Here is a 72,089-nt window from a genome sequence, read left to right as displayed (position 1 = left end):
TTTACACACCCAATTCATAAGTTCCATGAATACGGTTGGTGCGTTGGTCAGTCCAAATGGAATAACCAAAAACTCGTAGTGACAATATCAAGTCCGGAATTCCATCTTTGGAATATATGCTTCTTGAACTCTAAGTTGATGGTAGATGGATCTTAGATTAATCTTTGAGTAGTAGCAGTATCCTTGCAGTTGGTCGAATAGGTCATCGATCCTCAGGAGTGGATATCGGTTCTTGATGGTGAGTTTATTCAAGGTCGGCTTAGAGTGAAAGCATACGAACATAGACTTTGTGACTGACTTCGTCGATAGTCGATGCGCATCCTGAACGATCCATTCTTCTTTTTGACAAACAATATCGGGGCTCCCCATTGAGAGAAACTTGGACGGATAAAGCCTTTGTCGAGAAGTTATTGAAGTTGACTGGATAGTTCTTGCATTTTCGATGGATCCAGAAGATAAAGAGATCGTGCCACTGGTGCTACACCCGGGATTAGGTCGATTTGGAATTCGACCTGTCTGATTCGAGGTACTCTAGGTACATCTTCTAGGAATATGTTCGGGTAATCACACACTTGTTGTATGTCTTTGATTTCCTTACCCTTGTTTTGCATATCCACCACGTGGGCTAAGAAAGTGAAGCATCGCTTCTGGAAATACTTCTTTGCCTTCATGCAAGTGATGACTCTTAGTTCCTTCCCTAATTTATCTCCATAAATCACAAGGGCTTTGTTGTTTGGTAAAGGCAGACGGCTTTTTCGTAACATAAAATATCCGCTCGATGAATTGATAACCAATCCATTCTGATGATCACATTGAAACTTCCAATGTTCATAGGCATTAAGTCGGCATGGAGAACGTGGTTATTCAGGTTGAGAAGAAAATTGATTAGTATTTCTAAGGTTCTCTCTATTTAACCATTTTCTACTTCTACCATGCAAGCTTCATTAATTTTGCATGATTTATGATTTATCATTCTTCTAAACTTATGGGAAATAAAGCTTCTATCAGCACCAGAGAGCAACATGAGGAGCATTTGCACGACATTCTTGGGGTTCTGGGGATGGAGAGGCTATACGACAAGTTCTCCAAGTGCGAGTTCTGGCTGTGTGAGGTTTAGTTTCTAGGACACCTCATCAATCAGAATGGTATTTTTGTTGACACAGGCAAGATAGATGCGGTGGGAGGTTCCGAAGTCTCCATTTGAGATTCTAATTTTCCTCAGTTTGGCAGGATATTATCGGAGATTCATTCTAGATTTCTCCAAGATTTCTTCTCATCTCACTAAGTTGACGAGGAAGGATGTTGTGTTTGGATGGTGGCCTGAGCAGCAGGCATCATTTGGGACTCTTCGACAGATACTTTGCGAGGCGCTGGTAGTTGACTTCCCTAAGGGAGTTAAGGATTTCGTGGTCTATTGTGATGTATCCATTTCGGGATTGGGTGTTGTGTTAATGCAAATAGGTTATGTGATTGCGTACGCTTCGAGGCAGTTGAAGCCTCATGATGCGAAGTATCCCATCCATGATCTAGAGTTAAGGGTGGTGGTTTTCACCATCAAGATTTGGCGCCATTATCTTTACGAGGTTCGGTGAAATATCTACATAGACCATAAGAGTCTGTAGTATCTTATAGATCAACCTAATTTGAACATGAGGCAGAAGAGATGGCTTGATGTAGTAAAATACTATGACTGTGAGATTCTGTGTCACTCGGGCAAGGCCAATGTGGTGGCCGATGCCTTGAGCCGAAGGGCAGTCAGTGCACCGATTAAGGATATGTGTTTGAGTATGCATGTGATAAATCCAGTCTTGGAGATGATCAAAGATGCACAGTCGAAGGCCATCAAGGAGGAGAATCAGAAGAGTGAGCGAGTGATTGGTCAGATTTCAGCCTTTGATATTGACAGCAGGGGGTTATTAACTCTTCATGGACGGGTTTGGGTACCGTATGCTGGTGGGGCTTGAGGTGTTGATGGATCAGGCCAACAAGTCGAGATTCTCCATTCATACAGGGGATAAAAAGATGTATCTTGACCTAGAACATAGCTACTGATGGTCGTGTATGAAGAGAGATGTGTCCTGGTTTGTGCAGTGGTGCTTGACCTGTTGGAAGGTCAAGGACAAACACCAGCGCCCCAACGGCAAGTTGCATCCCTTGGAGGTCCCACTGTGGAAGTGGGAGCAGATCATAATGGATATTATTACAAAATTTCAAAAGAATGCAAAGGGTTTTGATGCTATCTAGGTGATAGTTGATCATTTGACTAAGAGTGCTCATTTCTTAGCCATAAGTAAGAGCTCTTCTACTGAGAAATTGGCCAAGATCTATGTCCAAGAGATTGTGGAACGTCATGGGGTACCGACTTCTATATTGTCAGACCGGGATGTTCGTTTTACTTCAAGATTTTCGAAGCGGTTCCATGAGGAGCTGGGCACTCGATTGCATTTCAGTATCGCCTATCATCCACAGATAGACGGGTAGAGCGAGCAGATTATTCAGACACGTGAGGATATGTTACGGGACTGCATCATTGATTTTTGTGGGAGCTGGGGCTCCTACCTTCATTTGGCTGAGTTTTCTTACAATAACAACCATAAATCTAGCATTAGCAAGCCTCCCTTTGAACTCCTGTATGGGACGAAGTGTCCGACTCCTATTAGCTAGGGCGAGGTCATACAGAGAGTCATGGGGAGCACTGAGATAATGATCAAGACAACATAGCTTATTCAGTAGGTTAAACAGAGATTGCTGAGAACCTAGAGTCGCCAGAAGAGTTACGTGGATCGGCAACGCTCTGAGTTGGAGTTTCAGGTTTGAGATTTGGTGCTCTTAAACGTATCACGTTAGAAAAGTCTTATCTGATTCAGGAAGCAGGGAAAGCTAGGCCCCTAGTTTATTGTCCATTTCAGAGTGATATGCCGAGTAGGAAAGGTGGCATACCGGTAAGAGATGACTGAGGAGTTGAGTCAGATTCACGACACCTTCCATGTTTCCCAGTTGGGGAAGTGTGTAGCCAAGGACATGGTTGTGGTTCCTTTGGAGGACATTCATGTCGATGGTCACCTGAATTACATCGAGATGCCAGTGGCGATTATGGATAGGATGGTGAAGACCTTGAGGAACAAGGTAGAGTACTTGGTTAATGTTCAGTGGAAACACCAGAAAGGCTCCGAGTGGACTTGGGAACCCGAGACTGAGATGCGAGAGAATTATACTGACCTGTTTACAAAGGCTGACTTCGAGGATGAAGTTTGATTCTAGTGGGGAAGAATTGTAATGCCCGTTTCCAGGTATTTCCATTTTAACTCTTAACATTTTAAAATTATTGCAAATAAGCCCTTTACGCTGGGTGTACCAGCCTTTTACGTAGGGCGTAAGTTATCATGAGGGTCGTGGCGGAGGAGGAGTACGGTGGGTGTATATATGAGTAGACTGGCATACTCATGCAACTTCTAAACCTTAAATTTTTAGGATGTGTCCCTTATTTAAACATCTTAATCCCCTTGGACCTCCTTATGACCAACCTCAATTTCCTCCAAATCCATAAATCGAAACCCTAGCCTTTGTGAGTGAGATTTGAAGCTTGAGAGTGATCCTTGTGTGTTCTTGATAGTGAAGGAAGATCATTCAAGAAGTGGTGGTGCATTCAAGCCTTTGGATCCAAAATCTACATTTCTTTGTTCATCCTTTTAAGGTATAAAGTTCATACCTTGGAGCTTGTATTTATAGATCTTGTTTAGGCTTAGATTTAAGTTCATTTTGTCCCAAAAACTTGATATTTTTGAGTATGGAATACTCCAGTGCATATGAGTTGTCCTTTTAGACGTTTTAGGGTGTTTAGAGTCATAAAAATGTTAGTTTGGTCCTTTACTTTCTCCCATGCATGAGTTATGGAGTTTTTAGTGAAGTGAAATGTTAGGGTTTTGGAAGTTAGATCTTTGTAGCAATGTAAAGGCTTAAAGTCAGAGACTTTATGGATTACTACATCCTTTAAGGGTAAGATTTGAAGTTGGAGTAAATGTCTAAATGATCAAAACATTAAAACTTGAGTTTTGGGACTAAGCCGTGTACACCGAGCGTACTCCTAGCTACGCCCAACGTAGCCAGTTATGAGCTCGTTCCTTCCTAGGCAAGTTCTCCACATCCAACGTATATTTGTGTAAGCTGCGTGTACGACCATGGAGTGATTTTCTTTGACTTTTGGGCTAATTGTGTCTTAAGGGAACTAGTGAGGGTTTTCGTCTTGGAAGGGGAAAAATGATATTTTGCCCTAAATATGGATTATACATGTCTTGGTATTAGTGGAGTATGGAAATCACCTTAATCATTAATTAGGGTTAATTGATGTATTTATTAGGCGGAATTTAGTTCCGGCAGTTCGGGTGTGAGTTCTATCAGTCATCTGTGTGAGGTGAGTCTCCTCACTATTCTTACCCGTGTGCTAGAATATAATTATATTTGTGATGACCAACTGGGTCTATATGTTATTACTGTGATATGGGTTAATGTGTGCATTGAGACTTTAGGTAGTCACCAGGGTTGCTGATAGCCCACAGGGCGTGCTGTTTGCCCACTAAAACTTCGGAAAGTCTCTATGGTTGCTGATAACCCATACCTGTTTATTTTGTGATGTGTTGTATGTGGTATTTTGGGGAACTCACTAAGCTTCGTGCTTACAGTTGTTGATTAAATGTGTTTCATGTACTTTTAAGGATCGCGGGAAGGCGAAGGCTTGATTGTACATATTTGCCTGCAGTTTTTGATTCTTTATATTTTGGGACACTTTGATATTTTGATGATGATTTGTATTTGACATTGTGATTTTCTTGAGATGGTTTTTATGAACAATGTTTTCATATGAATTTAAAAATGAAAATTTGTTTGAAATTTTGGATGTTATAGGTTTGATCCTAATCACTAAGATTATGAATCATATATCTATTCTATATATACAACGTATAAGTGCCTAATATACAATTATTATTTAGATTAGGAAGTTCAAGCTGACACTGATAAACTGGGACTAGTGTTGGCGCTGGTGCTGGTGGTCAACTTGTAGTGTTTGACTCATCAAATCATAAGGTGTGACCTTACAATATCCCTCTATCTGATGTTGTCAAAACAAGTTCTTCAGTATTTTCTCCCCCTGAAAATGAAAAATTCAATTGTCTATGATACGTTGCGACTAGTTCTGAAATGCTTCACTTCCTCGTTCGCATCCAAAGACTAGAGACTATGATGGCTTGCAATCGTTCACATCCAGTCTCATCCATTCGCAACATGATTCCTTCTCACAACCCTTTTCGCATCCGACACCCATTTCACATCCAACACTTTTTTCACATCCATCATCGTTTTGCATTCACATTATTCCTCCCATCTGATGATAAAATATAATCTTCAAGGGAATCATCATATTCATCATTTGAGAATTTTCTAGCTTCTATCAAGATCTTAGGCTTCAACCACTTAAATTCATCAAGATGAAGTTCATCTAGACATTTACTGAGTTCAAAAGAGATCAACACACGATATCCTCGTCCCAGTTCTGTATGTCGCATACCCTCCAGGTGAAGATTGAACAGATGCTCAGTGGGAGCATTAGGAAGATATTTAATACGTTGAAAGAACATTTGGAATCGATTGTTAAGATAGAAGATAACATGTTCTGGTTCCCAAATGAACATGTGTTGAACTAGCTCAACATCCACTGGCAGCTTGTTGTTGATGTAGGGAGTGCCATACGGAAGAAAAAACTTAGTATATTTGGACATTCTGGGCTTTCTTGTTCTTTCTGAGGTAAATGGCTGAGATGGACCACCTGAAGGCGCTAAGTTAAGCTTCTTAACTTTGTTGATTAGGTGTTGAATTGCAAGTTTTACCTCTTAAGCATGAACATCTTTCATTTTAGAAATTATCTCATGAATCTGTATCCACTCGCTGTAGCCATATTTAACCAGCTCACAAGAGAATATAACTTTAGTGTATTCATACTCAATTTTCTTCATGACCAGATGAATCTTGAGTGATTCATTATTGGGTCTGGTGGATCTGACTTTGATGATGGGATCAGTTTGATATCTTTGACCTAGAATATTTCTGACTTTCTTCTGGTTGATTCAATCATTCAGCTCAGATACTCTGTTTCGTTTGGTCACATCAATATTGAAACACTGAATATTGGTCTCTTGAGCATCAACGGATGTAACGCCCCGGTTTTTCTCGGTACGTTTAGTTATTTTAATTTAATTATTCTTGTAACCTTGGGTTAATTTATTTAACCAAGGTCTGATTTTCTTATGTTATTGGACTCTTTTGATCATCTTGTAAACTGCTTTTATTGAAGTCCATGGGCCATGGGCCTATTTGCAAAATTCATCTAGTTAATAGTACTTAATGTGTTAATTGAGTCATTTGGAACACACACAAGAAAAACACTCTAAAACCTACTCTCTCTCTCTCTCTCGCTCTCTCTCTCTCTCTCTCTCTCTCTCTCCCTCACGTCGTCCTTCCCTCTCTCTCTTTGGGATCAAGAGCAGCCAAGGGGCTGTTGTTTGGAGCTTAATTCTTGTTCATTTCCAGCCTTGATTCGTATTTGTATGAACCTCCTTATCATTTCTTACAACTTGGTTCATAACCTTGTTCTAGTTTTATGATTTCATCTTCACTTCTACTCCTTCTTATTTGATTTGTATCTCTTTTGTTATTTGCAAAGAATTGTATGTTATACATCATCTCAAGATCCTATCTTCACCCCATATATGGTGGATGATGGATCTAGGTGATTACATGTTGCAAAAGATCATGGAAACCCTAAAAGGGATAACGATGATTTTATGTGCTTTATGTTTATTTTCATGTTGATTATTATTACATTTTTGTGGCTAAATGAAATCCTAATGATCCCTAACCCTTTTTAGTTCCACCATGATCATGGGGACTGAATGGGGATGATGAACACATCTTAAAATGTGTTTCAAAGGGAGAAGGATGGATAAGCCAATAAGGAATCACGGGTGGCTACAATTTTGTTTATCATCAAATCTGTAGTCATTTTGTAAAAATCATATCTGGAGCTCTAGAACTCAAACGGACCCCAAACCAGTGCTCAAAGTTCAAAATTTGAGTTGGCTAACTTTCTTAAGGAGACCAACGTCACTGATAAGGAATTTATCTATGGGCAAGAATGCCATCTTTTCTGTTAGGTCTGATCCGGGTCTGTTCTGATATGTGATTTTGTTTTCATCATTTCTAAGGCTTGGAAAAGGATCCATAGTGATTACAAGTTTCTATATGTTCCTTATATTATGAATTTAAGATCTGGAGCAGATGGGGTGTTATTTCCAATTATAAATTGGTTAGAATGAATCCACACTCCAGATCAGTGGGCAGTCACCAGCTTTTACTAGTGCTGTGATTGTCCACAATGTGAATTTTATATCCGGAGCTTGTGAAATTCTCTTCATTCAATTCCAACTCTGAAACATTCATTTGTATGTCCTTTACTTCTCTGAATTTTGGTTTGGACGAATTCTACTCACAGGTTGGGTAGAATTGGCCAACATCACTTGACTGTCCTGTTGGAGACAGCAGTGATACACCTTTTTGTAAAATTCATATTTAATTCATCCTTTGGAGTTAGAAGGAGTTATTTATAGTTCTGGAATCCTGAACAATCATAGTTTCCAATAAAATTTATTTAAAGCTATGCTTCTGTTTTAGATTTTGGAGTAAATCCGTTTTGAACAGCAGGTCTGTTTTAGAGACCTTGCTGTGATTACTCTTTTCTCAACTCATAGCTTCATTACTTCTCCTTTCTAACCTTTAGTACTTCTTAGGTGAGGTTTTGAAGTTTGCTCATGCTTGGTAGCATTATTTGATTGTTAGCTATCCTTACTACTCACTTAAGGTGAGTTCTCTCACACCGTTGTATTGATGTTTGCGTTTGCTAGTTAGCTCGTGTGTGATTATTTGAATTTATTATAAAGGCATGCTATATAACCATTGTTTTAATTCGTACATGTGCACTGTATGTAACTAATTATGGATATGGGGACACAACCAAAGGATACGGATTTACCGGTGCGGTGGGTAGGTAATATCACCAACGTAATACTCATCGTGAGGTGCGGTGATTAGGGCCAAATGATACGGGATCTTCCCGGTGCGGTTCAAACCTACAAGTCCTTCTTGTATTAGAGGCATTGATTAGTTCTTTGCCCTTATCATATAATTATAATTGGAAAATGGATTAGGGTTAGTAAATATAAATGTTAGTACAATGTCTGTGTTTGAATTCACTAAGCTTTGTGCTTACGGTTTCCATTATAACTTTTTAGGTGTTAAGATTAAAGAGGCTAAGGCTTGACATGGAGCACCGGGACATCACTACTAGTTATTTTTGTTGGGACCTTATTATTATTATTACTTCCGCACTTATTTTATGTGATTATTAAGTTGATGTATTATGTTATGACTATTTCAGCTGTTTTAATTTAATTTAAGATGGGTTTTAAAAGTTTAAAATTTTTGCAAAATTTGGGTGTCACAACGGATGCGAGGGTCTGAGCAGGTTTGATAGTCCAACGTTCATCTCTTCTTGTTCTAACCAAAGCATTTTGTTCCAACATAATTTATCTGACCTTCTCGACGAGCATTCGCCAGTCTGCAGCTAAATATTCCAAATCAACTATGAACTTGCGTTTCTTGGGAGGAGGGGATGAAGAACCACCAGCAGCTGAGGAACTTCAAGGTTCAACATTATTTTCTCCCCCTGAGAAAGATGCCTTTCTTTTTCTTGGATTGAGCTGATCATTATCAGACTCAATGTCGCTGTTAGCTCCTTGAGAAATGTCCCACTCAGAATATACATCAACATAAATAAAACTCAGAGGGACATCAGTTTGTGCCTGAAATCCAAGTCAAGAAATCCTTCATACTCATCAGTCTCAGACTGATCATCAACGTTTGGAATGGTTTGTTCATCATTCATTGCTTCTGACTAAAAGACAACCATTTGTTGTTGATTATCTTACCTTCTTGATTCACACTGATTAGCTTATGATGAAGCTAGAGTCATCATTAACAGTTTTTTATTATTCTCTCCCTTTTTGGCATCATCAGTTTGGGGAGGAGTGTCATGAGTTGGAGAGCGAGTGTGAGGAGGAGGATTTGTTGAAGGTGAAGGAGTTTGATTATTGTCAAATGATGATGGGTGTGGATTATTTATTGGTGGTGGAGGAGGAGGTTGATCATCACGTGGAGACGCAGGAGGAACGTCTTCAATCAACACATCATCATCATTATTGACCAAAGCCATTAATCGTTTGATGTCAGCCACAGTCTTGAGGACTGTTTGCGTATATAAATAAGTTGAGGCATTGGTCTCTAGACTAAAGGAAAGTCAAATTTAGGGGCTTTGGAAGCGTTTGCCATTTTGAGGAGATATGGTTGAGGCATTAACCTCTAGACTCAAGGCAGGTCAAAGTCAGGGGCTTTGGAACCATTTTTTGTTTTGAAGAGATATGGTTGAGGAATTAGCCTCTATACTCATGGTAGGTCAAAGCCAGGGGCTTTGGAACCATTTTATGTTTTGAAGAGATATGGTCAAGGCATTGGCCTCTAAACTCAAGGCAGGTTAAAGTCAGGGATTTCGAACTATTTGTCGTTTTGAAGAGATATAGTCAAGGCATTGGCCTCTAGACTCAAAGCAGGTAAAAGTCAGGGGCTTTGGACCATTTGTCGTTGTTATTATCACATGTGAGTTTATAAGTGTGCACTTTGATATTAAAATTAAGAAAATTTTCATTGAATGCATATCAGTAGGAGAGGTTAATCAACCCTTTCTATCTTCATGTTTTTGAATGAGAAAAACATAAGGAATAGGAGAAAAGGGAGAGAAAGTCGTGCCCACGGTCTTGTTGTCCATTCTGATGGGTTTTGAGCATTCTAACACTTCTTAAGTGTACATGCAACCCTAATAACCTTGGATCTATGTTTGTCTAATTATCATGCAAAGTTGAATTCCAAGGTTATATTCCTATCTAGCATACATGGGGAACAAATTTTAACTTGCATGAAAGATAGAATAACTTACCTTGTTGTTGCTTATGATCCTTGAAACCTTGTGAGCCTAGCACCCCAAGTGTGATGCCTCAAATGCTTCACACAACACCAAATGCTTTTGGAATGACTTTAGAGAGAATACACACTTCTAAAATCGGCCTAGCCCTCTTGTTTCTTATGTGTACACGATTTTGGTGGAGAATGGGTTTCTTATATAGTGTTGACACATCTAGGGTTACACCATGTAAACCCTAATGTGTCATGACTCTTCATTTCCATGACCCATGGGTTTGTAACTCCCATGGTGCATCCATGGAGCATCCTATGGGTGGAACCCAACTTGATAATCCATGGAGCCTCTTAGCCCACTATATAAGATATGGAAGATTTACATAATCTACCCATATATTTAATTAGTTATCTTTTGATCACTTAATTAATTCTAAATTAATTCTTGATCAAACTAATTAAATAATATTATTAATATATTAGAACTTATAATATATTAATAAACCATAAGTGTTATTTTTCTCATTTTAGTTTATCCAATTGCATGGTGCCATGCAACCCAAATGGACCATGCCGGGTCGGGTCAAGTAAATACCAGAAATAGTTATGGACTTAGACACCTTATCCAACAGTCTCCCACTTGGATAAGTCTAATAACTATAACTGCAATACTTCAGGAACCGATCGGAAATCGTAGCTCTTTCAAGGTCTCTCGGAACTGAGAAGATGATGATACGCCATTTAAGATAAGTGATCATATAATCCTCTGTTCTAGATATCAGCCGGACAAATACATGGAACAATGTCTTACTTATTGTCCAGCAGTTTGTTTCCCGATTTCCGATTTGTTTGACAAAGAACTTAATTGAACACATCAACTTAGTTCTGACCGGGCCCGGTACATAGGTCAAAACAAAATCATCGAGGGGCCCAGATATCAGCTTCTAATCCAAGAAGGAACAGATAAACTTCGACTCATATGTTTGTTCTACCACTCATTGAATTATACACACGATTACGTTTTATAACATCGAGTTACCAATGCGTTAACGTACAATCAATGCATAACCAACTCATAAGTAACAAATCATATCTCTAGGTTTGAAGACTTATATGATATTACCGTCTCACGATCACTCGAGATAAATTCCATGAAGTGATTCCAGTGAGCGTGGGTTGAGTCCAATGCTCAGAACTTATGAGCACTCATGAGTGTTGTAGCCATGTCCAACAACTTAGACCTCTGCAACTAATCATGACAGTCTTGATTCATACCTACTTCCGACATATGACCGACTGTAGAGGTTCGAATAATATGATATACCAAACATAATTATTCTGGAAGTCAAAACATGCAAAAGAAATATAGTAAACGATCGACAAGAGATAGCAACACTTTACTCATAAATAAAACACCTTTTATTCATCATCTAATGTCAATTACACTTTACAAATTTCAAGGTTATCTAACTACTAAATCTAATATCATCCTTCAGCCCTATGCTCCGAGCATGCTGGAGATGCTTAACCCGAGTCAGTCCCTTCGTGAGGGGATCTGCTGGATTCTCATCCGATGATACCCTCTTTTCCACGGGGAGTCCTTCTTCTATTCGATGTCTGATGAAATGGTATTTTCTGTCGATGTGTCTGGATCTCCCGTGATCCCTTGGTTCCTTGGCTAAGGCAACTGCACTTTCACTATCACAGAAAATTTCCATTGGCTCTTTAATAGCTGGTACAACTCCAAGGTCTCCAATGAAGTTCTTCAGCCATATCGCCTCCTTTGCTGCCTCGTTGGCTGCTATATACTCTGATTCGCAAGTTGAATAAGCCACTGTCTCTTGCTTGGAACTCTTCCAAGAATTTGCTCCTCCATTTAAGGTAAAGACCCAGCCTGACTGAGAGCGGAAATTATCCCTATCAGTCTGAAAGCTAGCATCATTATACCCTACAACTCTCAAGTCTTCACTCCCACCGAGGGTAAGGACCCAGTCCTTAGTCCTCCGTAGGTACTTGAGGATATTCTTTACCGCAGTCCAGTGTGCCTTGCCAGGGTTCCCCTGATACCTGCTAACCATGCTCAAAGCAAAGGCTACATCAGGTCGAGTACACGTCATAGCATACATGATCGATCCTATAGCCGAAGCATAAGGTATTCGACTCATTTCTGCTATCTCAGCCTCAGTACTAGGGCTTTGTGTCTTACTCAATCTGGCATTACTCTGGATGGGTAAGTCTCCTTTCTTGGAGTCCTGCATGCCGAATCTCTTCAACACCTTATCCAAGTAAGTACTTTGACTAAGTCCAATTAGTCTTTTACTCCGGTCTCTCAAGATCCTTATCCCTAGAATATAGGCAGCTTCTCCTAGGTTCTTCATAGAGAAACACTTCCCAAGCCAGGACTTAACTTCCTGCAGAGTTGGGATGTCATTTCCTATGAGTAGTATGTCATCCACATACAATACGAAAAAGCTAACTATACTCCCACTAGCCTTGACATATACACAAGATTCATCTTCACTCCTAGAAAAGCCAAATTCCTTGACTTTCTCATCAAAGCAAAGATTCCATCTGCGAGGTGCTTACTTTAACCCATAAATGGATTTCTCAAGCTTACACACTCTATTAGGGTACCCTGTGTTGACAAAACCCTCTGGCTGACTCATGTAAACATCCTCAGCCAACTTTCCATTAAGGAAAGCGGTTTTGACATCCATTTGCCATATTTCATAGTCATGAAATGCGGCTATGGCTAACAGAACCCTAATAGACTTAATCTTGGCCACTGGAGAAAAGGTCTCATCATAATCAACTCCCGGAGTTTGTGAGAAACCCTTTGCAACCAGTCGTGCCTTATAAGTGTGTACATTACCATCCATGTCGGTCTTCTTCTTGAAGATCCATTTGCACCCTACAGTCTTACGACCTGGTACATTCTCAACCAAGTTCCAAACTTGATTGTCATACATGGACTGTATCTCGCTGTCCATTGCCTCTTTCCACTTGGCTGACTCAGGGCTTACCATGGCTTCCGCATAACTGTTAGGTTCATCCAGACCAATCAGTGTCTCATCACTGATAAGTGTATCACCTTCCACAGTAATATGGAATCCATAGTAATGCTCAGGTGCATTCCTAACCCTTGTGGAACGCCTCAGAGGTACAGACTTGTCAATTGGCTCAACAGAAGTTTCCTCCTCAAGTTGAGTGCTAGGGTTTGAAGTTCCTTCACCACTTGACTCTTGAATTTCTTCAAGGTCAACTTGCCTCCCACTGTCTCCTTGGCTTATGAACTCTCTCTCTCTCGAAAGAAAGCCCTCCTAGCTACAAAGACCACATTCTCACTAGGTCTGTAGAAGAGGTAACCAAAGGATTTCTGTGGGTAGCCGATGAAAATACACCTCTCACTTCGAGGTTCGAGCTTATCATGAGTCTCGCGTCTCACGAAAGCTTTGCAACCCCAAATCTTAATGTGGTCTAGTTTGGGTACTTTACCAGTCCACATCTCATGAGGAGTTTTGGCAACTTTCTTTGTGGGAACTAGATTAAGGATATGGGCGGCAGTCTCTAAGGCATACCCCCAAAATGAGATTGGTAGCGAAGCTCGACTCATCATGGAACGAACCATATCCAACAAGGTTCGATTACGCCTCTCAGCTACACCATTCAACTGCGGTGTCCTGGGAGGTGTCAATTGTGAGACAATCCCACATTCCCTAAGATAGTCGAGGAACTCTGAACTAAGATACTCACCACCTCGATCGGATCGAAGCATCTTAATGTTCCTGCCCAATTGATTCTCGACTTCCTGTTTAAACTCTTTAAACCTCTCAAAAGTCTCTGACTTATGCTTGATTAAGTAGACATATCCATATCTACTGTAATCATCAGTAAAAGTCAAATAATAATGATTAGCATCCCTTGTGGCATGTTTGAAGGGCCCACACACATCCGTGTGTATAAGATCCAACAAACCTTCACCCCTCTCACAAGAACCTGTGAAGGGTGACTTTGTCATTTTTCCAAGTAAGCATGATTCGCAACTATCATCTAACTTTAGGTCAAATGACTCCAATACTCCATCCTTTTGGAGTTGGCCTATGCGTTTCTTGCTTATATGTCCAAGACGACAATGCCATTATGTTGCTTTATCCAAGTTATTATCATTAATAGAATCAATACACAATACATTATTTCCTAAGTTATCAACCACAGATACAGTTTCATACACACCATCACAAGGTAATGCTTTAAAATAAAGAACATTATTAAAGAAAGCATTAATCGAACCAACTTCATTATCAAATGAAAAGGTGAAACCTTGTTTATACAATGCATGAAAGGAAATAATATTTCTTGCCATTTCTGGCGAATAACAACATTTATTCAAATCTAAACTAAACCCACTACTTAGCGATAAAGTATAAACTCCAATCTTGGTGACAGGTAAAGCTTTCCTATTCCCCATGATTAAGTTTATTCTTCCATGCTCCACATTCTCACTTCTTCTTAGTCCCTGCAAATCAGAACAGATATGAATACCACAACCGGTATCAAGGACCCAAGAGTTAGAATGGGGTGAGTTATTAGATAAGATAGTGTAAATACCTGCATGGTTGGGTTTAACTTTCCCATCCTTCACATCTTGCTGGTACTTTGGGCATTTCCGCTTCCAATGTGACTTTTCATGGCAATAGAATCATTCAGCATCTTTAGGATCAGAAGAAGGAGTGACGAAACCTTTCTTGGTTCCACTTGAAGAAGAGCCATCAAGGGTCCTAGCCTTGGTACCCTTCGAAGAGCTCTTCCTCTTCTTCCCTCGACCTTTCCCAATTGCCAAAACCAGGGCGGAGTTTGGAGTAGGAGTGTTAACAACCGACTTACCCTTAAGACCTGTTTCTGCGGTCTTGAGGAGTCCCTGAAGTTTGCTGAGTGTGACCTCTTCCTTATTCATGTGATATGTCATGCGGAATTGATCATAGCACGATGGTAAGGAGTGCAAAATGATATCTGTTGCAAGCTCCTCAGGGAAGTTCACATTAAGCTTCAGCAACCGATCCACATACCTTTGCATTTTCTGCATGTGGCTCGTGACGGATTCCCCGTCCTTCATCATGGTTGTTATGATAGAGCATATGATTTCATACCTCTCTTGTCGTGCACTTTGATGGTATCTTTCCATCAGATCTTGGTGCATTTCAAAAGGGTAGAAGTCCTCATAGGACTTTTGGAGTTCCGCTGTCATGGTGGCCAACATGATGCATGCCACTTTTGTAACATCCCTTTCATGTGCCTGGAAGTCAGCGATCTCCTGGGGAATTGCAGTGGTCTCATCAATCTCCTTAAGCTCCTTGTCAAGGACATATTCTTTGTCCTCGTAGCGGGTAATCATCCTGATGTTTCTAATCCATTCATTGAAGTTGGATCCATCAAAAGTGACTTTCCCACACAAGTTCATAAGGGTAAAGGAGCCATTAGGATTAGAGCCAGAAGCAGCATTGTTTGAAGACATCTGAAAGAAGAGAACATATTAGTTTAGATATTAAGAGAGTCCTTAATAAAACACCCAAATGTAATATTAAGGCTAGGATCCAATCACAATATATTATAACTTAGAAGAGGTATGCCGTAATCCAAGCTATAACATATTTGAAAGGTAGGTGAATGACGATTCACCAATTTCCACCATGAAAAACGAAATATAAATATTAGGTTTTTAATTGGTTCTTAGAAATTCCTAGATTCTTTTGAGATTCAATGAACTTTTCAAACGCATGTTTCAATCTCGAGTGTGCCCTCCAAGTTTTGTGACTGGGATACCGAGGATCACAAAACGAGGTGTGAAGTAACCATGCAAATCACTTGGTACCCTCAAGGTTTATCACTCAATCGATGTGTCGGTAAACCACACACGCTCCACCGATGCTATGGTAAACCTTAAGTCACCCTTTACCTACCTTGGTAAGTCCAAGTTAGTGTGCCGGTTAACCACACACGCTCCACCAACGACTTAAACAAAGTGTAAAGTGTAATTTCATGGATTAGCACCTTATTCACATTTTCCTAAAGTAACTAAGATTGGGAATTTAATAAAAGCATTTAGTTACTTTATAATATTCATCATACTTTTAATGAGAATTTATAAGTCCTTGTCTTACCCGTTCGGCTAACGACCCTCCACCGATCAAGGAAGCGGTGGGTGAGAGTGGACACCCATTAAGTTGCCATTTTATAGGCAACAACCTTATACCCCCCCTTATAGACCGACTTCGTGAATGAGGCGTACTAGCGGTAAGACGACTTGACGTTATACATATATATATATATATATATATATATATATATATATATATATATATATATATATATATATATATATATATATATATATATTAGTAACTTATAATATTATAAAGTATAAGGGTTGAATTTTAACTTTTAAAATTCTAAGGGGTTGGAACTAAAGTTTTAATCAAGACTTTACATGTTCCAAAACTTGAGGGCAAGTTTTGTAAACTTCCAAAACTTTTCATTTCTTATAACTTATGAATTAATTGAGTAATAAAAATGAAGACTCTTCATTTTTATAACTCTTGTGTTCTTTTAATGGCTTTAATAAAAGTGAAACTTTTGGTTTTCCATAACTTGAGGACAAGTTATGGACTCCATTAAAACACATTATGATCATGAATTAAACTACCATGAAGGTTACAAACAATTCCTATGATCATCTAATCTTCAAAAGTTCAAGAACATGAATATGAACACTTTCAAGAATCAAAAATTACACTTAAAAAAAACTTGTAATTTTAATAATTGTCATTGTAAATGGATTAGCATAAACATTACACCATCTAAAACAAGCTTTAAAACATCAAAACAGTTTAGGGTAATGTTTCTAGTCCATTTCCAGCAACAAATGTGCAAACTTTCATACGAGCAGAAAACAGAAAAACGATTTTTTTTCAAGCTGTTTGCACACAAAAAAAAAAAAAAAAACAAACGAACCATGCTCTGATACCACTGATGGGTTTTGAGCATTCTAACACTTCCTAAGTGTACATGCAACCCTAATAACCTTGGATCTATGTTTGTCTAATTATCATGCAAAGTTGAATTCCAAGGTTATATTCCTATCTAGCATACATGGGGAACAAATTTAACTTGCATGAAAGATAGAATAACTTACCTTGTTGTTGCTTATGATCCTTGAAACCTTGTGAGCCTAGCACCCCAAGTGTGATGCCTCAAATGCTTCACACAACACCAAATGCTTTTGGAATGACTTTAGAGAGAATACACACTTCTAAAATCGGCCTAGCCCTCTTGTTTCTTATGTGTACACGATTTTGGTGGAGAATGGGTTTCTTATATAGTGTTGACACATCTAGGGTTACACCATGTAAACCCTAATATGTCATGACTCTTCATTTCCATGACCCATGGGTTTGTAACTCCCATGGTGCATCCATGGAGCACCCTATGGGTGGAACCCAACTTGATAATCCATGGAGCCTCTTAGCCCACTATATAAGATATGGAAGATTTACATAATCTACCCATATATTTAATTAGTTATCTTTTGATCACTTAATTAATTCTAAATTAATTCTTGATCAAACTAATTAAATAATATTATTAATATATTAGAACTTATAATATATTAATAAACCATAAGTGTTATTTCTCTCATTTTAGTTTATCCAATTGCATGGTGCCATGCAACCCAAATAGACCATGCCGGGTCGGGTCAAGTCCATACCAGAAATAGTTATGGACTTAGACACCTTATCCAACACATTCAACGTGTAGGTGTCGTTGGGATGGGTCTTCCCTCCAATCTTCCCAAGATATACGAACCCTTTCTATGTGCCTCCACAACTTTGTAGGGGACCTTCTAGGTCAGTCCTAACTTACCTCTTGGTTCGCCATGGTTGGCTTTATTTTTTCTCAGCACCAGGTCGCCTATCTTGAATGATCGCTCTTTTACTCTCTTGTTGTAGTATTTCTTAATACTTGCTTTATAGGCTGCCTGGCGAAACGCCGTTATGTCATTTTTCTTCTATTAGGTCAAGGTTAGTTCAGAGTTCGTCTTCATTCTTGTTGGCATCGAAAGAGAGTATGTGTGGTGTGTCTATAAAATGTTCTTGTGGCAAGACTGCTTTCGTGCCGTATGCAATGTTGAACAGGGTTTCTTAAGTTCTGAAATGAAGGGTGGTTTTGTATGACCATAGTACTGTGGGGACTTCGTCCACCTAATTTTCCTTCTTTTTTTCCCAAATGCTTCTTCATTCCTACTACCAAGGTTCGGTTGGACACTTCTATCTATACATTGGCTTGAGGATGAGCCAGAAAAGTGAGCTGATGTTGTATGTTGCGTTCTTCACACCATTCTTTAAAAGGGTTTTCAATGAACTGTAAGCCGTTGTCGCTAACGAGTGTTTTGGGAGTGTCAAAACATGTGAGAATATTCTTCCATGTGAAATTGGTCATGGTGTGTCCATCTATGGATGCCATTGATTCCGCTTTTATCCATTTTGTTAAATAGTCAACAACTACCACCAATAATTTGACCTTTCCTGGAGCCTTTGGGAAAGAGCCCACGATGTCTATTTCCCATTTGTGAAAGGGCCATGGTCTAGTTATGTTTGTCAGTGGGGCTGTTGGGAGGTTGTATATTGGTGTGAACATTTGGCATTCCTTACATCGTCTCGTGATCTCGACTACCTCTTTGTAAATGTCTGGACAATAAATTCCAAGCCGGAAGATCTTCACCGCTAGTGCTCTGGCTCCTTCGTGGGCCTCTTCTTCTCCTACATGTGTTTCTTGTAGTATGGACATGCCTTCTTTTTGCGTTACGTATTTTAGCCATAGTGCTAGGTAACTTTTCCTGTATAATGTTCCGCCTCGGATGGTGCATTGGGCTAATTTATTTTTATCCTCCTTGCCTCTACTCCGTCATCTGGGAGGATTCCATTTAATAAGTAATCGAAATAATGGGTCATCCAACTTGGTTGGTTTGGTTCTATTTTGCCCACCTCTTGGCCATCGATGCTCCTTGCTGGAAGGATTTCTATCAATACCTCTTTCTTCCAATGATTGAACGATGTTGATGCCAGATTACTTAGTGCATCTGCTTGTTTGTTTCTGATCCCGATATTTGTTTGAGGGTGAAGTGGTTGAAGGTTTCTGCTAAATGCTTTAATTCTTCCACGTATTTCCGCATTCTTCCATCCCGTACCTCATAGAATTTATTGATTTGATTTATTTCCAGCAGGAACTCGCTTAAGGATTCCACTGTCTCTGTTCCCATCTCTCTCACCAGGCGCATTCCTACCATCAAGGCTTCGTATTCTGTTTCGTTGTTGGACGTTTGGAAGTCAAAACATAATGTGTATGTTACCTCTTCTTCGGTTGGGCTTTTTAGTATCAGCCCTGCTCGCGATCCTTCCTTGCTGGAAGCCCCATCGGTATGTAGGCTCCAACATGCCAGTTTTTTTTCGGAGTGTGCGTTTCGACTATTTCCTTGTTATCGATTTGTTGTGTTTTGTTTGTTATGGTGAGTTCTACCAAAAAGTATACTAAAGCTTGTGCCTTGATACTCGATATTGATTTGTATTCGATGTCATGTTCTCCAAGTTTGATTGCCGAGTTAGCTAATCGGTCGGATTTCTCTGGCTTTGATAAGATTTGTCGGATGGGCTGAGTGGTGAGCACTTCAATGTGGTGTTCTTGGAAATATCTTTGTAACATTCTGGCTGCATGGATTAGAGATAAAACTAGTTTTTCCAACATTCAGTAGTTTAGTTCTGGTCCTTTTAAAGCTCTACTAACAAAGTAGATTGGCGGATGTTTCCTTTCTCTCTCTACCATGAGGACCGCATTGATGGCTTCGTGGGAAGCAACTAGGTAGACAGATAGTGCTTCACCTGGTATTGGGCTGGCCAATGTTGGGAGCTTTTGTAAGGTTATTTTTAGCTGCTCTAGTGCTTTTTCTGCTTCTTTTGTCCATTTGAAGTTTCTTTTATCTACGCATCCCTTCAGGGTCTGAATAGCGGTATGGCTTTCTCTCATGATATTGAAATGAAATTCCCTAGACCTGTTATCTTTCTGTTCAACCCCTACATTTCTTTTAGTTTTCTAGGTGGACTAGCTCTCAGAAGGTCTTTGATATTGTTTGGATTAGGTTGTATTTCCTCCCTAGTGACGTAGTACCATAGGAACTGTCCTTCCTCCGCCCCGAATGTACATTTCCCAGGATTTAACTTCATTTGCGATTTCTCAAGTGTTTTGAGAGTTTCCTTGACATCCCGTAACAAAGTTGCATCGTTTGTGCTTTTTATAACCATATTGTCGACATAAACTTCAACATTTCTTCCAATCTAGTCTTTGAAAATATTGTCTACTAAACGTTGGTATGTGGCACCGACATTTTTTAGTCCAAATGACATTTTTTATAACAAAAGGTATCGTGGTCTGTGTAGAATGTTGTTTTCTCTTCATCCTCCTTCTGCATCCATATCTGGTGGTATCATTTGTATATATCTAGGAAGCATTTCCACTTGAAGCCTTCCAGTGATTGTACTTTCTGATCTATCTTAGGAAGCGGGTAGTAGTCTTTAGGGCAGGCCTTATTGAGGTATGTGTAGTCTATGCACATTCTCTAGTTGCTGTCTTATTTTTGAACCATGACTGGGTTGGCGATCCAGGAAGGGAAGGTGGCTTCCCTGAGGATGATTTCCCGGACGAGCTTCTCGAGCTATTCATTTATCGCTTTGTTTTTGTTTCTGGTGTGTCCTCTCCTTTTTCTGTTTTACTATCGTGTTTTTGGGTTTGATGTTCAAGCGATGTTCTATCACCTCTGGATTTACCCCTACCATGTATGTGGGCTCCCATGCGAAGATATTTTTGGATGTTGCCCAGGACAATGATGAAGTATAATAATATTGTTTTCCTTTTAGTTGTATTCTCCTCTTCGAGCGTGAGGGGCAAGAATATTGTGCCTAGCGATTTCACACTATGCTTTGCGAATCCCGTTAATATGCTTGGAGATAGTTCAATGTAACATCCCAAAAGCATGATAAAATTTTTCATTTTAAAATCAATAGTTTCAAACACCAAATTGTTCCAAAACATTCACAATGTACAATATCAAAATCACCAGAATAATAATATCCCAAAAAGTGTGAAAATCAAGAAGGGAGGATGTTGTGTCATCACGACGGACTCTTCAACTTTGTACCAGAAGTACCTGAAACCATAAACAAAAACTGTAAGCACAAAGCTTAGTGAGTTCTCCCAAAGTACCACATACCAACATACAAGTGGGCCTAGACCTGGGGTATATTCCAACACGATAAGCAAATATGGACCCCACCATGGGGCCTCGCGTTGGGGTATATTTCAACCCAAACATACGATAATGGGCCCCCGCCATGGGGTTTATTTCAACCCAAACATGCCACAACGGGCCCCGGCATGGGGTGTATTTCAACCCGAACATGCCATAATGGGCCCCGCCCTGGGGTGGATTTCAACCCAATCACACAAACATATATGTCACACAATAGCTAACATTCTACATAACTAAATAATGGGTCGGCATTGGTGCCTTCGACCCATGGATACAGTGACGAGACTCACCTCTATACGAAGATAACCGAACCGCACAATCGAACTGCTGCTAACATGGCTCCTCACACTAACCACATTCCAAAAATATAACCCTTATTAATAATCAGGGTTTTCAACCTATAATAAGCGGTCAAAATATTCTTTTATCTTAATAAGGGCTAAAAGGTCACTTTTCCCTTTGCATTCATATCCCAACTTGACAATCCCAACCCTAATGGCCCAAGGCCCAGAAGAACGGCCCAAGCGATTTTTTCTGAGAGTACACCCGACATACTCTCTCCTTTTGCCCTGCGTACTACTTGATTCACGAGGGGAAGGTTATGGGGCTAAGATGCAGTATACGCAGTGTACTTAAATTTACGCCCGACGTATGCATCAAGGTCCAAATTCTTCTATTAAGGTATTAATGCTTTAAGACCTAACGTCTAAATTCATATCCAAGTCTAATAAAACGTAATAAGCCGTAAAGTTGTAATCTTTATGCTTTTTCATGGCTACAAAGAGTCGAACTCCAAAACCCTAACTCCTTTAATCATGTAAGACTCTAAAATTCTTGAATGGAAGAGAAACAAGTTCCAAGCTTGCATTTTTATGACTTAACTCACCCTAAAATGTCTGAAAGGACTACTTAAAGGTCCTAGAGTACTCCATACTCACAAGGATCAAGATTTGGGACGAAACGGTGTAACATTCTAAGCTTGAACAAGATCTTAAAGAAATGTACATCAAGGTTGGAGCTTTATACCTCCAGAAGATGCATAAGGTTGAATAGTTGCTGGATCCAAAGACTTGAGAAAAAAGCCACTCCTTTGATGATCTTCCTTCACAAACAAGAATTCTCAAAACTCATTCAAAAGATTCAAATCTTACTCTCAATGCTAGGGTTTTCAATCTCAGGGTTTAGAGGAATGGAGGTTGGAGGTAAGGACAGGTTTGAGGCCATAATGACCTTTAAATAGGGTTCTAACCCTAAAAATTAGGGTTTGTCCCTTTCTTGTGTATGCCCAGCGTACAGGCATGTATGCCCAATATACGTCTGAGACTCTGCGATCATATGCAATATCCTATGCCCGGCGTACCTGGCTCGTACGCCTAGCGTAAGGACCCAATTTTCATTTTTTTAAGAAATAAGGCTAGGAAGGAAAAATCACATTGAACACTGGTTTTCCATTCTAGCCCTTTTTCCATTGGTTGGGTAGCTATCTGAAGTAATGCTCAAACATGTAACGCCTGGTTCCTGATATGTATTTAATTCATAATTATTCATTTTTGTATAGAAACTCGATGAGTTGGAGGCCCCAAACTCGTTGAGTAGAGATGGATTGGGACGCGGGTTAAGAAGTCTACTCGACGAGTTGAGAAGCCTCAATTCGACGAGTAGGCTGGCAGAATGAAACCCTAATTTTTAGGGTTTTGCACCCTATTTAAACACCTTAACCCCCATAAGCTAGCCTCATTTCCACCCTCTGTTGTCCCAAACCCTAGCCTCGAAACCCTAATTCACTTTTTAGAGTTTTGAGCCAACTTTTGTGCATTCTTGGTGATTTTGAAGAAGAAGGTACTTGAAGAAGAAGCAAGGACGTGTAGGAGGAGAGTAGATCCAGAAGTTGGGCTTCATTTCTGGTTCATCTGAGGTATAAAGCTTCTACCTTGTCTATAGCATTCTTAGATCTAGTTTTAGGATGCTTTTTTCAGGTTTTGGTCCAAGTATGTTGGTTTTTGGGATTTGGAAGTCCCACGTGGGCAAACCCTTCATATCTAGGGTCTTGAGGGGACTTCATGGCATAAAGGTGCCAACTTTATGGCCATGGAAGTCCCATGCAACTTTTAGACCATATTTTTGGTCTTTTAAGCCCTAGAAGGTCACGCATGCAAGTAAATATGGGAACTTTACGTGACCAAATTGTCCCTAGAGTCCATATCTATGACCTCATGGTCTATCTTGAGATTTTGATGGCTTTTGGAGATGGATCTAAGCCATTTTGATTTAGGGTTAGAGCTCATTTCCTCTAGGGTGGGTTTTAATGGGTAAATTTGGAAACTTTACCCTCCTAGGTGTGTTTTCGACCCAGATCTGGAATATAGGACTTAGATTTGAAGAATGATGGCTCAATATATTAAGAAGGCTTAACAGACTGAAGAACTCGACGAGTTGGGTCGAAGTGTCCCAATTCTCTTAAAAGGAAGAACTCAAAGAGTTCAAGGAGGGACATAAGGGGTTGATTTGAGAAGTCTCGATTATGTTGATGGGGAGGAACTCGACGAGTTCATGAAAGAACTCAACGAGTTGGATCGCGACTTTAGGGTTTTATGATTTATGGAATTCGGCGAGTTGAGTCAACTCGGAATATTGACTTTGATTAGAATGTTGACTTTGACTTTAAATTTGACCAAAGTTGACCTTTAAAGGGGTTATGAGTATAAAAAGGGAATTAAGGAAATATTTTTTGTGTTGGGACAGATTTGGGTTGATTTCAGAGCCGGGGATTTTTAAGCCACTTTACAGCATTCAAGGTGAGTTACCTTTCCGGTAGCAGTAGGTCTAAGGCACCAAGGCCGGCCCACTAGTAGGAGCTTGTAGTAAGATGATTGTCTTTGTGATAATTATCTGATATGCCACTATCTGGTATGATTTATGTGCTAGTATGCTATGATATTATGTGATAGTGGTAGGGGAGAAATAGACCTCGTATCCAGTCGATAAGAATGAAGGGGTAGGTCGGGCACCCAGATATGCTTGACAGTATGACTGTGTATGCTATTATGTGGTAGTGGTAGGGGTGAAATAGTCCCCATAACCGGCTGCAAGAGACCAAAGGGGTAGGGCAGCACCCTGATATGCTAGACGGTTACCAGTTGAAAGAGACCGAAGGAGTAGGCCAGCATCCAGATATGCTAGGCTATTACCGGTTGAAAGAGACAAGGGGTAAGCCAGCACCATGATATGCTAAGCGGTTTCCGGTTGAAAGAGAACGAAATGGTAGGCCATCACCCTGATATGCTAGGCAAAATGTTATTGTATGGTATGTGGTATGATGGGGGAACTCACTAAGCTTTATGCTTACGGTTTTCAGTTTTTGTTTCAGGTACTTCTAGCTCGAAGGGAAAAGGGCCGGCTTGATCGTATCGCATCACACCATGGATTTTCCGCACTAGTGATTTTCGGATTATGACTCTGATGATGATTTTATATGTATCATGGATTGCACAAGTAAACTATTTTAATTTTTCATGGTTTTGGGAAAAATGAAATGGTTTGTTTTATGATTATTAAACTTAACAATGAAATTTTCGGGTTGTAATTTAAGGGTGTTACAAGTTGGTATCCGAGCCTTGGTTTGAGGGATTTAGACACACTTTCGGTGGTGTCTGGACTCAAATTGAAGGTTTGAAAGGAGTGTGATGCGTGCAATCGGCCGAGCTCAAGTAAGTTTTCCCCAAGATACCCTTACACATTGTTACGATATATCATATGATTATGAGAATTGCATGCTAGATTAGGGCTAAGGATCTAGGAGGGCGCCTTATATGCCTGTTGTATGTGTATGAGAACTGCATGGCAGATTAGGGCTAAGGATATAGGAATGATGCCTTGTATGCCTATTATATGAGCTTATTGAACTGCATGCTAGTACTGATTAGTCAGTGATATGATGGCCTGATTAGAATATTCTTGGTTTTGGTTACTCAATGCTCGAATGCGGCTTGCTTTGTGCTTTTAGGAGTTCTAGTTATCTTTAATTAACTAGTAAAAGAATACGTGAAGTTAGATATTAAGAGGACTAAATAATTTCAGCAGGTTAGGTGTAGCCCTATTTCGCAGCTCTTGTCTGAGTCCAACCGTTGTAGGGTAGGACCTCTCATTCGAAGAATTATCTGGTCTTAGTGATATGTAATGGTATTCGCGAGCTAGTTAAGGAGAGGTAGCATGGACTTCTTATGCAGTTGATGGTGGAGAGTGGGTTAGGGTAAGCCTAGGATGAGGTTAGCATGGAGAGAAATAGTAGTATAAAGGACTTGGTAAAGTCAAAGCACCTCTTGTGGAAAGTACGGATAGATGTGGAAGGTAGTATGGGCTCGTACTACTAAAAGCAGAGGATCCGTACTCGATTCAAGGAGGGCTGAGATAGAACCAGGGAACTTGTAGTGTATGTGAGACCTCTCGAGGTTATGTATGACCCTAATGATTGTGTGTTTTGTTTCAGAATGGCGGTGACACGTCACGGAGTATGAGGTTCAGGGTCTGGGTCAGTTTCGGGTACGGATTTCAAACCAGTCGATGATGGATTGCGCGAGTTCACAGCGTCCAAGTTTACGAGAGGCATCCTTGAGGCGACTCCAGTGATTTTAGGGTCGATCAAGGAGGGTATCGTTGAGCTGATGTAGGATCGCCTTAGGGCATTCAGGAGTGACATGGCACCTGGCCAGTCTGGGACTCGCACAATCTCCTTCAAGGACTTCAGGGGATGTGGAGCACCAGACTTCAGCGGGGTGAAGGACCCCATTGTGGCTAGGAGATGGATTGCAGACATCGAGTCTGAACAGTTGACGAGCTTCTGCCCTGAGGGCTCGAAGGTCATGTATGGTGCTGGTTGTTTGAAGGAGAGAGCTAGAGACTGGTGGGAGGCAGTCAGTGATACGTTGGGAGCCCCAACCATTGATTCTATGACCTGGTCGGACTTTATGACCAGATTCCGGGCTGAGTTTGCGCCAGCTGTGGAGATTCAGTAGCTAGCCAGGGAGTTCTTTCATATGAAACAGACTACTAAGACAGTAGCAGAGATTACCGTCAAGTTCAGGGAGAGGGCCTTGTTGGTTCCTCAGTACGCGGGTGATGAGGAGATGAAGAAAACCCGGTACTATGACATGTTGAGAGCTGACATTCGGAAACATATCAGTTACTTGGCATGCCCGGCCATGGAGGACATGATAGCCAGGGAACGTGAGAGGGAGATTGATATAGAGCACATCAGGAAGAGGAAGGAGGAGATTGGGAAGACGATTGGGGTTTCGCCAAAGAAACCCAAGGGATTCGAATCGAGGTCGAAGGGCCAGCAGGGCCGGAGCCGCTGTGGGAAATACGACAAGACGCATGAGGGAGTTTGCAGATTAGGGGCATCGGGCTGATATAAGTGCGGCAAGCTTGGGCACTTTGGCAGAGATTGTACTGCCCCTACCCCCACCATTTAGACATCAGACCTGATTTGCTTCCATTGCAATCAGAAGGGCCATAAAAATGCCAACTGCCCGAGATTGGTATCAGGAGCGCCAGTGGCGGCGACAACTCCAACGACCATGCGGATCACAGATGACCAACAGGGCAAGCCACATGCTCCTATGGTGAGGAGCCGAGCCTTCCTGGACTCGTAGCAAGTTTTGAAAGTAGTCTTTGGAATATCGGCCTCCTGGACTCGTAGTTGATGGTATCCTGATCTCAGGTCAATCTTGGAGAAGAAACTAGCTCCTTGGAGTTGATCAAAGAGGTCATCTATCAGTGGTAAAGGGTATCGGTTTTTAACGGTATGTTTGTTTAATTCCCGGTAGTCTATGCACATGCGAAACGATCCATCCTTATTTTTCACAAACAAAATTGGTGCTCCCCAGGGTGAGAAGCTTAGTCTAATGAAGCATTTATTAAGAAGTTCGTTCAACTGGCTGGACAGTTCTTGCATTTCTGAAGGTGCAAGACGATACGGGGCTTTAGCTACAGGGGTAGCTCCGGGAATCAAGTCGATTCGGAATCCGACTTGGCGTTCAGGCGGAACTCCTAAGAGATCTTTAGGGAATACATCAGGGAAATCACAGACTTCAGGAATATCCTTGATGTTTTTCACTTCTTGTGTTTTATCAACTACGTGAGCTAAGAAGGCACAATAATCTTTGCGAAGATACTTCTTGGCCTTGACGCAAGAAATGATTTGAAGCTTTGTACTAGCTTTTTCGCCATAGATAACAAGGGATTCACTATTTGGTAAATTGAGGCGAATGGCTTTTTCGTAGCATAGAATATCGGCACGATGAGTACTTAACCAGTCCATGCCGATGATGATGTCAAAGCTTTTTATGGAGACCGGCATCAGGTCTATTTGGAAGGAATAACTGTTTAAAGTAAGTGTACACCCTATGTATATATCGTTTGTGCTCTCGGTCTTGCCATTAGCCATCTCTACAGTGAATGTGTCTTTTAAGGACTTGGGTTTTTGTTTAAGTAGATGTTTAAATTCATGGCTCACGAAACTTTTCTTCGCACCACTATAAAAAAGAATACATGCGTAAGAATCGTTGAGAAGGAACGTACCGGTAACCACGGTAGGATCTGTCATCGCTTCTTCGTGGCCAATTGTTAAAACTCTTCCTATACCCCCAACATTCTTTGTCTTTGGGCAGTTTCTCTTGTAATGCCCTATTTCGCCACACTCGTAACAAGCTTGGCTAACTCTCGTAGCGGGGAATTGAGATATGGGTTGTGCTGGTGCTTTACAGAAGCGGGCAGTATGCCCCTTCTTGTTGCAATTTCTGCAGTGCATTTCCTTGCAAACTCCCGTATGATGGAAGTTGCACTTATCGCACTTTGGCAAAGTTCCAGCATATCGACTCATATTTGATGGAGTAGCAGAAATAGTGGTAGATGCAGGAGTAGGAACGACAGTTGGAACAATAGCAGTGTGTACTGCCACAGTTTGTTGCTTTTTAGATGGCTCCTGTGATGACTCCCTTTTTCGTTTATTCCAAAATTTCTTTTTACCGCCTCCTTCTTTTGGCTTTTCAGAAATAGCTGGTATGGAATCTTGAATAACCCCATGATCTATTAATGCCTGTGCCAAACGTTTGGCACTATCAAAGGTAAGGGGATGGGCAGCTAGAACATTCCCTTGAGTCGGGTGAGTTAATCCCCATATATACCTTTCCACCTTCTTGCTTTCCGGAGTGACCATCCCGGAACACAGTAGAGCCAGGTTACTGAACCTAGTAGTGTAAGTAGTGATATCGGAGCCCTTCATCTTCAGACCTCAGAGTTCCTGTTCTAACTTTTGCATTTCACCCCTCGGGCAGTATTCAGCTAGCATTAGTTCTTTCAAATCATTCCAACCCATACTGTTGGATATCGGAAGAGTCAGGGATTTGACTTGGCTATTCCACCAAGTGAGAGCTATATTTGTAAAGGTGCATGCTGCAAATTTCACTTTGCTAGACTCGGGGCATGCCCAAATTTTGAATATTGATTCGATTTTCTCGAACCAACGAGTTAAAGCAATGACACCTCCCGTGCCATCAAAGGATCGAGGTTTAGCATTTGTGAAATCTTTGTATGAACATTCCTTCGGATGACTGTTAGAAGGATGGGCACCCCTACCTTCCCCAACGTTGCCACTGGCATTGATCTATGTTATTGTTGCTGCCACGGCGGCATCTACTGCTGCTTGAAAGACAACAACATCATATTGAGGAGGTGGCGGCGGTGGTGGATTTGGTGGATTGTTGTTCTTTCTGTTGGTATTTCTTGGAGGCATCTTTTATCTATAATGTTTTAAGAAAATTGTGATAAGTACAATATAATAGGTCAGGTGAAATCGGATAAAACATATCTTAACTTATGAAGCAAGATGTTTATAAAAATTGTAATAACTCCCTAATGAAATAAAATGCTTAATATTTTATTGATATATTGTTTTGTACATGAAGATGGAAAACATTGACCTAGATATAGGTCTATATTACATCAACAAAAAGGGAAATTAGACAGCATTACTACCTACGAGTAGTGTATTCACTTAATCGTAGGGTGGAGTTTTAGTTATAGTAAAAAGTAGTATATACATTCGATATCCTAATTTATATTAGAATACAAAATAGAAGTAGTGTAAACACTACTTGCGGCGAGTACGGCTCCTAGTACTGGGCTCTGCCACATAGGGTTCTGATTCCCTCAAACGCCTGTCCAGTGTAGTCTGACGCTCTTGGAGTGCTCTCATTTCGATTTGAGCAGCAATTATTTCTACATGGAGCATGTTTGTGTGGTGTCTGGTTTCATTGTGATCTCCGTCTGGACGATGAATATTTGCGGCGTTTTGTTGGGAGACAGCAGTGACTTCCAGAATTCGGTTGATCGATATCCGGGATTGATCAACCTGTCGAGAAATACGACGCACTATAACAGGGAGGGCCCTGTCAGGCGATCCTTTATTACTGATGTCATAAAAGTCTCTGTTTATAACAAATGGAGGGCGTTGTCCTTGTTGGTGACTCCACCTATGTATTTCTTCACCCCATGCTGGGGTCGGACCATGAAAATGTTGTCTGACTGTTGGGCGTTGTACTCCTTATGGTGGATTATATACCTCTGGTTCCGAGTCTGTGCCATCTGAACTATCCTCTTCGGGATCCTCTTCAGGATCATCTTCTACCCAACCATTATTCCCTTGTTTAGGGAAGTAGGGATCTCCAGGTGGAGGATATCCTGTCATAAATTCTATACGTGGAATTTAAAGGTAAGATGCATAGAAATAATGTAGTTTTACAAAATACTCCTATAGTATTTTAAATTTGTGATATGTTCTTGAGTTATTATGTATGAGTAGACTTTGGTAAGTTTTAGATTTGTCATAACACTACCATTACTCCCAAACACATGTTAATCATATCTAAAATAAATATAGTTGATCAGGCTATATTTATCCCAGATATGATTACATAACTGTACAGGTTTAATTGTAGTGTCTAACATCCAAATACTTTTATGTAGTTATTACTGTGATACTATTTCTGTAGGTGTGAGTGTTAGTATACTTCTTATAAAATACTTATATTTTAAAAGTATACTTGTAGTCAGAGCACTCCGGTCCCATTATATTTATAGTTGTATATCTTTTATGAATTGATATACTGAGTTCACTATAAACAATGCTCTGATACCAAGCTGTCACACCCCCAAACCGGAACGGCGGAAACGTTCGAGGGTGGATGACTTCATTTGTAGTATCATAACAATGCATAACAGTAATCAAAGTACAACATTCATTACATTGATAAAATATAACATTACATTCGTGTTCAAATCATTGTACAATTGACACCAAAAAGTTAAATTAAAAGACATAATTATATGAGACTCTGTCTTCCTCAAAACTTGTGGGTACCTGTTTATCGATTTCCTGAAAATACAAGTAGTTTTGAAAGGAGTGTCAACAATTAAGTTGGTGAGTTTATAAGCATGTTTGTAATAGAAATCTGTTATTTATTCCTTTGAAAAATGTAAGTATGTTTTCCCCAGAAAATCCTATATTTTCTGTCGTATATGTATTTGTGTTTTGAAATAGTATGATATAGTTTTAAATTCCCATAAAACTATGAAAAGTAAGTTTTCTCTGTATTAGAATAGTATTCTATAAGAAAACTCATGAAGTTATAAATATCTAGATTCACCATTTATAGTTTTATTTATATAAAACTATGTGAAGTTGTTTACTTATTCTTACACTAAACGCATTATTCAATACCAAATTGTGATTTATCATAACCATGCTTTATGACCTAAGCCTCGCCTGAAACACGAAGTTCTTCAGGCGTCGAAATATGGTACGACAGTTGTCACCACAAGTCTACCGACCTAGCTGTTGCAAGCAGCTCTGGTGCGGGGTTGTCAGTCCCGTATAGATCTATACACAAATGTCACGCTCTCCTTCAAGGAGACTCTGGTTATATTTTAAGGACTTTTGTTTTATACTTAAATAAGTACTTGTAGCGTGTCTCACAAATTCTATATTGATAGTTACGTGTAGAATAATAAAAATATCTTTGTAATAGATATTTTCTAAATATCTCATAAATTATATTTAATATAATTTATATAGTTGTTTTCGTAAGTTATTTTGAATATGAAAAGAAATATGTAAGTTTCATCAATTGTTTTGATAAGTATGCATGACTCATAAACTATATCTATTATAGTTTATACGTTTGTTTTTATATGAAATCCTGAACTGGTAAAATAGTATGTTTATTTTAGTAAAAATAACAACCGTAAACTATTTGAATAAATTTTGTTATTTATACAAGATTTCCTTGTATTTTACTTGTTTTTCCCCCTAAAACATTATAAAAATAGTGAAAATATAGGGGTATAAACTCACTTGATAGGTGGTGATTCGTGCAGCGTTTCGTTTCTTAGAAAATAGTTTTCTTGATGAAATTGACAGTTTTTGATGAAAAGTCGGCTTCACGCGGGCAGAGTTTCAGCTTAAAATCGAGGACTTCGGGGCTTCTGGGTTTGCTTCAGGTGGTAAGAAGGTTCCCGGGACTTCGGAGGGTTTAGAAAGGCTTAAAGGAGTCTTTGAATGGAGAGAAGATTTGAAAATTCTAAGCAAAACCCGAAGGTCTCGCATTCTATTTATAGGAGGGGTCTGGCCCTCGGTACGCTGGGCGTAATGTTCACGTACGCTGGGTGTACTACTGAAAACCTCAGTATGGTGGGCGTACGTCTTGTACGTGGGGCGTACTGATTTGAGTCATATCCGATCTTCGGACGTGGTGAGGCTACGAGGCACGCGTCGAGGCTAGTCCCATTACGCTGGCGGTAATCTTTTCGTACGCTGGGCGTAATGGCTACCTGGCTTTCAGACATGTTGATTGATTGAGATACGTGTTGCATACGAGGAAAGAGGCGACGTGGTCAATCCGAGGCCTAGCTTCCGAGTACGCTGGGCGTACTCATGTACGCGGGGCGTACTTCCTTTTTCCAAACTTCAAAAATTCATATCTTTTGCATACGAACTCTGTTTTTGACGTTCTTTATATCCATGCGTAGGTGAGACCATTCTCTACAACTTTCGTTTAGACTCCGTCGGCTAATTTTGACTTTATTTTTAAAGTTATATTTTTAATAGGCCGGGACAGGAAAAGTCCGTTAAAAACTCATAACTTCTTCATCCGACGTCCGTTTTTGACTGTCTTTTTACCGTTGGATTTCTTTTGATAAGATCTCCGATTCTCGTTTAGGTTGTTTTGGACAAAAGTTGCTCGATCTAAATTTCGAGTTTCGGGCTGCGTACTGTTGTGTCGAAACTTAGAAAAATCATAACTTCTTCATACAAAGTCAGATTTAGTCGTTCTTTTTACGTTAAACAGTGTTTTGTCGGTTTTGTCGTGGATTTTCGATAAGTCATAACTTCTTCGTTATAACTCGGATTTGGGCGTTCTTTATATTTTTGGAATCCTTGACACGATCTCTACCAGTATATTCATCCCAAACAAGTTTATTGAACATTTCATTTTTGAGGGTCGATTATGTAAATGTACATAGTATAGAAAAATTTATCTTTATTATTTTAAAAAGAACAACAAATTGATCTATACTATTACATTGATTCGAAATTGCGGGTTGTTACATGGAAGCAAGGGAGAGAAGAACACAAAGCGGGGTTTTTAACTTTTGGGATTTCGTTTCCCACCTTTGTTATTAATAGAGAACGCGCGTTTCCTAAAAATATTATAAAATGACATGCTTATACGACGCACATTTTTTTTATAAGCGCCCTCTGTGTTTTAATTTGTTCTGTTGTGACATTAAATATAGGGCACACAAAAATGCACGTCCTAAATTCTTCAAATTTCTAAAGATTTGACATTATTTTTAGGGCACGCCCTTTTGCGTATCATTAATCAGTGCGTGTCGTAAAAAGCATGTCATTAAAGGTCTGTTTTCTAGTAGTGACCAACTTTATTAAGGTGTGACCCTATAGGATCATATGTTATTAGCAACATCACTCAATAATGATTCTTGAGCATATAGATCCAACAATATCATACTTTCACAAGATTCATTACAGAATGACATAGACAATAGTTAGCGTCTAGCAATGGGCTACTGCCCCTAAGAACACACAAAAAGGTGCCATCAATCAACATCCAATTCCATGAGTTCAAAAGTTGCGATTGAAGTATGAGGTAAGTGTATCAATATTCTCTTTGTTTCAAACATCATGTTGGATATGAGACATGGAATGTAATAATTCCCATTTGACATCCAACTTTAAGTAGGGCGCCTTAGATGTCTAACTCTCAACACATAAGAGGAACAAATCTCATCCTGACTTCATACAGACTCTCATATAGTTCATGTTATACCCAACAAAGGCTTTCATGACTGCATAGTTACAAGCAATATTTAACCATGTCAAAGTATAACAATTTCCATACTTGATTTCTCCAATATGTATCTCAGGTCGAAATACATAAAGATACTTACCAGTGTTCAAGATTCACTTATGATAACGATCATTGAAGCGACTCTTAACACAGGACATATCTAATAGTTGTTCTTTCACAAGTACATATGAATTTGGATGCAACACTTTGTTATTTCACCACTTGAAATTAACCAATCCAATTCATATTAGTCTTAATTCACAGTTGCTCCCACAACAGTGATTGACTATGGAGAATTTTGAATGATGACATTTTTCAAGGATTAAATAACATGATAACATAGAACACAATAATATTTAACACAAAAGAGAAATATAATATATAAAAAGAGATTACATATCAATGCTACATTGTTTAGAATATCCAAATATTAGTAAAGTACAAATTTAAATCCAATCACTAGCTAATCGAAGACTTATTCCTTTTGCATGGATCTCAAACTTGTTTTGAGAAAGAGTCCTAGTGAATGGATTTGATAGATTATCATCCGTATGAACCTTCTCAATGCGTATATTTCTCAATTCCAATTCTTGACAATTGAAATTGAATTTTCGTTGAATGTGTCTAGTCTTGTTTGTAACCATCAGGTCTCTTACGATAACGATAGCACCAGTGTTTTCACAAATCATCTCAGTGGTATTTTTGACGCTTGGAACAATATTCAGATCACCGATGAATTTCTTCATCCAATCAACTTCTTGAGCTGCCTTAGACGCAGCTATATACTCAATTTTTTTTTGTAGAAAGTGCAACCACTTCTTGCTTTGAACTTTTCCAAAAAATGGCTCCTCCATTAAGTGTTAAAGTGAACATGTAACCCGACTGTGATCGTGAGTTATCTCGATTAGTGTTAAAGCTAGCATCAGTGTAACATCTTATAGTAAGCTCTTCCTCAACTCCTCTAAAAACTAGAAACATGTCTTTAGTCCTTAAGTACTTATGTATGCTCTTTACATCCATCCAATGTTTTTCTCCAGGATTAGCTTGATATCTACTAGTTAAACTAATAGCATAAGCTACATCCGTCCTTCTACACGTCATAACATACATAACTGAACCTAGTGCTGAAGCATACGGAATACGACTCATTCTTTTGATCTCATCGTCTGTACTAGGGTAGTCTTCCTTAGAAAGAAAGGTGCCAGACAGTAGTGGTACAATTCTTCGTTTTGAGTTATCCATTGAAAAGCGTTAAAAGACTTTGTCAATGTATGTGCTCTGACTCAAACCAATGAACAATATCCCCTAGATCTTTCATTTGAAAGGACTTGCTAAGGTAAGTCGATATCTTTTCCGATTAGTAATATGTCATCGACATATAGAATAAAAAAAACCATTTCGCTTGCTTTGATGTATACACATGGTTCATCAGGAATTTTTGAGAAACCAAACCTTTTTATATTCTCATCAAAACGATGATACCAGGCCCTAGATGATTGTTTCAATTTATGAATAGAGTTCTTCAGTTTGCATACCTTCTTTAGGTTATTTGGGTTGACAAAATCTTCAGGTTGTTCCATATAGACATATTCCTTAAGATATCCATTAAGGAAAGCGGTTTTTACATCCAATTTCCATATCTCATAGTCGTAATATGCAACTATGGCCACGATAATGCCAATAGATTTAATCTTCGAAATGGGCAATAAAGTATCTTCAAAGTCAACACCTTGAATATGGGTATAACCTTTCGAGACAAGTCATGCCTATAATGTTTGTATATTTCCGTCCATGTCGATCTTCTTCTTGAAGATCCATTTGCTTCCAATAGCACTGCGGTTAGGAGGTAAGTTAAATATGTCCCATACTTGATTGTCATTCATGGACTGAATTCAGCTCTCATGGCTTCAAGCCATTTTTCAGATTCTGGATCTGTAGTAGCTGCATTGAAATTGATGAGCTCACATTGATCCATCAATAAGACTTTCTCTCCAGGAATGAGAAATCCAAATCTGCGAGGTTCCTGACGAGGTCTACTTGAGCGTTGTAGAGTTGGTGTATTTTTCGGCATCTGAACGATAATTTCATGTTCAACTATGCTTTGTTGATTATCATTCTCAACTAAAGTTTGTGTTTATTGAATTTCTTCTAGATCAATGGGGCTCCCACTTGCTTTATACAACATAAAGTCATCTTCAAGAAACACTATTTTTCAGGCTATGAACACTCGGTTCTCTTCTTTCTGAAAGAAGTAATAACTCATGGTTTCTTTTGGGTATCCCACAAAGACACAACTTTGGGATCTGGGTTCAAGCTTGTAAGAAGTCTATCTTTTAATATATGCTTCACAACCCAAAATCCCATAAAGACACAACTTTGAGATCTGGGTTCAAGCTTGTAAGAAGTCTATCTTTTAATATATGCTTCACAACCCTAAATCTCTAAGTAAGACATCGATGGAACTTTTTAATGCCATAACTTATAAGGAGTCTTACTAACCTTTTTAGTTAGAACCATGTTTACATTTCAAGCTGATGTATCGAGGGCATAACCCCAAAACGAACAAGGACGGGAAGTTTGACTCATCATCGATCATACCATATCAAGTAGAGTACGATTTTGCCTTACTGTGATGCATGTTGTGGTGTTCCTAGTGGAATGAGTTGTGACACTATGCCATAATTGTTAAGATGTTCATCAAACTCATAACATAGATATTCACCACCACGATCTAATCATATGGTTTTAATCTTTTTCCCTAGCTGATTATGTACTTCATTTTGGAATACCTTGAAGACATCGAATGCTTCATGTTTGTGTTTCATGAGATACACATTTAAATCAATTGCATTTATTACATTACTAGGAAAAGTATCAAAATAGAACGCATTATCTTTAAACATAGATATGGTTCCACAGTAAAAGTGAAACTTATAACGAAAACCTTGTTCATACAAACAGAAAGTAGAGATATTATTCCTAGTTATACTAGGTACATCACAACAATTTTCTAAATAATTTTAAGACCATTTGGATGCAAAATATGATATTGTCCTATGGCTTTGACAGATACTTGAGTGTCATTGCTTACATGGAGCTCCAAATCACCATCTCTGAGTTCTCTAACATTCTTTAATCCCTGCAAATATTAGTACCACTTCCAATATCGAATAGCTAAGAATTAGTATGGAATGAATATAAGTCAATCACATATATACCTGAGGTTCCAACCTATTTGGCCTTCTTTTTCTTAACTTCCTCTAGGTACTTGGGACAGTTGTCTTTCCATTCCATTTTCATTACAGTGAAAGCAATTAGAGTCAGCAGATGGTTTGGGCTTAGGAGTTGGGCTAGTAGCAGGAGGCTTCCATTGACCCTTTTCCCTTTCCCTTGCCTTTCTTGGTAGCTTTTCATTTCCCCTTACCGGTAGCATTACCGGTATTCTTCTTCGAGGTTTGACCCTCGCGGATCATCAGCACTTGATTCACAAAATTCTTGATATTTGCCTTAGTATTCTTCAGCATTGAATGAAGCTCATTAATTTTCCTCTCCCACTCATTCATAGTGAAGTTCAACACAAATTGATTGAATGACTTAGGAAATAAGGCTAGGATAATATCGATCGTTAGCTCATCCCAAAAAGGGAATCTGAGGCGGGCAAGCTGCTCAGTGTAAGCTTTCATTTTAAATACATGTTCACTCACAAAAGAACCTGTGAGTTCCCATTTTATTAATTAGATTGGTGCAGAAACATGTTATCAAGAAGATAATCATGTATGAACATGATGAACAAAAATTTTGAGTAAACTGTGATGTATAGATAGAGAGATTCAACATGTTACAAGAGCAACTCTCATGGATAGGGAGAATTCCCCATCTAACTCTCTATCACTAGAAAAGAAACTGTGAGTTCCCATTTTATCGATTAGATTGGTGCAGAAAGATATTATCAAGAAGATAATCGTGTATGAACATGATGAACAAAACATGTGAGTAAACTGTGATGTATAGATAGAGAGATTCAACATGTTACAAGAGCATCTCTCATGGCTAGGAAGATTTCCCAAACTAACTCTCTATCACTACAAAAGTCTACATGGTGCACTCATAAAATAAATGTCCACTCATCTCCAATTTATATATATACTAGTAATGGGAATATGCTCTCATACAAAGGAATATTCTAACCTAATAAATCAATAATTATTGTAGAGCATTTCATGCTCCAATAATATCCCCCCTAAATGCTTTGAAATGATGAGGGTAAAAGCAGTCATAAAAGGAAGAACATTCGACGTGTAGGTTTTGGTGCTAAAGTATCTCAGAAAATTGGAATATGTCGTGATCTCGGAATCTGGAAATGGAATCTCTAGCATCAAAGAACATACAGAGGAACTAAATCTAAATAATAATATAAAATCCTAATCTTTGAAATTGATTAGTCCCCAAAAACCGATCATGTTCACAGTCTCCCCCTCGACTGTTGAACTGAAGAGCTCAATGTCAGTCAGATCACCGCGTCTTCAACATTCCGAACTCGAGTGGTAATGAACCAAATAATCTTGGAAGAGTAACATGTTGAAAATGTGAAGCATCCCAAAGTAAAGTTTGAATAATAAATAATGCGAGTCCAAAGAAGGGTCTAGCAATGCCAAAAATTTGATCGGAAGATCAAAAATCAGTGCCACGTCGCATCACCAAATTAATCTTCGTTTTCAAAGTATCGCAAATCCAAACTTGAATAATAGAATCTGATTTGGATGCTAACACAAATGAGACATCAAAAAATGTAGAGTCTGAATATAAATAATCATAATCCGAAGAACATCTAGTAATCCCAAAAAAATCAAAAATCAGTGCCACAACACATTACTAAATCAATCTCCGTCTTCAAATGTCTCTAAAATCTAATAATAAAGACCAATGGATTCTCATGATTCTCCCCTAGTTTTGATCGACAATGCAATAAAGATAAAAAAAATAATCATGAAACCAGGCAAGATAATATGTCTGATATGATGGAGCATCGCACGCTCCCCCTTGATGTGAGCATCTACCCATAAAAACGAGGATATTATTTTTCTGGTCATGGGTAGACTTGGTGATGTATTTCCGAACTGAACAAACGCTGTAGAATATATATGATAAACCGATGCTGAAGAATCATATTGCTGAACCGAAGTGATGTTGATACCCGAAATGGAAACCTGAACTCCAAAAGCACAACCATGACTCGTCAATCAAGGTCGAAATGAACTGGTCTAGACCTCTAATACGGAGATCTTTGGTCCGAATGATGGTCCGAGACCTTATGTAAGAAGTCCGAAGGAAGTAAAAATGTGAACCTCGGAAAGATCCAAATGTCGGAAAATATTGTTGATTAGACAAGTTTCCAAATAAATATGTGGATCCGAATATATGAAGCACATAAATCTGAGGATGCAAATGCGAGTTGCTCGGTCGAGTGAAGAACACACAAATAATAATCTCTGAAATAATTATGTCTTCACTAGAAATTAGCAAGAAGAATGAAGCCTTGAACCATGGGGCTATTATTGCTGTTCAAAAATGGTTTTTTTTTAAAAAAAATAATGGGTATTAAATAAAATTAATTGGTTTTAAAAATAATACACATTCCGAACAACTGTTTGAAAAAAAATATTGGATCCGAAATTGAAATGGGTTGAGTAATCTAGGAATGAGTGAGGGTCCGAACAAAAATGAGTCTGAAATAAAAAAGGAATAGGTTAAAAAAAATTCGGAATGGGCAAATCTCAGAAAGTGGTTAAAATGGATCTGATGTGAGTCTGGTTGCTCAGAAATGTTGGATACACAAAATAAATCAGAATCTGAGATTCAAAATGGAAATGGGTTAAGTTAATCTAAAAGAGAATCCATGTGGGAGGGTTACTCGAAAATTATGAGTCTGAGATGGTTTTGGATATTGAATCGAGTCCGAGGTTGAATCCATAAAATGGAATGAGTTGAATCCGAGATGGGATCCGTCTTACTAAAAATGGATTTAAAGGAATCTATCGCAGAAAACATAATTACAGAAATGATAAGTCTCATAAAGATACAGAGCCGACAAAATATGGGTGCATTTAAATGAGGCATGGGGTTTGATGTTGGATGTTGTACATTGCCAGACAAAAGCTAATAAAGGCAAAGTGTAAGTCAACAAATGAGACAAAATTCTCAAGTATCTGTCAACTATAGGACCCACATCTGCTGATGTCTGGCGAGACTGTTGGAGACGTGTTTCACACTTTCTGGAAATGAGAGTGACAGACGACAACTATTTTCCACTCATGGACCTTTAATCTCCTCTATATGAAGTACCTTTGCTAACCGAGGATATATGCAGCAGTAAAAGACAAAACTTGTCCACCACTCTTGGTTAGCATTAAATGCTCAACATGACTTTTAATTTGAACAAGAGCATGCACGTACCCATACTCTTCAAATACAACAACTCTCATTCTCTCTCTCTGTGTGTGTGTGTGTTATTTTTGTTGGGTTTTGTATACTACAACATCCTATGGTGCACATACAACCCTAAATGCCTTGGATCTATGTTTTCTCTAATTATGTATGTAATGGTATTTCTAAAGCATTAAGCCTATAACTAGCATGCAATTGACATAAATAATATGAAATACTAGTTAGGATGACATACCTCTTATGTAGCTTGAAACCTTGTTGTATTTGGCCTTAAGAGCTTAGCACCAAAAGTATGAATGCCTCAAATGGCTCACAACTCACCTAGGACAAAGGTGACTCTTGAGAGAGAATCTCCATGCACCAAAACACCTCATGAACTCCAAAAATATGTGTGTAGGCGTTTTTTGGCTAAAGAGTACATATTTATATGTAGGATTTCAAGGGTCATGGGTATAACCCAAATCCATACCCATGGGTTCTATGATCCATGGTTCATGCGGCCCAACTCTTTATGTGTCCATACATAAACTTGGTCCAACATGGATCATAAGCCCAACACATATAAATATAAATAATTACAATACTTAGTCCCCATAGATTTACTTAGTCTATTTTGATCACTAAGTTAATTCCAAATTAATTCTTGATCAATACTAGTTAAAACATATGATTTCATATTAATATATTAGAACTTATAATATATTAATAAATCATATATAACCTTTTCTCAAGAGTCCATCCTAACAAATTGTCTTGGTGTTATGCAACCTAAATGGACCACGCTACCCTCGGGTCGAGTACATACGAATAATAGTTATGGGCTTATACATCTAATCCAACTGTCTCCCACTTGGATAAGTCTAAAACTATTGTTGCAAATATGACTCCAAGATCCCGACTAGCAATCGTAGCTCTTAAAGCCGCTGTCGAACTCTGACCTAGTCAATGATGTGTCCATTAGATAAGGGATCATATATTCCTCCATTCTAGATATCATATGGACTGAGACATGGATTATAATCATTCTCTCTGTCCATCTGTTGTTTCCCGATTCCTGATTTGTGACGACCGGCTAATTAAACAAATCAAATCAGTCTAGGCTCGGCCGAGCACTTAGGGTTGTCATCACTAAATCATCGAGGGGCCCACAGATATCGCTTTTATCCACATGGGGTAAAAGGAACGGATAAACTTCGACCCAAATGCTCGCTTGTACTCACTCATCAAATTACACACAACGATATGTTTTATAACATCCAGGTTACTGGTGCGTTTACATATGTCAATGTGCAACCGACTCGCAACTACAACTCACACGGCTCCGTTTGAAGAATATAAGATATTATCGTCTCATGATCACTCGTGATAAAATCCATGAAGTGATTCAAATGAGCGTGTGTTTAATCCAATACTCGAATCTTATTCCAGGAGCACTCATGAATACTGCAGCTATGTCTAGGCCACCTAGACAAACTACAGACCCATTCATGACAGTCTTGCCTCAATACCTACTTCCAAAGTATGATCGACTGTGGACGGTTTGAATAACCTAGTTATTCGGGAAGTCAAAACATGCAAAGTGAAACACAAGAATAGTACTAATCCTATATGGCCCCAATACTTATGAGAGTAAATAAAACACCTTTTATTTAATCACCATATTGATTACTCGTTATTCATTGTATAATGTTTCGAATAATCAACTTTATACTTGAATCAAAACAATAGTTGTCCCATGCTCCAAGCATGCACTCTATGTTTACCTATGTTCGTTTATTTGTGGAATAGATCAATTGACAACATTTCAAATGATACTCATTTCATAATTCCAAATCCTTATCGTAAATGTAAGAATACAATATTCTTTGCCATTTACTGAAATCTGTTAGATTCTAAATTTATATGCATTGATCCTTTTTGTAATGACTATGCACATAAGTCACAAAGACTTGGCTACAGACATTACAAAGTATTCCAATGGAGAGTAATTCCATGGAAACGAAGTCTCACATTCAAAGTACATTCCTTTGAACATCCTTCTTACATTAAGTTTTCTAATCTTACACAGATTTAAAAAATAACTTCCAATTATGGAAACATTTCCATATTCCCATTTTGACTATCACTTCTCAACAAGAGTTGCCTCTTTTCAGAATATGTCAATATGGTCCTTCCAAAATTAACACTATACTTCCAACAGTCCATGAGTAACCAATCTTTGGTAAGCCTCAGATTGTCCTCGACAATTGCTTAATCATTTTAGTCATATACAGTTCTAGTCCTTATTCCCTCTTAATGCCCTAGGCATTTGGAAATATTATAGCATAGAAATATTATAGCATATGTAATCGATCCTATACCCAAAGCATATGGGATACGATTCATAATGTCTCACATAAAGACATGATCCTAGACCAGTCTTTTGCTATAACTTTGCCTATTAGCCATGTTCTCAAAATTTGGATTATGAAGAGGGATGCTGTAATCATAACCGAATATTGAGAACGCAATTAATATTTCCATATATAGAATTTTATTATGTTGAACCATTCCAACATAACATTCATATATATACTTGACTAAATTTGATTAAAATCTGAATTTAAGCTTTTAGAATTGGAATGAAGTATAATTTCCTCTCCCTTAATTATAGCAAAACAACTTTTTAAACCCTGCAACTTTGCAAATTGAAACTTTTGTTTTCTATAATTAACATTTCTAACTTGCAACATAATAATCATGCTCCCACTAACATGATAATTATTAGCATAACACTTATGCTCCCACTAGCTTTGACATGTATCCAGAAATCAGCTGGACTTCTAGAAATCAATACTTTATTGACTTTCTTACCAAAGTTCTGATTTCTTATACGAGATGCTTTGATAAGACTTTATCAAAATCATACACCTTTCCTTAGATAGCTCACATGTGTGTCTAAACAATTACGAAGAAGGATGTCGTAATCATAATGTTTAGACCTTTTGCCATTCTCACTAGTCCATGTTAGTGTGCCGGTTAACCACACACGCTCCACTAACGACTTTGAGAATGCAAATATCACAATTGCTATCTACTTAAAATCTACTTAGTGAAAGCGTTTCCTCACCATCATTTTCATGAATTGGAGAGAAACCTTATTACACTTAGATTTTTATGGTGTATGTGTTCCTATCCATGTAAATTTGTCATAACCATAATCATAAGACAAGGTTAGTGACAAATCCAAACTCATATGGATTGAACTTGTTTAATCTTAGTTTTTTTGCCACCCGGCAGCACAAGGGCCTACCATTCCTTCCAGGTTGTTATGCAAACAATTGAGAGCTCATAGAACCCATATGCATAGACAACTTTAACTGGAATGGGCACAAAAACAAGAATATGTCAACACGATAGGTTACAAACCTCAAGTCGTGTGCTAGTGATAAACAACAGGTTTTATTCTTGATTAGTTCTTGAAATTTTTTTCAAGATCTTTAAAACTCACACTGACCTCTTGACATATATGTTTCTCATGTCAAGAACCATTCCTTGACAAAACAAATATTCAAGAGGTAGTGCTGATTCTAATCAAGAAAAACACTTCACAAAATTGGTCTTAGTTGGTCTTTGTCTTATCCAAGACATCACAACTTACCAATTTCAAATGTACAAGAGTAGAAAACATTTTACTCTACATTTGATAAGTGTTTTAAACCTTCTTAACATTATGTCACTCAAGGCTCGATCTTGGAGTATTACTCTAAGTCTCAATTTTGGAACGAAGTATGATTCATCTTTTGATTTAACCATTTCAACAATTCATGATTCCTCTTCTTAGTCACACAAATGCACTAAGATGTCCTTAGATGATCAATTGTGATATGGTTATTCATAATCATTAAGATGATCATAAAACATGATACTGAAGCACTCTCCCATCTTTTCAGATTGGAGAAACTTTTATCTTTCTGCCTAATTTGATTCTTCTCATTCGTCCTGCCACACATTGAAACCTTTTCAATGTTTCAGAATTATACTTAAACTTGTAAGAACAACCATATTTACTAAACTTTAGTAAATCATGACAAATAGCCTTATCTTTCTTTGTGGTGGACCTGATCAACGCATAACCAAGTGTACCCGATCTCCTAGTCCTTCACTTGACTCACATATACACGCGAACAAGGAATTAGTCTTAATTTCCAAAGATGAAAATTCTCATTCATCATACAATACAAGTTGCATGATTCCAAGTTTCTATCAAACTGAAACTTGGGTGATGAGAATCTTTCCTTATTTGGTAAATTCTGACACTACCACAAACGAAAGAATCAAATCCATTTTCCAATATTGCTATCAATGGAATCATATAAACAACAATTTTTCACAAATCCCATTGTAAGGATACTTAAAATAAATAAAATCAAAAATTTTCCTTTTATTTTAAAATTGCGGAAAAACTTATCCTTACAATGCAAATACATATGAAAACTATGTTGTTATCTAATCCAAAGCAATCTATCATAACTTTTAAGCAGCAGCTCAAAATTCTGATCTTCGAATCATGCGATCGAAATCCATTTTCGCGATTAGATTTAGCATACTCTTCTTCTAAGCTTCCTTTCTTTTTCCGATTCTACAAAACATCAAAATGCGACCTAGTCACATCATGTAATAAGAATCTCCAAATAGGAACTTAATAGGGTTAGATAGTGGACTTTACCTGACTTTTACCATCTTAGTGAACTTTCAGGTAAATAAGACAGCTTCGCAACCAACTCCCCTTCCTTTGGTAATAGAAGCATATGGACTCTTTAGTAATGGTACATGGGACTATCTCAGACTTAGCCTTTCTCTTTACCATTTGTCAACCGGGTTGACTACGGCCGATCCCTTTCCATTAGGAAGAAAAGACATTTCTGGACTTCCAATGTTTCCATTGTCAATGTCCATGAAAGTTTGGGAAGTAGATCTTCCAATCAAATTTGCTTTACCAGTGCTCCAAATCATTGCTGATTCAGCAGCAACAAGCAAATAGGTAAGATCATTAAGGGTCATGTCATGGTCTGTCACATAGTATTCCTTCAAGGAACCCACTATATGACTTAGGAAGTGACTGAAGAACCCAGTCAACAGCCAACTTCCTTGAGACTTCGACACCCAACTCTCCCAACTTGTCAATATGTGACTTCATCTCCAAGATATGGGCACATATGGACATTGATTTCCAATAGGGATTGAGTGACCTTGCACTTTTCAAGAACTTATGGGTTAGGGAGTATAATTGGAGGAGGTGGAGGAAGAGAAGTATGATTTCCATGATCTAATCGTGGGACATCATCTTCATTAGGAAAGCTTGTTCCAAGGGATTTGGGAAAACCATAGTTGTCTGAACCAGACATCTAAAATGGGAAAAATTCAAGTTAGTTGATTTAAGTCCTTAATATAACACCCAATATGAAATATTAAGACTAGGACCCAACACAATATTTTATAACTTGGAAGAGGGATGCCGTAATCCAAGCTATAAAATATTTGAAGGTAGGCGAATGACGATTCACCAATTTCCACCATGAAAACCTAATAGGGTATTGGGTTTTAATTGGACTGAAACTCCTAGATCTTTTGAGATTCATTGAACTTTTCAATGGCATGTTTAAATCTCGGTTGTGCCTCTAAAGTTTGTGACTGGGATGCCGAGGATCACAAACAAGTTGTAAATAACCATGCAAATTAACTTGGTACCCTTAACTTTATCACCTAATCAATGTGTCCGTTAACCACACGCGCTCCACCAATCTATGATGAACATTAAGTTACCCTTTGCCAGTCTTACTAGTCCATGTTAGTGTGCCGGTTAACCACACACGCTCCACCAACGACTTGGTAAGGTACAAAGTGTAATTTCATGGGTTAACACCAAATTCACATTTTCCTAAAGTAACTAAGATTGGGAATTTATTAAGGTTTAGTTACTTTATATTTATCATTATACTTTTAATGAAGGAGAATTAATGTCCTGTCAAACCCATTCGGTTAACGACCCTTCACCAGTCAAGGAAGCGATGGGTGAGAGTGGACACCCATTAAACTACCATTTTATAGGCAGTAACCTTATACCCCCTTATAGACTGACTTCGTGAATGATGCCTACTAACGGTAAGAATGACTTACTCTTATACATATATATATATATATATATATATATATATATATATATATATATATATAAATATTAAACCTATAATATTATAATAGTATAATGGTTGAATTTTAAACTTTTAAAATTCTAAGGGTTGGAATTAAAGTATACATGGGGGGGGGGGTAACTTTACAAATTCCAAAACTTGAGGGCAAGTTTTGATTAATTCAAAAACTCTTGGTTTCCGTAACTTATGAGTTTAATATGGTTTTTATGGAAGACTTTTCAAGTTCCATAACTTGAGGACAAGTTATGGAAGACATAAAACTATTTTATGATAACATTAAAATAAGACCTTTCATTTTTTTCATAACCTATGAATCTTAATAAACTTTTAAAAGAAAAAACTCTTCATTTTACATAACTTGAGGACGAGTTATGGAGTTCATAAAAACCATTAAGATCAAATATTCCAATTAACACAATAATCAAATAAATTTTCCATGATCTAGATTAAACTCATAATAACAAGATAATTCATATCAACTATTTACAAGAAATTAGTCTATTACATAAACTAATAAAATCTTGAAACTATGACAATTATATTTTATTTGGATAAGGATAATTATTTTCACAACATAAAATCGAATTTTTATCAAGAAAATATTTTATAGTAATTATCCAAATCCAAATTAAGCCAAGAAATCCAAAAATCCGCCAGACCCGTCACCACCTGGTGGTAATTTTTACCACCTCGTGGTGATCAGGCAGGGTCCAAACAAAACATTTTTTAGCTTTGAAAAAATAACCAAGCATCAAATATAATAGAAAACAACCCATGGCTCTGATACCACTGTTGGGTTTTGTATACTACAACATCCTATGGTGCACATACAACCCTAAATGCCTTGGATCTATGTTTCCTCTAATTATACATGTAATGGTATTTCCAAAGCATTAAGCCTATAACTAGCATGCAATTGACATAAATAATAAGAAATACTAGTTAGGATGACATACCTCTTTTATAGCTTGAAACCTTGTTGTATTTGGCCTTAAGAGCTTAGCACCAAAAGTATGAATGCCTCAAATGGCTCACAACTCACATAGGACAAAGGTGACTCTTGAGAGAGAATCTCCATGCACCAAAACACCTCATGAACTCCAAGAATATGTGTGTAGGCGTTTTTAGGCTAAGGATTACATATTTATATGTAGGATTTCAAGGGTCATGGGTATAACCCAAATCCATACCCATGGGTTCTATGATCCATGGTTCATGTGGCCCAAATCTTTATGTGTCCATACATAAACTTGGTTCAACATAGATCATAAGCCCAACACATATAAGTATAACTAATTACAATAATTAGTCCCCATAGATTTAATTAGTCTATTTTGATCACTAAATTAATTCCAAATTAATTCTTGATCAATACTAATTAAATCATATGATTTTATATTAATATATTAGAACTTATAATATATTAATAAATCATATATAACCTTTTCTCAAGAGTCTATCCTAACAAATTGTTCTGGTGTTATGCAACCCAAATGGACCATGCTACTCGCGGGTCGAGTACATACCAATAATAGTTATGGGCTTAGACATGTAATCCAACAATTTTATGTGTGTGTGTTTATTCGGATTTCAATGTAAATTGTATTGTATGGCCGAAATAATCAAAGAAATAAACCCGTCACCGCCGTGAGGTGGTGGTTGCCGCCTCACGCCGCCATTCTGCCGCCACCTTGGGTGGCTGTGTGGTTTGTGTGTGTGATTGTTATTTTAGGATGCTTGGAAATTTTCTAGCCAAAAAGCATAAACTATACCACGAGGTGGTGGCCGCCACCGTGAGCCGCCGTTGACCACCACTACCCGAGGTGGTAGTGGGTGGTGCCCGACTTGTTTAACACTAATGGGCCCAATAAAGCCCAAATTGACCTAAAAGCCCAACCATGTGACTAAATGGCTTGTATTTAGGTTGGAAACCCTAATTAGGGTTTGGAAAACCCTAATGTCATGAAACCCTAATTTTGGGAAATTATCGGGACCCGCACTGGAATTGTTTACTAGACTTAAAATATTAATTAATAATCCTTTGCAAGTAACTTAAGTCAATATTGGACTTAATGGATTAAGCCCTTAATGGGTTAAGTAGGAACATTTAACCCTAATCGTCATTTCATGTGAAAACCCTAATTTCACTTGGGCCTTGAGTTGCGCCTTTCTTTTAGGCTTTGGTGAATGGGTTGCGGATGGGCCATCCAAAAACAAGCACATGAATTAGAATATTTGGATGGGCTTTAGGGTAAGGCCCGTTTGAAAGGCTTGGGTCCAATTTGTAAAATTGGGCCATAGGTGGGCCATAATTGGGCCTTGATGACTATGAGATATTGGACCATGGGAATACCAAAAGTTTGGGATAGAATAAATGGATGGACCTTAAGGTAAGACCATGTAGAGGTCTAGGCCCAATGCCAGCCCTTATCGGATTTGTTTCCCGGTTTATTACATGATATGCTTATTGATTTACATCCTGGTAGTTAGGCTGTTGATATGCTTAGTGATCTGTTAGGTCGGTATCCTGGTGTATAGGATGGTTGATATGTTAGAAATATGTTAGATCGGTATCCTGGTTATAGGATGGTTGCCATGATTAGTGATCTGTTAGATTTGTATGATTATCTGTACTTGCATGCTAGCGTATGATATTTATGTGCACATGTTTGTTGGTTTGGGGGATTGGGTTGAGGCAGGTCCTGCTTTGTGCTGTAGGCCAAGATACCCAGGGCGGACCTGATAGAGTGCAAACCCGGGAGGGAATATAGTCAGGTCGAAGGACCGACGAGTGGTCCGGATAGGCTGAAGTCCCTGAGAGGCGGTCCAGACGTGTCGAAGGCTCGGAGAGCGGTCCAGATAGACCGATGGCCTGTGAGGCGATCCAGTCAGACTGATGGCTCATTATACATGATGTGTTTGTTTATATGATATGATTATGACCGTATGGTGTTGGTATCTTGGGGGTAACTCACTACGCCTTCGAGCTTACATTTATCGATTATTGTTTCAGGTACTTCTGATGATCGTAGGAAAGTGAAGGCGTGATCGTGCACCTCTGACATTAAACCATTTTGAAAACGTGTTTGTAATAATTATTGGTTTTTGAATGACTTAAAAAGTTTTAAATTGGCTTGAATTTTATGGATTTTACAAGTTGGTATCAGAGCCCTGGTTTGAGTGAATTGGATAAACACTTGTTTCAATCCAGTCTCAAACTAGGATCTCAGAGTTTTTGCAAAATGTTTTTGAAAAAGAAATTATAATAAAAGAGTTAGGTTAAGGGCATGGGCTCGATCTCTGGTCATGTTCTTGTTTGATTGTTGGCTTGGGATCGGGAACGTGGACCTTGACTTAACTTTGACTTTTAAGGAGGATGCAAGTGTACGATCAGCCGGAGCTCGCGGATAGACCGCAAAATACCTTACGGATTATTTGATTTTGTGATATGTTGGAACAGCATGCTAGTACTAGGCTATGGGATCTTCAGGAATTGCATGATAGAATTGCCTGATTATATGATGCCTGATAGCCTAAGGTTTTTCTGTATATGAAATTGACATCATTATTATAGTTGCTTAGTGTATGCATCACGGTCGTACATAATTAAGATCTTATAGCCTGAGAATGTTTGGTTTGGCCTTATTTCTTGTTCTTGTTTGATGAAGGGCTTAGGGTAGGATCAGGTATTTGAAAGTCTATAGGGTCCAGCGTTATGTATGGTTAGCATACATGAGTGCTGCAGGGTTGGTGGAAGTTTCATGGGTGGGTTGTGCGAGGTCGATAGGCTAGTATGAGATATTTAGCATTCCTCAAGGGGTGAGGATTGAGCGCTTTCTATGTTTATGTATATTGTTAGGGTGTTGTGGTGACACTTGAGACAAATATGGGTATGTGTGGAAGGTAGTATGGGCTCATACTACTGAAAGCATAGGACCCATATGCGTAGCAAGTAACTAACAACTCCCAGGGTTTTGTTGGTAGTTGGTTTTCCGTTGTTGCACAGAATGTCTGATATCTTCCATGTATGTATTTTCAATATGGTGGTTACGAGACAATTTGAGGCCGGATCCGGGTCAGGATCAGGAGCTGGCAGCCAGGATAGGCCAGCATTGACCGAGGATCGAGTAGGGAGATTATCAGGGAGGAGGTGATTGAGATAGCCTGGGGTCAGATTTCCGGAGATGTTTGGGTCTATCAAGACCGCTATGGTTGAGTATTTTGACGAGTGCTATGCAGCCCTTGTTGAGACGGCTACTTCAGCAGCTACAACAGCTGTAACGGCGGCAATGGGAGGAGCTGGTCGAGCTTTCCAGTACGGGGACTGGTTACTGGGACATCATATGATCATTAGAGGGTTGCAGTTACTTGGGATCAGGGAGATGTTCTGTACTCGTTACAATACGCAGGTTGAGCGGGAGAGGCTAGCACAGGAGTTTCTGTATTTGAGGCTTTGGGGGTTTTGTTCTAGGCCGGGAATGCGAGTCGCAGGGACTCGGGAAGGGAGTGATGATTATGATCAGCTTGAGTTTTGCAGATGGAAGTAAAATGGTTGATTGATGGATTGGAATGTCGTTTTCTAGGGCAATGATTGTACCCTTTCAGTCTTCCGAGTTCAAAGAGTGAGCAGACTTGTGACCCAAGGGTCAGGTTGCATTTCCAGCTCGGGGTCAGTTAGTTGCAGGGGTTGGCGACAATATTTCAGCACTGGTGAGCACGGGTGGGTCGATGTGGCATGAGTATCTTGTGGGGCGTACGCGATTACTGTCCCTACCCATAGGAGTTAAGGCCTGGTTCTCTTTGGATCTCTTGTATCAGGCGACAAAGATTGATTGTGCCATCTATTGTGCTTTCAGGATTGGAGACGATGTCTTGGGAGTAGTTGTAGCCCGGTTTAGGGTAGAGGTTGTTTCAGCTACTACAGTTCAGGTGTGGACGGTTGAACTGGTGAGTGAGTCAGGGTGCGAGACCCTGAATGATATGATTTCTAGAGCCTGCGAGTGGGAGATTTGTTTGGAGCACATTGGGAACATGGATATTATGGGGGAGGTCTACGGACAGGGTCTCACAGGATGGTTATTCAACATTGTTAGGATTCAGTGGTTTTAGTAACCGTTATTGATTGGCAGATCAAAGCGCCAAAAGAAGTAGCTCGTTGATGAGGTATTAGTTGGAGCATCTATCTTTTTGTCTTCAAGATTTGAGTGTGGGATCATTCAAGCATTAGGGACTGTCGGTTTCACTAGGATTCAGGAAGTGTTCATCTGGTTCTTAAAAGTGTGTGATCTTTTGGGATTGGATAGTAATGGAGTACTAGTTGGAAGGAGCTGGTCGTCATCAGATCGATCGTTGGAAAGTGAGAAGAATTGGGAATTCTCAGATGGAGAATCAGCCATTGAGGGTTTTGTTTAGCTACCAGGGCTCGGCAGTACTTTCAGCACGGGCGTGCGGGTTATTTAGCGTATGTGGTGGATACGCGGGCCAGGGTTCAGACCACGGAGGGTGGGCGAACAACATGAGGTTTAGAGTTAGGCCGTGATTATAGTCTATAGATTGGATCAGGAGTTCGCAACCCCAAGTGGGGGAGAACTGGCTATATGGGAGAGGGCACCAGGATGGTCCGGATAGACTGAGGGCAGTCCGGATAGACTGAGGGCCTACACGGCGTAGCAGTCAGGCCGAAGGCCTGGAGAACGGTCCAGACAGGCTGAAGGCCCAGAGAGGCGGTCCATACATGCTGAAGGTTCTAAGAGTGGTCAAGATAGGTTGGAGACCCGATGAGGCGGTCCAGTCATGCTAATGACTATGTAGGTAATCTGTTAGATCTAGCGATCAGATAGTGAGGGAAGTGTTGTGAGACTGCTGGAGGACCCGTAGCATTCACGAATTCTTTTAGATGATTAGGTCAGGGTGGGCCAGTTCGCAACATTGTGGGTAGACCATAACATGATCGGAATCAGGAAACGGTAAGTCGTTGGAGACCAGGCATGATGTAAGACTACATTTATTCTGATAGCATTCAATTTTCGCATTGGATTCGGTGGCAACAGGTTACCAGGCTATTACGATTGGATGGATCGGAAGGATTGATGGAGCCATGAGTGGCGATATAGCTAGGACAGTTATTGCTAGTCGAAGTTTCCTTCGGGAATCGCATGGAGCGACTGTAAAATCGCTCGTTGGTTCAGCAACCGGGCAGGAATCCAGTATTCCGTATGAGTTTTCTGTTAAGTACAAATGTACTGCAGGGAAACTTGGTATGTGATTATGCTTTCTGGTAAGAACCTCCAGTTATCAGAATTTGGATAGTCAGTTTAACGGATAAGTGGAATGGATATAGCAATGGTTCAGTATGTGCGGTCTGTCAGACAGTCAGACCATCTCAATATTTTAGGCTTCAGATTGAGTAATGTGTTTATGTTGCAAGGAATGTGTTCACCTTCAGATTGTAGAGTACTATGAGGGTTGGTTTTGATTGCCTTGGGAAGGCTAGGATTATGCATGGGATTATGGCCAAGTCGTTCAAGTTGTCTTGCATGTACGGGATGGTAAGGAATGATTTCGATGACGAAATCTAATTTAAGTGGGGGAGAGTTGTAACATTCCGTTTGTTAAATAAATAAATAGATATAATTGGTAAATGAATTGTAGCCCTAACATCCATAATATTTATCGGGGTGTCGGTTTCGGGGAGTCAAATGACATGATTTAGAGTTTTGGGGGTTAAAGTGTAATTTTGGGACTTACTTTGTAAGGATTTTCAGTAGTCATGGGGTGTTTGGTATCATTTGGACTTAATATGAAAGGATTTTGGATGGTTGGGGCTAAAAGGGTAAATTATGTACCTAAGTTGAAAAGAATTTGTCAAGCAGGGGTTGTTTGGTAAAAATTATGTATCCTGGTTATAGGATGGTTGCCATGATTAGTGATCTGTTAGACCTGTATGATTATATGTACTTACATGCTAGCGTATGATATTTATGTGCACATGTTTGTTGGTTTGGTGATTGGGTTGCGGCAGGTCCTGCTTTGTGCTATAGGCCAAGATACCTAGGGCGAACCGGATAGACTGTAGACCCGGGAGGGAATATAGTCAGGCCGAAGGCCCGTCGAGCGGTCCGGATAGGCTGAAGGCCTTGAGAGGCGGTCCAGACGTGCCGAAGGCTCGGAGAGCAGTCCAGATTGACTGATGGCCTGTGAGGCGATCCAGTCAGACTGACAGCTCATTATACATGTTGTGTTTGTTTATATGATATGATTATGATCGTACGGCGTTGGTATTTTGGGGGTAACTCACTAAGCCTTCGAGCTTACATTTATCGATTATTGTTTCAGGTACTTCTGATGATCGCGGGAAGGTGAAGGCGTGATCGTGCACATGCTTACGTTTTTACGATTTGATTATGGGAAACTCGTACATTAAACCATTTTGAAAACATGTTTATAATAGTTATTGGTTTTTAAATGACTTCAAAAGTTTTAAATTGGCTTGAATTTTATGGATGTTACAATTTTGTACTCACATATAGAGACAAATAAATAAGTACAAAATCATGTGTACATGTATTTCTATGCGTGTAGGATACCCAAAAAAAATCAGCACTATAAGCTTGTAAACCCAAAAAAATTAACTTGTACTCTCGGAAAATGCATACCCAAACACATTAAAATCCATATCATCTGAAATCCATACCCTATGTTCAATCTTTTATCCCACAACCATTTTTTTCTCAAAAGACCTTTTTGCATGGGATAAAAAGATCAAACACTAACTTTTTCCAAGAAACTTCATCTTCTTCAACAAAAAATAATACTCTTCGTAAACTCAGATTTAACAGCAGCAAAATGTATATGAACAGAACAACATAATCTTTATTTTCAAACAATATCACCAACAAAAAAACAGTAAATAACTGTAACACTCCAATAAACTTTTTTCCAAGAAACTTCATCTTCTTCAGCAAAAAATAATACTCTTCGTAAACTCAAATTTAACAGTAGAAAAATATATATGAACAGAACAACATAATCTTTATTTTCAAACAATATCACCAACAAAAAAACAGTAAATAACTGTAACACTCCAAAAATCATAAAAATTTAAAACTTTTAAAAACAACCATAAACCATCATTGTTTTACAAAAGAACCATTGACTCAAAAGTAATAATCAAAATCAGAGTTTTCCCAAGACCCAATGACACAAAACAAGAAGATGTGCATGATCACGCCTTCGCTTTCCCGCGATCATCATAAGTACCCGAAAACAATAAACTGAAACTATCAGCCAAATCTTAGTGAGTTCCCCCAAAGTAACATCACACAACATGTAAAATACATAGATTAGCATGTTGGGTCCACAACCTCCTGATTGGACTACCCTGGCCCACAACCTCCAGGTTAGATTGCCCTGCATACCACGTACTAGGTTCATAACCTCCCGGTTGGATTATCCTTGGCCCTCAACCTCCCGGGTGGAATGCCCTGGCCTATAACCTCCTGGTTGGAATGCCCCAGTCTATCGACTGACAGCACAAAGCAGTAGTCTCAACCCCAACATAACATGTCGACATAAAAAAAATATACATATTCAGCATACAAATAATTACACCTCATGTAATCACAGGTAGTCCTACCGATCTTCCACTCTAACACATATCAATATTTATCAGGTAATCATACAGATCAATCACATAATCAACATATCATAATCAATATCTAACATGATATCAATCCATTGGTTCGGCCTTGGTGCCTTCGACCCGTAAGTACAGTGAGGAAAACTCTCCTCTCAGTCTGAACACAAGGTGAATAAATCTCTCCCCGACAACCGGCACTACTCGACACCTATTATCCCCAAATATTGCCCAACTTAAATTAATACCAAATTACTCAAAATATCCTTTGGGTCAAAATATGTCAAACTCCACAAACTAGCTAAGTCAACTCAGCCGAGTCAACCCAGCCGAGTACGCTGGGCGTACACATCTGTATGCGGGGCATACTCGATCGCAACCAAAAACGGGGACCTAACCGCGTATATGCGGCGTACCATCTGGTATGCCCATCGTACGCAGCTGAAAGCTTCCCAACCCATTAAGTGCTTAATACTTGAGCTTTCTCGTCCAAATTACAGATCCAAGTCCCAATTGTTATCCTTGACCATAAAGTTTCCAAATTTATTGTCTTTCATGGCCAATAAGTGTTTAACACTACAAATCCTAACATCTTAAGCCCTTACGACCATCAGATTCATGCATGAGGAAGAACTAAGAGTCAAGGACACATTTTATTACTATATGCCTAGAAAAACGTCCAAAAGGACAACCCATTTTCTCTATAGCATGCCATGCACAGGAAGGTCATATTTTGGGGACAAAAGTTCATAATATCATCATATATATAAGATCTAATAGGTTAATCACCAAGGTATGAACTTTATACCTTCTAGGGATTGAGGATGATGCAAGTCTTCCAAATCCAAGCTTGTTTCTAGCTTCCAAGCTTCACCACCACCTTCTTCTTCCTTTAAAACTCACAAAAACACTCTCTCAAGTTTCAAAGTGCAACATGGGGCTAGGGTTTTCAAGGGAAACATTTCAAGTGATGGAGGCTGGAAGTGGGATGGGGAAATAGGACTTAAGGTTCAATATATAGGGACCAAACCCAACGGATTAGGGTCTATGTCCAGACGAAGTACGCCCTGCGTACTTAGAGTACGCCCTGTGTACTCCCCAAACGTTGTCGTTCCACCTTACTCCCCCTTATGCCCCGCGTACCATCCACGTACGCCCCACGTAAGGGCCAAAGTTGCCAAAATAAAAATTTAAAGGGTTAGAAGGGAAACTTACCAGGATTCGAGTGTAACAATAACTCACATAAGATTTTTCAGTTGCGTAGGCTGAGAAAATCTTCAATAATTATGAAAATTGTCAAGAGAGTAAAACAATCAAGATCGTTCCCTTGAAATAACCAGTTGGATCCTCAAGTTTTCGCTCTGATACCAATTGTGAGTTCCCATTTTATAGATTGTATTGGTGCGGAAAGATAATATCAAGAAGATAACACATGTATGAACATGATGAACAAAACATGTGAGTAAACTGTGATGTATAGATAGAGAGATTCAACATGTTACAAGAACAACTCTCATGGCTGGGGAGAATTCCCCAACCAACTCCCTGTCACTAAAAAAAAGTCTACATGGTGCACTCCTAAAATAAATGACCACTCACCTCCATTTTATATACTAGTGGAGTGAATATGCTCTCATACAAAGGAATGTTCTAACTTAATAAATCACTAATCATTGTAGAGCATTTCATGCTCCAATAGAACCCTTAGTCATTTTGCAACCAATGAAAGCATTCAAGGCCTCAAAACTCACTTGTTTAACGTTTTTTCATGCATGTGATATATAATAAGGTATTATACTTGAAAGTTGCTAGTCTTTTGGTTTTGAATTTCTCTCTTGAAGTCATAGTTTCCTCTCCATATCTCACTCTCTACCTTTTGAAGTTAGTTACTTGATTTGGAGCTTCCCTTTGTGTCTTCCTTTAGTGCTTATTTTGTTAAGCACTTAAAGGCTTAAATAACAAAGCATACAAGAAGGAAACTAACAATTCTTGGTACCTTAATCTTGGTGGTGGATACTTGTAGAAAAGATCATCATCTTTGATCTTTCCATGTTCATCAACACCCCAAAACAAAGTGGGTTCCAAGGCTCCAAAGGTAACAAAATAAGTACTACAGGAAGACATAAATGGAAGCTCCAAATCAAGAAACTAAGTTCAAAAGGTAGAGAGTAAGATATGGAGAGGAAGCTACGGATTCAAGAGAGAAAATCAAGACCAAAAGGATAGAAACTTTCAAGTATAAGACCTTCTTATATATCCCATGCATGCAAAAAGGCTACACCTTATTTTAATCTAAAGTAATAGCCTAGTAAAGAAGCATGGGGGAAAAAGTATGGAGGTTAATAAGCAACCTCCATGTCTTCTTAAAAGTTACGGCCAAATGGTCAAAAGAAGAGGACAAAAGTTTGGCTAGTTTGTCGACCTAAGTAAGCCAACCAATTAGTTAAGTCATGGTTTTCCAGAGTGTCCAAAACATTTGTACATGACTTATTAATCATACCTTAAGATGTAATAACTAGTTTTTCTTCTTTTTTAGTATTATTTTCGTAAAACAATATTTTTTCTTTAAATAAATACAAGAGTTGAATTTATCTATTAATAATCAAATACTTAATAAATATTCAATAAGTACCAACTTGATGAAGGTGTTACTCTATAAGATCATATATTATTAGCAACATCACTCAATAATGATTCTTGAGCATATAGATCCAACACGCACAACTTTCATTTCCGGCGAGCTTTTAGTAAGACTAGATCCACAACCTTATTTTATTTTATTTTTTATTAGGATTGATCTATTCTTTCTTTGACAATAATGTAGCTTCTTCATTTTGAAATTTAACTTATGCAAGTGTGGCCTCCTATTATTATGATTTGTCACCTGTTTGTGAATTTCGTGTCGTAGCAATCAACTTTACCAAGTGATAATATGGGTTATTTAGCTCAAATTTGATGATGATTGTGGTTCAATAGATGGTGAAAGCACATATACTTTTAATAAGAGGTTCACTGTGTATATATGTATATTTATGTTATTGAAAATGTGTTTTAGGTTTTTATATGTGTGAATATACATGGATAAGACATCAATAGCTAATCGGCAAAACCTTCATTATCATGGATGTTTTCTTCTAATCAATGCAAAAGTCCTAAAAAACTTATGCAAAATTTATAGCTAAACTAAGGGGTTATTTCTCTTAGTGCATGATAATTGTAATTAAATTATTTGACTTTAAACCACTGTTCCACCATCACCATATGCAGTCATACACGTTTGGGTCACATTTTGGTGACCGTGTTTGTGATCTCGTTCTCTTTGTGAGAACCCTTCTTTCTTAGTGAAAGTATCTTTGTGACTATACGTGTTCTTCAGTTTTTCTTTTTAATCTTTTTCTTTGTTTGTTTGTTCTTTGTTATTTATACTTGAGTGTATCTGGTTGATAAAAACCTTCAGTTTCCAACAAGGACAAGCATGAATTATTTTTCAAGGACCATCAAGGACATAAAATCACACCGCTGCAACTCACCACTTTTCCATCACCAACGGCTGGAGACTCTATACAAACAAAACGTAAGAAATGAGAACCATCCTTCACACTACTCCCACCATCACAACATTCAAACGCTCTGAAGTTTCCAAGACAACACCTGGTTTAGAATCAACAAGATTCGCACTGGCATATAATTCATGGACAACATACTTGTCTCCGTTCCCATCATCAAGACTATTAATCACCTCCATTTCAAAAATCTCCAGATGTAAACTCCACCTAAAAACCTTCTGCATACGCAAACGCCGAACCAAAGCAAGATTTTCAACATCATGGCCGCCAGAACTTTGCCAAGAAGCTTTATGCTTATTCAATATAGAGAGAACCCCCTCCCTACTATCTTCCACAAACTCTTCTTCCCTAAATTTGTTCCCAGAAGATTCAACACCAACATCTACACTCAAGAGATCAATAGAAGCTGACCAGGAAGGCTCCACAGTAGCATGACGTCACTCAACATCCTGAATTATAGACCCACAGGCAATAAAAGCCTCATTACAGAAAGGAAATGATGGAAATACCCTGCAAATAAGCTCCACTTCACGATACCGGAGACTACCCACCCACGTTTTTGCCAACACGTCTATAATGTCAACCTTTTTCTCAAAACCTATAGAATATGAACATATATACTCTTGAACAAAAAAGGTGGAGGGAAGGAGAAGAAAATGACAGATGAAGAAAAAATTAGAAGCAGACCTCTTAATATAAGGTAAAACTCCCGCATATTTCCACAAATCCGCTACGATGTACTCATACTAGCCCCAACAAGCACATATTCGGGGAAACCATCAGCCACAACGTGAAAACAACAAAGAACCCTAGCCATCTGCTCCTTGTCCGAGTACTAAGTAAAGGAATGATCGGAAATGGAAGTCGAGTGGCGCTCCATGAACCCTACACGATTAACGTTAACCCAATAATAACGGTTTGCCCAATTCTTCAGCGAGTTCTTCTGATCGGTAACCAGAACCTGACTATTCTTGCGAATATTGAAAGTATAACTTTAACCAGAGGAAGCAATAGCGAAAACGAAGAAATAAAGAAAAAACCAAATGTCAGGGTTGATTCCATTAGCACGGAACAACAACTCAAAAGCAACCACTTTGTTTATACGATTGGGAACCAACTGATTGATGTGAACCTTATGAGTATGAATAACTTCTTAAAAAAATCTGACGTCGGGAGGCAATAACCGGCATCGAAGTGTTTCACATATATGCCAATTTACCCTCCGAAGAATTAATCAAACTAGCACTCTTATAGGGAAATGTCACACCTTCTTCGGGCTGAAAAACATATTTCTTTTAGAGAGAAGCAAATTAATTCGGGGTTGGAACGACACTGATTGGAGAATCCATAGCAGAAAAAAGAATAAACACAGAGGGGAATAAAAAAAAGATCAAGAGGGAGGAAAACTGAAGAGGTGGAAACCATAAAAATCACCGATAGGCGGGAAATTTGAAAATCTTAATGATGACAGCTGACGTCACATCTAGAAACCGCTGCAACGTGTAGGCGTAAAGACAGCAACCAAACGCAACGGGACATGTCATTAAAGGCTAGTCACATCCGTTACAACTAAACATGCATACATTACAACAAATAAAACTAGGGAGACCTGATATCGTGCCTCCTAGACATGCGAGAAAGGCCAAGGGTGCTTGCCACATGGCTCGACTAGCCGACCATCCTTACCGTCCAGCGCCCATTCTAGCCTGGAATGGATTATCCCTCGATACCAGGGTCCAACCAAAAAATCATGTGGGAAAGTCGACAGACAACAAACGGACACCTGTTAACTACAGTGCAGGTGCATACGTCACTATCATGGCTAAACCAATCACGGCTCGGGCAAGGGACAAAGGTACAATCTACCAATCATCGCGCCTGTCCCGATTGGTGTCTGACACTCCTTTCACCATGAGCGGGATTCATGCCCATAAGCCCACTATAAAAGGCCGTGTGCCTCCAACGTTAAAGAGGATGAAACCTCACTCTCTAATCCTTATGCTAAACGCACTTCATATCTCTCAGAGACTGACTTGATTGTCAGAGAGATCTCCTGGGACCTCCTCCTGGAGATCGGTCGATGACCTGTTTCTCTTGTTGTGATTACAGATCCCTACAGGAATAGAAGCGCAACCGAGTCACCAAAGAGCATCACCAGAGGTCTAATATCACATTAGTTTGTAAAACATTAATAATTTTCATGATTTAAATGAGTTTTAGACTAAATATACGATTGAAAGCATTTGACAAATTTTGGTTTAATCATAATTGATGCAAGATGAAATGTATGCAATGTATGATCACATTCCAATACAAATTACATTGTTCCATATAGATTTAATTTTCCATATGTCCTTTTACAATGTTTATATACTGATTTTTTATTCTTATATCCAGAGCTTGGTCACAATTGATGGTAACCCATAAATTTTCAAAATAGAAAGAAAAAATCAACCTGTTGTAAATAAGATCTTTATGAATTCTATTAACTAATGAACTAACTTATACTAAGTTACATATTTCAATGTGACATATGCCATTTTATCGTTTCCTCGTTCGGTCGAAAAACACACATCACTAATGTAGAGCTCTATGTGTTCTCATATCGTCTTTCATCCATATTATTCTAAAAAGCATAATAATTTCTTCTACCTCCATGAATTATATATATAACTCCATATAAAACAATTAATGACCATAAGTATCATAAGTTAAATTTTTTTAGATAGTAATGGTTAACTAATTAAAAGTTAAGGTGTTCTAGTATTAAATTAAAAGATAATTAATCAATTTAAAATAATTATTAGAAAAGAAATTGAAAAGATATGTGAGTGTGAAAGTGATATGGTGATAGTAAGTTGGATTCGTTTATTGTAAATATATATAGATATATAGATTTGATCTAAATACACGCACCACCAATGTAGAACTTTATGTGTTCTCAAATCATATTTATCCATATTATTCTAAAAAAACCAACTTCTTCTTCAACCTTCATGAATTATATATAAATCTATATCAACCAATTAATGACCATAAGTATCATAAGTTAAAAAAAACTTTTGAGTAGTAGTGTTTAATTAGTTGAAAGTTGAAGTGTTCTAATATTAGATTGAGCGATAATTAACCAATTTAAAATCATTATTAAAAAAATATTTAAAAAGACATAGGAGTTTCAAAGTAATATGGTGAAAATAAGTTTATACTAGATGAATTTCGGCTCGTTGCTCACATATAACTTTATAGTTAAAATATTGTTAGGATGTGATGATTTTACATAACATGCAACAGAAGAAATAAAAAAACTTAACCATGACATAACACCATGGATCTTGTAACATCCTGTTTCGATAAGTTTCTTATTTCGGGATTGTGGGCAATAAAGGGATCAAGTAAAGGCCTTGGGCTTCAAGGGAATAGGGTTTAGATCCTATTGGATTTTGATAATACTGATTATATGATCTAAGCCATTGGTTTGTGTTTTGGGGCCAAAGGGTAAAATGAGAAAAGTTATATGTTAGGTTCTTTCATAGATTATGTTTTTTTAGTTCAACATGTGTTAAGCCAAAATTAACTAGATAGAAGTGTGAGGCTCATCAACACCTTTCCGTGGATATAAAGATCGCCAAAAAAAGAGTTGATGTAACATCCCAAAAATCATGACCAAAAATTTCATTTGTGATATAACAACTCATAAAACATTTTTAAGAAAACATTATCAAGTTAATTCATTTCATCCATGCCAAAGATCATATGTCTCAAAAACATGTCATAGTGTAGTAACAATGTCAGAGTACAATCCCAAGAACATCAAGTGCGGAAAATAGTGGTGAGATGAGCTGCTACCGTGCCGGCTCCTTTCCCTTCGACGAAGAAGGACCTGAAACGAAAATTGTAAACCGTAAACACAAAGCCTAGTGAGTTCGCTTATCATACCACATACCATAAACATATAATGCCTACCCCTCGGTATCTTTCAACCGGTATCTGACTGACATAACCGGAAGCTGGACTTCCCTTCGGTATCTTTTAACCGATAACCGGGAGCTAACCTCCCCTTCGGTATCTTTCAACCGGTAACCGGAAGCTGACCTCCCCTTCGGTATCTTTTAACCAGTAACCGGGGACCATTTCACCCCCTACCACTACCACATAATAACATAACATGAACATACTTCTAGGCATGCATGGGTACTGTCTACCCCTTCGGTATCTTTCAACAGGTAACCGGGGACTATTTCACCCCTATTACTACAAGCACATATATCATAGCATCCTAGCACATTAAGCGTAACCGATAGTGGCATACCAGACAATTATCACAAAGACAATCATCTAACAAACAACTCTTACTAGTGGGTCGGCGTTGTGGCCTTAGACCCACTTCTACTGGAAGATAACTCACCTCAATGTCGTGCAGTAACTGAACTGTCCTCGGTGCTGGGATCAACTCTCCTCAAACTCATACACATAACAATCTCCTTCAGTTACTCTTTCATATTCATATCCCCTTTAAGGGCCAATCTTGGATAATGGTCAAAGTCAAAGTCAAGGTCAACGCCCTGGTCAAAGTCAACATCCTGGTTGACTCAACTCGCCGAGTTGGTCCATCAACTCGTCGAGTTTCATAATTCAGAGGATTTCGAATTCACAATCTGACTCGTTGAGTTACCCTCTAACTCGCCGAGTTTCTCCTTATGACAGAATCGGGACTTTCCATTTGAACTCGTCGATTCCTTCCTTGGACTCGTCGAGTTCTCCTTCATACAAGTCGGGCCATTTGCTCATTGACTCGCCGAGTTCATCTTTGGACTCGGCGAGTTCTTGACCTTTAAGTCCAAAACACGTCTAACTGGCTGAGTCATCTTCTAGACTCAACAAGTTTGCTAAGTAACAGAGAAGGTTGGGGAGCCACGACCCAACTCATCGAGTCCTAAGAACGACTCGTCGAGTCCCCCATGATCCAAATCTATCCAGTCGATTTTAGTCGGGCTTAATGCATCCAAAACATACATCTGGCCTCCTAGGGTTGATATAACACGTAAAGTTACAAACTTTACGTTCAAGCATGGGCCATTTAGCTCAAAAAGCCCTAAAAAGTGGTTCATAGGATACATGGGACTCCCATGGCCATAAAGTTGGCACCTTTATGCGATGGAGTCCCTCTAAGACGTTGGATTTGAATTCAATACCCCAAAACATGCTTGCATCCATGAACGGTTCCAAAAATGGCTCTTAAAGCCCTAAGCTACACCAAGAAGAGATCTAATAGATGAATGGACAAGGTATAAACTTTATACCTCAAATGAGTTGGAAATGGAGCACAAAATTTGGATCTACTTGCTTCCTCTTGAAATCCCAAGCTTCCTCTTCCTTCTCAAGCTTCAAAACCACCAAAAACACACAACAATGGCTCAAGAACACTCAAAATGGGTTAGGGTTTTGAATTAGGGTTTTCTGGACTAAGGGAGGCGATGAGGGAGGCCACAATGGGGGTGTTAAGGCCTTTAAATAGGGTGCAAACCCTGAAAATTAGGGTTTCACTCTAGCAGACCTACTCCAGGTCCGATCGGCGCTTGTCGGCATAGCTCTTCTGCCGACTCTGAGCAGTCTAAAGCCTACTCCGGACCTGCTGGATCCTCTCTGTCGTCTTGAATACTACCTCGGTACTCCCCATGACCCTCTTTCCAATCTCACCCGAGCATATCGGGGTTCTGCACTTTCTCCCATATAACATCTCGAAGGGAGGACGGGCAATGCTCGCATGGTAGCTATTATTGTAGGAAAACTCTGCCAAGGGAAGGTAGGTATCCCACCTACCACCGAAGTCTAATACACATGCTCGCAGCATGTCCTCCAAGGTCTGGATGGTCCGCTCACTCTGGCCATCCGTCTGAGGGTGGAAAGTGGTGCTAAAATGCAGACGAGTACCCAACTCGTCATGGAATTTCTTCCAGAATCTGGAATTGAATCGCACGTCTCGGTCAGAGATCATGGAAACTGGCACTCCGTGTCGAGCTACTACCTCTCTGATGTAGATTTCGGTCAACTTCTTGGCCGAAATGCTCTCCTGAATCGGGATGAAATGAGCACTCTTGGTCAACCGATCCACGATGACCCAAATCGAATCCACCCCTCGTGCGGTCCTGGGAAGCTTCGTGATGAAATCCATAGTAATATCTTCCCATTTCCAGCTAGGGATATCCAACGGCTGTTTCTTGTCGTGAGGCCTCTGGTGCTCAGTCTTAACCTTCCTGCAGGTCAGGCATCTCCCGACGTACCAGGCTACATCCCGCTTCATGCAGGGCCACCAGTAATTAGGACAGAGATCTCTGTACATCTTCGTCGCCCCGAGATGGATAGAAAACCTGGATTTGTGTGCCTCCTCCATAAAAACCTGGCGCACACCTCCATGATATGGAACCCACACTCTATAGTGTAGTGTCAACAACTCGCGGCTAGCATAGTCGAAGGAGGAAACCTGACCCACAATACGCTCACTCTTCCGATGTTCCTCCTTCATAGCCTCCAGCTGGGCCTCTCGGATTTGCTCCAAAAGAGGAGTCACTACTTTCATCTGTAAGCAAATATCTCTGATCGGGGCTGCCTTGCGGCTAAGAGCATCGGCCACAACATTGGCCTTCCCCGGGTGGTAATGGATCTCACAGTCGTATTCCTTCACCACATCTAGCCACCGACGCTGTCTCATGTTCAGATTTGGCTGATCCATGAGGTACCTCAAACTCTTGTGGTCCGTGTAAATGGTACAATGGACCCCATAGAGGTGGTGTCGCCAAATCTTGAGGGCGAAGACAACCGCCCCCAACTCCAGATCGTGCGTCGGGTAGTTCGCCTCGTGAGGCTTCAGCTGCCTCGAGGCGTAGGCGATGACGTGACCCTTCTGCATCAAGACTGCGCCCAAGCCTGAAATAGACGCATCACAGTACACTACAAAATCATCTACGCCCACTGGCAGGGCTAAGATTGGCGCCTCGCATAACCTCTGCCTCAACGTCTCGAATGTTGCCCCCAGCAAAAGACAACAGCCTTCTTCGTCAACCGGGTCAAGGGTACTGCTATCTTGGATAAGTCCTGAATGAATCTCTGGTAATAGTCTGCTAAGCCTAGGAAACTCTGAATCTGATATGGAGACTTCGGAACCTCCCATCTCATCACGGCCTCCATTTTGGTCGATTCAACCAAAATCCCGTTCTGGTTGACAAGGTGCCCCAGAAACTGCACCTCGCGCAACCAAAACTCACACTTGGAGAGCTTGGCGTACAAGCTCTCCCTCCTCAGGGTATCCAACACCTCTCGCAAGTGCTCCTCGTGCTGCTCCTGCGTCTTGGAGTAAACCAAGATGTCATCAATGAAGACTATCACATACCGATCCAACATCGGTCTGCATACGCGGTTCATGAGGTCCATGAACGCGGCAGGAGCATTGGTGAGTCCGAAGGGCATCACCACGAACTTGTAGTGGCCATAGCGAGTCCGGAAAGCAGTCTTCTGAACATCCTCATCTCTGAATCGCATCTGGTGGTAGCCTGAGCACAAATCTATCTTCGAAAACCAAGATGCCCCCTGTAGCTGGTCGAAAAGATCATTAATCCTCGGGAGTAGGTAACGGTTCTTCACCGTTACCTTGTTCAGCTCCCGGTAGTCTATACACATCAGATGCAACCCATCCTTCTTCTTCACAAATATGATCGGGGCTCCCTAAGGCGAACTGATCGGCCTGATAAATCCCTTGTCTAACAGCTCCTGCAGCTGTGTAGACAACTCCTGCATCTCGAGAGGAGCCAACCGATATGGTGCCTTGGCTATTGGAACCGCACCGGGGCCTTGGTCGATCCGGAACTCCACCTGCCTCTCCGGAGGTATTCCAGGCAGCTCCTCTGGAAACACGTCCGGGTACTCTCGCACCATTGGCACATAACTCACGGTCACCTTTCTCGCTTCCCGGGTATCCATAACATAGGCGACGTACCCTGCGCCACCCTGCTGAAGGTAGCACCTAGCCCTCGCTGCTGAGCAGAAAGCTGGCCCTCACTGTGGCCTCTCACCCTGAAACACCAACTCTCCCCCACTTAGGGTCCTGATACGCACCAGCTGATGTGCACAGTCGATCACAGCCCCATTAGGGCTCAGCCAATTCATGCCGATGATAACCTTGTTCCCACGCAATGGAATGGGAACCAAATCTACGAGGTAATGCTCGTCATATAACCTCAAAACGCAACCTCTGAAAACCTCTGATGTTCGGACAGATCGGTCGTCAGCAATCTCGACCTCTAAAGGATAATCTAACATCCCCGATGACTCAGAAAACCTCTTGCTAAGCGCGAGAGAAACAAATGATCGGGTAGCCCCCGAATCGAATAACACCTGTACTGGGATACCGTTCACATGGAACGATCCTAAACATAACACATAAACACTGCACATAAATATCATAATCAACATGTAATAAGAGTTAGGGAGAGGAAAACATACCCGTCACCACATCTGGTGCGGCAAGCGCCTCCTCAGCGGTCAGCTGGAAGGCTCGGCTCCACACCACTGGAGCACCTGGCTTGCCCAGTCGGTCATCTGTGATCCGCAGGGTCGCTGGAGCTGGCGCCACCACTGGCGCTGCAAATGTCAATCTCGGGCAGTTGGCCTTTTATGGCCCTTCTGATTGTAATGAAAGCAAATCCGGTCTGATGTCTGAAAAGTGGGAGTAGGGGCAGTACAATCCCTGCAAAAGTGCCCAGTCTTGCCGCACATGTAGCAGCCTGATCCCCTAGTCCGGAAAACTCCCTCATGTGACCTGCCATATTTCCCACAATGGCTCCGGCTCTGCTGGCCCTTCGACCTAGAGTCGAATCCCTTGGGTTTCTTCCCTGAAACCCCAGTACCCTGCTCAGTCTCCGCCTCCCTCTTCCTGATGTGCTCTATGTCAATCTCCCTCTCCCTCTCCCTCGCCCTCGCAATCATGTCATCCAATGTCGGACATGCCAAGTAGCTGACATGTTTCCGAATGTTAGCTCTCAACATGTCGTGGTAGCGGGTCTTCAGCATCTCCTCATCCCCTGCATGCTGAGGCACCAATAAGGCCCTCTCCCTGAACTTGGCGGTAATCTCCGCCACCGACTCAGTCGTCTGCCTGATATCCATAAACTCCTTGGCCAGCTGCTGAAGCTCCACAATCAGCGCAAACTCAGCCCTAAACATGGTCATAAAATCCGATCAAGTCATAGTCTCAATGGTTGGGGCTTCCAACGAATCATTAACTGCCTCCCACCAATCTCTAGCTCTGTCCCTCAAACACCCTGGAACATACCGGACCTTCGACCCCTCAAGGCAGAAGCTCGTCAGCTAAGCAGACTCCATGTCTGCAATCCACCTACTAGCAACAACGGGGTCCTTCACCCCGTGGAAGTCTAGCGCACCACGTCCCCTGAAATCCTTGAAATAGAGTGTGCATGTCCCTGACTGGCTAGACGCAATGTCACTCCGAAATTCCCTGAGGCGATCCTCCATCAACTCGATAATCCCTTCCTTGATTGACCTGAAAATCACCGGGGTCGACTGAAGGATGCCTCTCATGATCTCAGAAGCAATGAACTCACGTAGTCCCTCATCGACTGGCTCGGAACCCGATCCCAAAACTGATCCTGAAGCTCCCGCTCCGTGACGTGTCACCACCATTCTGAAACAAAACATATAATCATCAGGGTCATACATAACCTCGAGAGTTCTCACATACTACAAGTTCATTGGTTCTATCTCATCCCTCCTTGACTCGAGTACGAATCCTCTGCTTTTAGTAGTACGGTCCCATACTACCTTCCACATCTATCCGTACTTTCCTCAAGGATTGCCTTGACTTCACCAAGTCCCTTATACTGCTACCGTTCGCTGCATTAATCTCATCCTAGGCTTACCCTAGGGTAACTCTCCGACCTACTCTCCGCCATCAGCTGCATAAGGAATGCATGCTACCTCTACCTAACTAGCTTGAGAATACCATTACATATCACTAAGACCAGATAATTCTTCGAATGAGAGATCCTACCCTACAGCGGTTGGACTCAAACAAGAGTTGCGCAATAGGGCTATACCTAACCTTCTGAAATTATTTATTCCTTGCAATATGTAACTTAACGTATTCGTTTACTAGTTAGTTAAAGATAACTAGACGTAACATCCCAAAATTCAAGACCAAAATCTTCGCTTTGATTAATTAAAATTCGCTAAATAAATTTTTGCTCAATCATTTAAAAACATTCTCAATAAGACATTTATCATAGTTTTAAATCCCAAAGATCATCTAGTGCGGAAAACATGGTGTGATGCGCTGCGATCGCCCCGAGCTCCTTCCTTGGAAAACATTAATACCTGAAACAAATAACTGAAAACCGTAAGCACAAAGCATAGTGAATTCCTCAAATACCACATACCATACGTAACCATGAGCCATACATAACAAACATATCCATAATCAAGTAAGGTGCTATGTGCCAAACATAGTGTTGCTGTTATGCCACGGGCCGCACGTGGTCTTCCTTGCCAAGCCTGGGGCCACTCCCTGGGTCTTACAGACAAGTGCCAAGGGCCACCTCCTGGTCTTCCATGCAAGCATCACAGAGACAACTATACATACTACTCTACTAGGCTATTCAGCATACGGTGTGCCACAAGCCACCACCTGGTCTTTCATACATAACAGCATTCAGTGTGCCAGGAGCCATATCCTGGTCTTTCATACATATTGCCTAGGGCTAACCCCCGGGTCTTCCTACCATACATAATAGCATACTGGGTGCCAGGAGCCTCCTCCTGGTCTTTCATGCATAATGCCTAGGGCTAACCCCCCGGGTCTTCCTACCATACATAATAGCATACTGTGTGTCATGAGCCTCCTCCTGGTCTTTCATGCATAATGCCTAGGGCTAACCCCCGGGCCTTCCTACCATACATACACTAAATGGGCCGACATTGTGGCCGTAGACCCATACAATCAGTGAGGAGACTCACCTCAAACTGCAGAAGATTCGTTGAACACTTCTGACTGCTAACCGTCACTTCTGAACTGCTGACCCTTCGGCTTCCCGAACTATCAATACCCAAAACAACATTTAGACCATAATAATCCAAAGTCAACCCTGGTCAAACTTGGTCAAAGTCAATGGTCAAAGTCAACATCCAGTTGACCTGACTCGCCGAGTTGTTCTACCAACTCGTCGAGTCCATACTCCTCCAATCCTAAAACAACCCCGACTCTACCCGTCGAGCCTAGCAAGAACTCGACGAGTTCTCCTTCAATCATGCCACTAGGAGCATCTTCAACCGACCGTCGAGTTCACCAATGAACTCGTCGAGTTCACCATTAAACTCGTCGAGTTCATCATCCACATATGAATGTGTCTGGTCTGTGACCCGCCGTGTTGTATGAACAACTCGTCGAGTCCATCTTCATAAATTAAGGAGATTGCCTTAGACTTGTCGAGTTCTTCCTTGAACTCGTCGAGTACGCTGAACTTCATAACCATTATGGACTCAGACTGGCTGAGTCCCTTTCCAATCTCAACTCATACCCTTAACAGAAGGGTTTCGGGGCAAGAACTGGTCAGACTCGCGGAGTGCCACAACTGACTCGCCGAGTCTCTCTATGTCCAACACTAATCAGACGATTTCAGACAAGATCAAGGCATCCAAGACCCAGATCTGGCCACCTTGGGTCGGGATATCACACAAAGCTGCTACCTTTGCACCCTTGCATGACCCTTTTTGCTCAAAAGGCCATAATAACCACTTAAACTTTGCATGGGGAGTTCTATTGGCATAAAGCTTCCACATTTATGCCTTTACTACTCTAAATATTCCCAGATCTGAAAGGATCTATCTTGGGGACGTCCAAATCCCACAAGAAATCATTCTTGGTCCATAAACTTCATAAATAGGATTATAAAGGAATCTATCAAACTAGAAGTCAATGAGGGAACTTGATTACCAAAATGAGCAGCTAATGGAGTGAATCTTCTGGATCTACTTCTTCCTCCTTGAACCTCGAACCTTCTTCTTGTTCCTCCAAGCTTCAAGAATGCTCCAAAACTCTCAAAATGACTCACAACTCAAGGGAGGCTCTAGGGTTTTCGTTCTGGACTTGAGAGAGCATCAAGGAGGCTGATGAAGGGTTATAATGTACTTTAAATAGGGTACAAGACCCGCATTTAGGGTTTTCCACAAACCTGGCCAACTCGTCGAGTCAGTCTTCTGACTCGTTGAGTAGGTCACTTATCCCGCGACCAAATTAGTGCTCCTACTCGTCGAGTCACCCATCTACTCGACGAGTCACTTCCTCATCTTGACGTTTTCTTTCCTTTCTAGGTCTTCGGAAATCAGGGTGTTACAACTCTCCCCCACTTAAACTATACTTCGTCCTCGAAGTCCGCCACGGTCAACTACCTTACCATCCGGTTACCACTTTACCTCTAGCTACACACTCCGCCCATCCGATCCAAACCTTGAAGATGTCATCTTCAGAATATTCTGATCGCTACTACCTTCGAGTACAACACTTTTACCCAACCGGTAGCCCTACCGGTACTCCCAGTGCACTTACAATGATACACAAGGGGTCCACCCCTTTTCCTTGTATTGTCACTGGCCTTTCCAAGGCACTTTCCACAAGCAACATACCTTCCCAATCTCCTTCGAGGACCAATCCTCCGCTGAAACCGTAATCCGGGCCACTACCAGTGCCGGAACAATCCCACAACGATACTCCAATACTGAAAACTCTACTCAGCGTGAGAATTCAGACAATCCTTCGGGTAGCAGATCCCTCTCTGCTACGTTTAAGGCTCAGACGAGAACAGCATCACCGACCCAAATCATTTACTCTGAGATCATTGATTTCGCGGTGAGCAACTCAGCACCACCCGATCAGCTCACGGCTTCTTACAACAAATCCCTCACCATCATTATTGCCTGAAGTCCTTCTGACTCCCATCCGCTTACCGGATGAACCGAGACCGCCCTGGTCCCAACTGATCTACCATTACCTAAAATACCAGTCCCCCACCGGTTACCGAACGCAAGAATATTCCCTCAGTCGCTCTCAGCGACCTAAGAAGATACAGTGACTACCTGAATTGCTCTACTAGCCCAGCCTTTCTGGCTCTAGAAGATCTAGGATCCCCGATCCCCTACCTTACCTTAAGATCTCTACCAGGTCTCACCTGCTGCTAAAAGAACACGGGCCTCGCCCACGGGTCTCACCCATCTATACTTCGGTGCGACCTCTCCCACAGGTCTCACCTATCCAGGGCTGTGCAGACTCACTCCTCCTCTAATCTCAACTAGCTAGAATTTCCTGATCTTATCATGTTAACTCAGAGATACGGGCCC

The sequence above is a fragment of the Lactuca virosa genome, chromosome 2 (genome assembly GCF_052849685.1).
Source record: "Lactuca virosa cultivar CGN04683 chromosome 2, Lactuca_virosa_CGN04683_v6, whole genome shotgun sequence".
In the NCBI taxonomy this organism is placed as follows: Eukaryota; Viridiplantae; Streptophyta; class Magnoliopsida; order Asterales; family Asteraceae; genus Lactuca; species Lactuca virosa.
The sequence above is the reverse complement of the archived record's forward strand: the minus strand, read 5'-3'. Positions refer to the sequence as shown.